We start from the raw sequence: 67,085 nt of genomic DNA on the forward strand, positions 1-67,085 counted from the left end.
TTCAGGCTACCCCGAGTGGTGCAAAAATAACAAAGACAGATTTCAAAACTGTTTTTTAATTCTTTATGGTGAAAATTTGGACAGCAACTCGATTTACAAACGCCAGTACAAATTATTTAAACATGTGCTTGCCCCATACCACGAGGTGCCCGTCACCTGGAAACAGGCAAAAGAGCACCACACACAGCTGTACTCTCTTCTGGATGCATTACAAGATCGTTGTATGTATTATGACACGGATTCAATCAGTTATGTAAGCAGGTCAAACCAGTGGGACCCCGAATTAGGAGAATATCAGGGTCAATTGACAGGTGAGCTGCCGCCGGATCAGCACATTACCAAGTTTGTTGCAACAGGACCTAAATTGTATGGATATAAGCTCTCAGGAGGAAAAGCTTGTATCAAGGTAAAGGGAACGTGGCTAATAGTGAGAAAATTAATTTCAATAGCCTAAAAGATTTGATACTTGGCTTTGCGGATAAGGAGGCTGGTGCAAATGATGAAATAAAAGACATTACACTGGGGCCACCGGGTATAGTGTGAGTTAAGCATGACTGGCACTTCAGGATGAATGATGCGGACACTGCAGAAGACATTGAAAGTCTGACAAACGTGTCCTGAGAGCAGACCTTACATCCTTGCCCCACGGGTATTGAACAATGGATTTTAGACTGAAGCATCCGTTTTCATGTACTTTGTCAGGACTCTAATTGTGGGAAGAGCTTTTTTATCAGACAATTATTAGACAATAATTTTGTAGAAACAAGGACTTGGACTTGGAGACACCTGTCATAATTATTAAAGTTAAAAACAATCAAGATATTAGCAATGACAAAAATAATTTAACAACTGACAAGAGTTGTAGCCACACTTATAATTACCCAATTCAACCCTTCTAATTAAACAATACCTGTAGTAATTGTTCCCTGAACTAGTACATGCTCCAGTGTTCACACATACTTCATTTTCTGAATCAGAAATACAAAACTGAAAAAATAGAATTACAACAACACAAATCCACTGTTGTTAAAAATGTCTATTTCCTTTCAAAATAAAGCTGATACGAGAAATATACAATGCATGATACATTATGTGGACTGTCATTGGCCTTTATCATAGGCTCAGCTTTTTGTATTACAATATCTTCTGGCATACAAGGTGTCACATCACAGATTCTTTCCATTAATAAACGTAAAACAGAATATAAGAATCTCACCAGTGAACTGGCATCAGGGTCTTTGCTAAATAACTATGATTAAAAAAAATAGTTGATTTCTAATTATACAGTACATTGTGTAATGCATAACACTGATAATTGAACGTCTGAATTGAATTGAATATATAATTTTGGATTTATCATTCCATAAGTCTTTAACAATGATGGCTCCAATAAAGTTATACTATACAGCATGACTAATAGTGCTTTTGTAACTGTTGTATTCAAGTTTTGAAATCCTGCATCAATTGTTAATGTACAAAAAAAAATGTAGTTAGACAAACCCTGCTTTTCGAAGTCCTCCTGAAGACATATAAAGAGTGTTATGTGACAATATGACTTTCCAATTTCTGACTTGTAATTTGCAATAGTGAAGGGCTTTCATGTCCTGGAATTGTGTTGACTTCACTTCCATCAGGGTATAGAGTATGTATGGTCCATCACTGAGATCCTTATTGAAATTAATCATTTTTGTGTTGCAGCCTGGAGAACCTCCTTAGCAGAGCTCTGTGGGTTAACAGAAACTGGCAAGCTTCCCCCTTTTTGCTTTCAAGCTGCCATCAACACATCAGACCATGAGTCCTATATTTATCTGCAATGATAAAAATAATTTGATAAATGATAATGATAAAGATAATTAAAGAAACAAATTATCAAAACACAGAGGCCAAAACACATGGAACGCAACTTAAATTCTTAAACCAACACTAGTTAGATGAATGGTTACCCTTGTGGAAAATGTTTACTATGGTTTTCTATATCATTAATAAAGCAGATTGTAGCACTTTGACACAAGTATACATTTTGCATGATACACACTATACAATATATAATAAAGGGGTATATTACAATAGGCCTATTATCATATTTGTTACATAACATTAAGCATATTTCTGCTGTGCAGTTTTTAAAACAAAATTATAACATTATATTTAAAAAACAAAAACAGGAAACACTTTAAAATACACTACCCTTACACTTACCCTTATTAACCATGTAGTTAATGTATAGTTAAAGATTAAATACTAGTATTGATTATGTAATTACAGCACAAGCTTACATACACTTAACAACAAGTAGTATGGCTTAGTTACATGTAATGTGTGTTATTTAATGTACATGTTTATGTAAAATGGTGCAAACAATTGTGATGTTACTGATGACCCTAAACTCATCCCTTGTTACAGTGTAACAACATGTGCCAATTCAACTAGTATGCAATGGGAGCCAGTCATGGGGCATAAGGACATAAATATGGGTGCTCCAGTTCCCACCTGGGAGAGTTTGAGAAGTATTACAAGAGAGGTAGTGAGATAGAGGTAGTGTGGGTAGTAGTCAGGTGTGGAAAGTAACGAATTACAACTACTCTCGTTCCTGTAATTGAGTAGCTTTTTCGTGTACTTGTACTTTTTTTAGTATTTTTCAAATGTGTAATTTTACTTTTAAGTATTTTACTTAAGTACTTGAGCGAAGTATTGTACTTCACTACTTTTAAAAAGGCATTTGTAAATTTTGTAAACTGTCATGGAAAAACTAAATATGGACGACAGACAGTGTGGACGAAAATCAGTCTTCAATCAGGTTGGGGCGTTCGTTGCAATGCCTTTATTACACGTGACATGGAGAGGAACAGTGAATCAAGAAGATCCAAAAGTTGCTCTGCCTCCATAGAAAAAGTTTGATACACACAAAAGTCAAAGATCTGGTTATAATTAGAAAGTCATGACTATGTTATGTTAAAAGCTAACTAAGCAGAATATTATATCATTATAAAACAGAGTTCATAGGTCATCACATGGATTAGGGTGCAGGCACTTCAATCATACTGTTTGACATTGTCTCCATCATAAATAACAAACAGAGATCAAACTACCTTCTGGCCTGTCCTTCTAGCTTGACCTTATATTTCTTAAGTATACAATAGAGAAAATAGGTGTGAGAAAGGAATTTCTAACTAACTTTCCTTCCACAATAAACACCAATAAATGAAGGAGAAATACATTCAAATGTCCAGCTTCCCACCCACAGCACTCAGCAGCCAATCACAGTGTGTCGTGATGTTACGGTTGGTCAGTCAATTAATCACAGATTTGAAGTCAGTCCTCCAGTCCAGCAGCAGTGAGATCAGTTAACTTGCTATCACCACCAGTATTGGTGAGTAGAGTGAACATTTTTCAATCGAAAACGAAGATCGTTTTAAACGAGCTTTTCATTTCGACCATCGGATTGAAAGACAGGGTCGCACTTTATTTATCTGGCTTCGCCAAACCAAAATGAATTATTGAATACAATATAGCCAACAATCTGGGCTTTGTAATACAAAATAGTCATTGTGAAAGAGTTATAATCGTGTTGATTCCTGAAACGTGATTTTCTACAAGTCATATATTTATATACTATTGTCTTTATTTATTGTATTAGCAGATTTGCAGCTGCTATAGCGCTCCTCTGCCTGTCCTGATCGGCTCAGCGAATTTATTTTCTGTGGAATTCAGTCTCGATCTCGTTGCAAACCCAGGTCTCTGGATCAGTGTTTGATTAGTCACCTGTTTGATGCTAATTATTTTATATTATAGGCACTGTAGTGTTGAAAAGCGCGTTTAACTGCATTGATGTACAGCTGTAATAAAGACGGAGCCATTTCTAAGCACTTTCAAGTTGCGTAATACTATAGCTATGTCATATTTCAGTTTCCTGCTAATTTTATAATTGGTTCTTTGTTTTATAATTGTATATGTCTGCTAAGATATGTGCATACCGAGTTATACAATGTATTGTGTAAAGTTTGTTTTATTATTATTGTTCTTGTGTATGTACAGTGGGGGAAAAAAGTATTTGATCCCTTGCTGATTTTGTACGTTTGCCCACTGACAAAGAAATTATCAGTCTATAATTTTAATGGTAGGTGTATTTTAGCAGTGAGAGACAGAATAACAACAAAAAAATCCAGAATAATGCATTTCAAAAAAGTTATAAATTGATTTGCATGTTAATGAGGGAAATAAGTATTTGATCCCCGATCAATCAGCACGATTTCTGGCTCCCAGGTGTCTTTTATACAGGTAACGAGCTGAGATTAGGAGCACTCTCTTAAAGGGACTCTCCTAATCTCAGCTCGTTACCTGTATAAAAGACACCTGTCCACAGAAGCAATCAATCAATCAGATTCCAAACTCTCCACCATGGCCAAGACCAAAGAGCTGTCCAAGGATGTCAGGGACAAGATTGTAGACCTACACAAGGCTGGAATGGGCTACAAGACCATCGCCAAGCAGCTTGGTGAGAAGGTGACAACAGTTGGTGCGATTATTCGCAAATGGAAGAAACACAAAATAACTGTCAGTCTCCCTCGGTCTGGGGCTCCATGCAAAATCTCACCTCGTGGAGTTTCAATGATCATGAGAACGGTGAGGAATCAGCCCAGAACTACACGGGAGGATCTTGTTCATGATCTCAAGGGGACCATAGTCACCAAGAAAACAATTGGTAACACACTACGCCGTGAAGGACTGAAATCCTGCAGGGCCCGCAAGGCCCCCCTGCTCAAGAAAGCACATGTACAGGCCCGTCTGAAGTTTGCCAATGAACATCTGAATGATTCAGAGGAGAACTGGGTGAAAGTGTTGTGGTCAGATGAGACCAAAATCGAGCTCTTTGGCATCAACTCAACTTGCCGTGTTTGGAGGAGGAGGAATGACCCCAAGAACACCATCCCCACCATCAAACATGGTGGTGGAAACATTATGCTTTGGGGGTGTTTTTCTGCTAAGGGGACAGGACAACTGCACCGCATCAAAGGGACGATGGACGGGGCCATGTACTGTCAAATCTTGGGTGAGAACCTCCTTCCCTCAGCCAGGGCATTGAAAATGGGTCGTGGATGGGTATTCCAGCATGACATTTACCCAAAACACACAGCCAAGGCAACAAAGGAGTGGCTCAAGAAGAAGCACATTAAGGTCCTGGAGTGGCCTAGCCAGTCTCCAGACCTTAATCCCATAGAAAATCTGTGGAGGGAGCTGAAGGTTCCAGTTGCCAAACGTCAGCCTCGAAACCTTCATGACTGGAGAGGATCTGCAAAAAGGAGTGGGACAAAATCCCTCCTAAGATGTGTGCAAACCTGGTGGCCAACTACAAGAAACATCTGACCTCTGTGATTGCCAACAAGGGTTTTGCCAACAAGTACTAAGTCGAAGGGGTCAAATACTTATTTCCCTCATTAACATGCAAATCAATTTATAACTTTTTTTAAATGCAATTTTCTGGATTTTTTTGTAGTTATTCTGTCTCTCACTGTTAAAATACACCTACCATTAAAATTATAGACTGATTATTTCTTTGTCAGTGGGCAAACGTACAAAATCAGCAAGGGATCAAATACTTTTTTCCCTCACTGTAAGACTATATTTTCTTATGCATTATGTAATTTTGAACTTGTCATTTGAACTGTTTTGATCTGTTATTCTAGTCTGTATTGTACTTTTATATTTTGCTCTTTTGTTTTGTAAGTCACCCTGGGTAAGGGCATCTGCTAAGAAATATATAATAAAATAGTAATAATGTATTCACCCCACACTTCCCTAGTTGCCAGCAGAGGTCATCATGCCCCACATCCTATCCTATCATTGACATTCCTTTTCCAAGCCCCATGTGCATGTAGTTTAATTGACCCTCTCCTCCCATTGGTCCAGCACCCCCAGCCTCTGTCACCTGCTCCCCCCTGCACAGCACATATATACCCCTTTGTTCCTCATATACCTTGTGAAGTGTTGTATTCTCTTTGAGCTGCATTACTGAGCGTTGCTACCCTGTTATAGTACAGTAGTGTTTTGACCCTTGCCTCCCTGTTTGACCTGTCTTTTGTGTTTCCTGCCCTACTACTTGTGCCTGTGTACTGACCTTTTACTTTTGACCACATCTCCTGGATCTCCTTCTTGACTCTGTTTGCCGGCTCTTGACCCCTCGCCTGTTCCCGACCTTGCCTTTGTCTGTCAACAGGGGGAGGGCCCTCGAAAGGTTTGGAATGAAAATTTATTTTTGTTTACAATTTTTTATTTCTAAGTAATTAGTGTCATAACTAAATTTTAAATTGTGAGAATAAATCAGTTGAGTGACTGAACTTTGTATCCCAAAAAAGATAGTGGAGGCTCTCTGAGGCCACTCTCACCCCTTACAAAAGGTACAAATTGGGTTAGTCAACCCCTTGCACTAGGATTCGTCTCTAAACGCAGCTAATCGAGCTGAGTGACTGCCCCTGTGATAGTCATGTCTTTCCCTGAGAAAGGGAAATTGAGGTACCAAAAAAGAAAAGAAAGAAAGGAAAGAGAAAGAAAGCAAACTGAGGGGAAACAACTGCTAATTAATTTCTTTGAAAAGAAAGGTGAGCACAACAGCACAACTGACACAGTTTGAGAATGGTTTACGCTAATAGATCAGCAGCTGTTTAGTTTGAAGGCAGTCATACAGGAATCTAGCTTGGTGCATATTTGCATTGTATAACATGAATTAATCGGTATCATAAATTAATCAGCATCATAGGTACAATGTCATATGCAGGGCTGGACATTAAGCTTGTTTACTGTAGTTATGTGGGTGTTTTTTATGCACTATTTATTTTGCGTTATACATTGCCTATTTTCACTTGTTTGGATATTCTTGGGTTACTAACAGTTCACAAAATAGTTTTCTCATTCTAGTGGATATATAATATTGTACACAGACAATGAATACGTAACATGAATACTGGGGAAAATATATACTGAAAACATTTGTTTATAAACTACTAGCCCTGTTCCTTACTCTGTAAATACAGTTACAAACAGGGCTGGTAACATTTTAGCCGTGCTAGAGGAAATGTTGGTATACTAGCCCGGCTTGCTAGTGCCAAAACTCCTTAAAATCCACCCCATGTCATATGACATTATATATATATCAAGATGACATAGAAAAGCTTAATATCCTGAAACACATGGCCCTTAGTTTCAGAAACAGCCACAGAGAGTGGAGCAGCAGCAGGTCCCTCATCATCTCCTGATGGTGTTACTGAGGACGTGAGACAAGGTGAGCTCATATAGTGGCAATTAAAATGTAATCCAAGGAATTATTTGTAGCAGTTTCAACTGAAAGAAAACTGGTTAGAAAACTAAGATGGTATTTTTTTTAGCTTTGTCTTATACCTTGAATGATAAATACTAAAATAAACATGAAGAAAATAATGTTCTCTTAAGCATGGTACTCCAACCAAACCTCATTTGACTATAGTAAAGTAATTGCTACAGTATGTTGAGAAAGGAGGGTTGAAATGTGAGATTTCAAACTGTGCAGACTTAAGCACATATCACAGATTATTATTACTTGTTTAAATGTGGTGTGAACAGTTCATTAGTGACTACCCAGGGCTGTGACTTTCCGGGGGAGTGGGGGGCCCAAATTGCAATCTCTTCATGGGGCCAGTGGTCACAGTGTCAGCTTTCTCCTCAGCACAGTCCACACTGGACAGCTTCTCACTGCTCCTGCACGAGCTCGAGCCTCACACTGCAGTCTGACAGCCTCTCTAAGTGAACGCTTCTGAGCCACAAATACACAGCACTGTAGTAAATGCTCCTCCACCAATAATGTGAATCATTATTAGTAGTAATATAGGGTATTTTTGGAAGGGGGGGGGGCTGCAGGGGATTTGACCTTTGACCTGAACTTGAGTTGAACTCGGGGGGGCCTTCCAAGGGGGTGGGGGGTGCTTGTACCGCGTCACAGAATAATTACCATAATGATGGATGGAATAATTTGCAGGGTGGTGGGGGTCTTCAACTGTTTTTCAACAGTTTGTCTTTAAGCCAGACTGATTCTTTAGTAAAATAGCTATTTTTCTCTATACGTGTGAAGCTCCAAAAGAGCGCTATGTATACCCTTCAGATTCTTTAGAAAACATAGATATTTTTCCCTACGCTAGTGAAGCTCCAAAAGAGTTGTATTTAAGTCCTCCCGATTTATTTAGTAGAATAGCTATTTTTCCCTACGCGAGTGAAGCTCCAAAAGAGTTCTATTAAAGCCCTCCCGATTCTTTAGTAACATAGATACTTCTACTTAAGCGAGATCCGCGAGGCTGTCTCTAAAACAGGGCCAAAGCTGTTACCTCTTTTAAATGGACAAGGGTTATGTCAGTCTGGAGCTTTTTGAGCGAGTGGGGGTGGCGAGGAGCTGTCTACGTCTTTTGTAACCTCGGACCGGTGAAGAATTAGTATATTTGGGGGCGGAGTTGTCAGGGCACTGAAGAAATAGCCTATCACGTTAGAGTTTGGTCTGAATAATTTAAATATGTGTGAAACAGGGCACTGGTGACAGGTGGGTCTGTTTTCAATTTAAGAAGCGGCTCTGTTGACATTGGGGGCGATGGGCCCCCCGGGCCCCGGATAAGCGAATGTGTTGAGAGACAGCGATCTGTAGAAGCGGTGGGGGCTGTGGACAGCTTGAGAGACACAAGATGGACTGAACATCCTGAATATGAGTAAAATGAAAAGAAATGTAATACAGAAAATGTAAATTAAAACTTTCAGTAATCAGCATAATCTCAGTAAATACTACACCAACCCTAGACCAATATGTTCTTGCATTTCAGAATATATATCAAACGTATTATTTAAAGAACAGATACAATGTAAAGATTGAATAAATAAAATTATGAAGTTTTAAAGGTGTGTGTGTGTGTGTTCACAACAGTGTGCAATGTAAATGAAATGTAACGTTACTAAGTTAAGAAATCCTTAAATATAGAAGAGTTATAGAATATATATGTTATATAAGAAGCATAGACTATATATGTAGAAACTGGGAAATTTCAATACAACTCAATAAAATCAGCATTTGTAATAATATTAGTAACCAAACATCAAATTATTTTAAATAAATATGTAATATAATCCATTCATGCATTAAGATTAAGTAAATACACTCAATACGATCTCAGCACATCCTATGTGTGTGTGTGTGTGTGTGTGTGTGAGTGTATGTATATTTATATAATTTACACATTAGAATAGCTTGACAATATCAAGTTTGAACAGCCTTCAGTACATTTAAGTAGTATCATTCTTACAGAGGGGTGTGTGTGTGTGTGTGCGTGTGTGTGTGTGTGTGTTTACATATATACCTAGAAATAGAGAAAACCGATAAAAAATAAATAGAAAATACATACATACATAAATAAATATCCATAATAACAGGGTGAGTTATAAAGACCAAACCGACACAGTTGAATATTTGAACGTTTTATTAAGAACTTGCTTCACCGAAACAGTTTACACAGTCACTCCACTGATGCCCTGACAGGATCACACTGCAGTGGAGGGGCTTCGCAAGCAGCACGTCCTGCTCTCAGCACCGCGGGGGGGTTTGCAGGAGCGGCAACAACACAAAACAGACCCCCTAATGACTGAGAATTTATCACCAGAAAACCTGTACAAATCCAGCGGTCAGGCACTTCTACCCTGTCTGAGTAACGTGATTCAGTAACATCTCTCAATGATATACTGTATACATTTTATGTAGTTCTTATCTGGGTGTCTGATTTTAAGTCTTCCTTTTTATGGTTTTAAACCATTTTTGCAATTAAGTGATATTGTACAGATATGTGAGACACCAGATGTATTTAATTAGTTTTGCAAACTGCTTTTATGAGACTCATTGTCTGTATCTAAGTAATGTACAATTGTGTTGAAACATGCACAGTGTACTGAAATACATGACATACTGATGTGATAGAATTTACTATTTGGCTACAAACGTTGAAATTTGGGAAATGCTTTATTATTATTATTATTATTATTATTATTATTATTATTATTATTATTATTATTAATATTGATGTTATTATTATTATTATTATTATTATTATTATTATTATTATCATTATCATTAATATTATTATTATTAATATCATTATTATTATTTATCGGCAGACGCCGTTATCCAGGGCAACTTTCAACATCAGTGCAATATAAAATGTATTTTCTATATCAAAGTCAATTCCGGTTGTAACAAAGCACACATAGCAAACAGAAATAGTCAATACTTTATATTCAAAATACTTTGTGGGCTTATTGCATATATCGATTTTATTATTTTTATTACACATAGGTCTCCTCAAGAGGAGTTTAAGCGGCGCTGTATGGGTTGGGGTGGGGGTCTGAGCTCACGCATATCCAGAAGCCTTAATGTCCTGCTCTGTTTCAAGAGCCAAGTTTAGCCATTTGCCATTCCTTTTAACTGTATGTAGTCTGGTGATAACATAAAGCTGTTTTTTATGTTTACACATGGTGACAGACTGACAGACAGACACAGCATCACCCTGAATAGATCTGTCAAATCAACAGCTAGGCCCATAACAGCATATAGCTTAAGCATCTAGGGTTTAAAACAGCATCGCAGATTCTCAGTCACCCGGCCAATAGTTCACTGATTATCTTTGAAACGTGAGCAGAAACAGGACCAGCGCAATTCAGATTAATATTCTATACATTGAGCTGATGTAGCATCATTTCCCTCCTTCCCACCTTGTGTATGTTATTAACAATAAAGAAGCATTTCATAAAATAGATACCTCTCTGATTCTTATTGTGTACAAAAACATGTTCTTACCGGCTTGAGTCTCTCTCTGCTAAATCTGATTTCGCTTTACTGTACAACTCGTACCCCAAATAACGTTCAAAATAAGTAAAGTAGTTAAAAAGACAAAAGTTATGCACATCAACCCGTTCGATGTGTCCCTGTATAAAAAATAAAACTGGTATTGTTTTAATGACATCCTTGACTCCTGTACACTCTGAGTCATGCAACGTTTTGCTAAAAAGGGCTGATCTGACCGCGCTGGGGAGAAATCAGTGGGGGAGGAGAGTCCAGCTAAGAAAATAAAATAAAAAAAGCTCCGGCCTCTGTGGAGAGCCGCCTGAAAAGCTGCGAGGAATGCGGCCCGTACATTCACAGCCCCTCTCTGATCTGAACCCCCTGACACAGATCGTCCAGAGCCGACCGGACAGCACAATGTCACATTACAGCGGCGCCAATGCAGGGTGTCTGTCTAGTTAGTTAGATAGTTGTATGAATTCTCAGCATTGACACTGTTAAGGCTGTACAGAAACGCATGAGAACGGCAAGGTCTTGATGTTTTTATTTTTCCTTACTAAGGTATTATCATTTCCAGACAGGATCAGTAAACTAAAGGAAAATAAAATTAAATGTTTGTGCTTTAAAAGATTAATTTCACTTTACATTTGTATTGATTTGTATTACAAATAACTTCAATAATAACTAAACTGACCACCCACCACCGCCTGTCTGTGAGCGCACTAAAGACAAATTAAACTTTCCAAATAGTGACATTAAAAATACACTAACTTGAAAGAGGGGTTTAAAATTAAATGATTGAGATTTAACAGATTAGTAATTGTAAGAATAAGTAGCATCTTAAGGGTTACCTTGAATTCATTGCAACACTGTCACAGTTCCCTAGCCCTGACCCTCTTACCCCACTAGAGGCCGCCAATGTTCTCTTGCCTTTTCCTGCTCCCTTCACCGCTTTCCTTTTTTCTTTCTATCAATTAACATTCCTCCTCACCCTTGTGCACTTCTACTCCTGTCCTTTGTTCTCATTGGTCCTGCTCCTGTCCTCCTAGTTCCTGCTCTCCATTATAAACCCCTCACTGCCCTCACTCTGGGCAAAGTGTTTGTCAGATCTATCTGCTTCCCCTGGTTTGTTTGTTCCCCTGGTTTGTTTGTTCCCCTGGTTTGTTGTTCCCCTGGTTTGTTGTTCCCCTGGTTTGTTGTTCCCCTGGTTTGTTTGTTCCCCTGGTTTGTTTGTTCCCCTGGTTTGTTTGTTCCCCTGGTTTGTTTGTTCCCCTGGTTTGTTGTTCCCCTGGTTTGTTTCTATTGACCTCCTGGACTTCGACCTTTTGCCTGTGACCTCAACCTCGCTATTGGATTCTCCTTGGTTTCTGTCTGCTCAGTGTAGTAGCTCTGCACTTGGGTCCTTTCTCTATTAGCTTTACGGTCCTCTCACAAGGCAACCGTGACAAACACAGTTAATGAACGGGCAGGGCTATTAAGCCTGGTTGAACATTATTCAAAATACAACACTAGTGATTGTCTGGAGCGTTACACAAATTGGGGGACAGGATTTCTCAAGTTTTAAGGGGGTTGAGAGAAACACAGAGCAGTACAGCACCAGTGAGAGAAACACAGGGCAGTACAGCACCAGTGAGAGAAACACAGGCCAGTACAGCACCAGTGAGAGAAACACAGGCCAGTACAGCACCAGTGAGAGAGAAACACAGAGCAGTACAGCCCCAGTGAGAGAAACACAGGCTAGTATAGTACCAGTGAGAGAAACACAGACCAGTACAGCCCCAGTGAGAGAAACACAGAGCAGTACAGCACCAGTGAGAGAGAAACACAGACCAGTACAGCAGCAGTGAGAGAGAAACACAGACCAGTACAGCAGCGAGAGAGAAACACAGACCAGTACAGCCCCAGTGAGAGAAACACAGAGCAGTACAGCACCAGTGAGAGAGAAACACAGACCAGTACAGCAGCAGTGAGAGAGAAACACAGACCAGTACAGCAGCGAGAGAGAAACACAGACCAGTACAGCACCAGTGAGAGAGAAACACAGACCAGTACAGCACCAGTGAGAGAGAAACACAGACCAGTACAGCAGCGAGAGAGAAACACAGACCAGTACAGCACCAGTGAGAGAGAAACACAGACCAGTACAGCACCAGTGTGAGAAACACAGGGCAGTACAGCACCAGTGAGAGAGAAACACAGACCAGTACAGCCCCAGTGAGAGAAACACAGGGCAGTACAGCACCAGTGTGAGAAACACAGACCAGTACAGCACCAGATAGAAACACAGACCAGTACAGCCCCAGTGAGAGAGAAACACAGACCAGTACAGCCCCAGTGAGAGAAACACAGAGCAGTACAGCCCCAGTGAGAGAAACATAGGGCAGTGCAGCACCAGTGTGATAGAAACACAGACCAGTACAGCACCAGTGAGAGAAACACAGACCAGTACAGCCCCAGTGAGAGAGAAACACAGACCAGTACAGCCCCAGTGAGAGAGAAACACAGACCAGTACAGCCCCAGTGAGAGAAACACAGACCAGTACAGCCCCAGTGAGAGAAACACAGACCAGTACAGCCCCAGTGAGAGAGAAACACAGACCAGTACAGCCCCAGTGAGAGAGAAACACAGACCAGTACAGCCCCAGTGAGAGAAACACAGACCCATACAGCACCAGTGAGAGAAACACAGGGCAGTACAGCACCACTGAGAGAGAAACACAGACCAGTACAGCACCAGTGTGAGAGAAACACAGACCCGTACAGCACCAGTGAGAGAGAAACACAGACCAGTACAGCACCAGTGAGAGAGAAACACAGAGCAGTACAGCACCAGTGTGAGAGAAACACAGACCAGTACAGCACCAGTGTGATAGAAACACAGACCAGTACAGCACCAGTGTGATAGAAACACAGACCAGTACAGCACCAGTGAGAGAGAAACACAGACCAGTACAGCACCAGTGAGAGAGAAACACAGAGCAGTACAGCACCAGTGTGAGAGAAACACAGACCAGTACAGCCCCAGTGAGAGAGAAACACAGACCAGTACAGCCCCAGTGAGAGAAACACAGACCAGTACAGCCCCAGTGAGAGAAACACAGACCAGTACAGCCCCAGTGTGATAGAAACACAGACCAGTACAGCCCCAGTGAGAGAGAAACACAGGGCAGTACAGCACCAGTGAGAGAAACACAGACCAGTACAGCACCAGTGAGAGAAACACAGACCAGTACAGCCCCAGTGAGAGAAACACAGACCAGTACAGCCCCAGTGAGAGAGAAACACAGACCAGTACAGCCCCAGTGAGAGAGAAACACAGGGCAGTACAGCCCCAGTGAGAGAGAAACACAGACCAGTTCAGCAGCAGTGAGAGAGAAACACAGACCAGTACAGCAGCGAGAGAGAAACACAGACCAGTACAGCACCAGTGAGAGAAACACAGGGCAGTACAGCACCAGTGAGAGAAACACAGACCAGTACAGCCCCAGTGAGAGAGAAACACAGAGCAGTACAGCCCCAGTGAGAGAAACACAGGGCAGTACAGCACCAGTGAGAGAAACACAGACCAGTACAGCACCAGTGAGAGAAACACAGACCAGTACAGCCCCAGTGAGAGAAACACAGACCAGTACAGCCCCAGTGAGAGAGAAACACAGACCAGTACAGCCCCAGTGAGAGAGAAACACAGGGCAGTACAGCCCCAGTGAGAGAGAAACACAGACCAGTTCAGCAGCAGTGAGAGAGAAACACAGACCAGTACAGCAGCGAGAGAGAAACACAGACCAGTACAGCACCAGTGAGAGAAACACAGGGCAGTACAGCACCAGTGAGAGAAACACAGACCAGTACAGCCCCAGTGAGAGAAACACAGACCAGTACAGCCCCAGTGAGAGAAACACAGACCAGTACAGCCCCAGTGAGAGAGAAACACAGACCAGTACAGCCCCAGTGAGAGAGAAACACAGGGCAGTACAGCCCCAGTGAGAGAGAAACACAGACCAGTTCAGCAGCAGTGAGAGAGAAACACAGACCAGTACAGCAGCGAGAGAGAAACACAGACCAGTACAGCACCAGTGAGAGAAACACAGGGCAGTACAGCACCAGTGAGAGAAACACAGACCAGTACAGCCCCAGTGAGAGAAACACAGGGCAGTACAGCACCAGCGTGAGAGAAACACAGACCAGTACAGCCCCAGTGAGAGAAACACAGACCAGTACAGCACCAGTGAGAGAAACACAGACCAGTACAGCACCAGTGAGAGAAACACAGACCAGTACAGCACCAGTGAGAGAAACACAGACCAGTACAGCACCAGTGAGAGAAACACAGGGCAGTACAGCACCAGTGTGAGAGAAACACAGACCAGTACAGCACCAGTGAGAGAAACACAGACCAGTACAGCACCAGTAAAGAGTAAATGAGTTTATCTGCTATTCTGAAAAGTGTTGCCAAAACAATCTTGAAGTTATATCTGTGTGGGAATAACATTGAAATAACATTAAGACAATGAAGGACGCCTAAGTCCCTCAGCTGGATCTTGGATAAAATCCACAGGACCACCAGGTTTCTTGCCAGAGACAGCAGCTAACTCTCATTATCTTCTGCCAAAGACGAACCCTTAGCTGCCACTAACGTTACCCCCTCTTCCTCCTCTTCATCGTCCTCCTCGTCCTCATTATCCTCCATGTTTGGCATCACAATGTCCACCACCACGTTACAATTCACATTGCTGGAATTGGGAATCTGTGGATCGCCACCGATATCATCCACTCTCCCTCGTTTTTTTTGGGGCAGCAAAAATAAAACAATCCATAATTAGCTAAATAGCTCATTAGAACCTTCAAACTTATTGTTTTTCACTGAATCGATTCGACACTTCGAAACTGCTAGACTAACCTTAACATTATCACGCACATGCAATCGCACTTGCATCAACCAATCAAATCACACACAACAAACAGCAAAAGGCAACGGTTATCATCACTTACTTAAATTAAACATATGATTTCATAGTTCTGTTTTGTTACATATAAGTCAGTCCGATGTCTTTTTTTTTTCCATAAATATTTTTCATCACACAATCACTTGGGGTTTGGGGGGGCTTAGTGGGGGCTCAGCCTTTTTCAGCAGCTGCTTAAGCCCCTCCCTCCCGCCGCCATTGGTGACGTGTCAGACCAGCTCACCTGCTCATGGACTTAGGAAGAACCGTCACTCACACCTAGTGGACCAATTGAGACCCATGATCTACACCTCCCTCGAAATACTGCCTTGACAGAAAAATTTAGCCAAAACTCAAATAAAAAAAAAGTCAGCGAAAGCAAAGATTCCAGCATCGTAACAAAAGGCAGAAACTCCAAGCGGCAGCGCGAGCGAAATGGACTCAATCAGAGTTTTACTCTCATTATAAAATGATTTGCTTTCAAGCTTTTGTTTTGCTTTTGATATCATTCTTTTTGTTTACTATACATTCTATACATTGGGCTCTCCATTGTTTTATTTTTGATCTCAACATCCATTTTTCTATTTAACAATATTGTTAACACTTTACAATAAGGTACCGTAATTCCTCATGATTTAATATATGAATACCATAGGATTTAAACATCAATACATCATGAACATCAGCTGAGTTCTGATGTTGAGCACATGAACCTGCATTTACCCTAACCCTGTTATACGTGTGATTAACATAAGAACTCAGAAGTGCATGACATATTCATGTGTTTGTCCTGTGGTATTCATGTAATAATTAATGAGGAATTACAGTACCTTAAACACTCAGCAGTTTAAAACTAAGCTGTGTTCCAGTCCCACTGTCCACAGTGGCATTGACCCCAGTGTTGCTGCACAGTAACAGTCATATAGCACAGTGTCACAACTGCAGGGACAGGGCAGGTGGACCCCAGGCTAACTAACATATGTAAATAAGGCAAACTGTCCAAAAGGGGACATCCAAAAGGCAAGAAACAAGAACAGGAGTCAGTCGATAAGGCAAACAGACTAGGGATGATGAACTGAGGTATGGAGTGAAGTTGTGAGACACACAGTGACTCACCTGTGCTCTGGGCTGAAGCTGTGTCCATCTCCCCCTCTGTGTCTGTGTCTGGTCCAGTGACCTCTGAACAGTGTGCAGCTCAGACAGGTCAGGTGGGAATCCTGTCTCCCAGCTCCTCTCTCTCTCTGACTGAGTGTTACAGATCCAAGTGCGTTGCCTGATTCCACACTGACTCTAATCTCTCTGCCAGCTGTGATTCTGTGTGCTGCTCTAACGGGCTGCACTTCTGCAATTAAGGAGTTTCCATCATTGAGGAAGTGCTGTGGTTTGAGTTAGACGTTTTGTTGTTTTTCTTCATCCCTCTAAACTCGGGCTGAAGAAAATCTTTAAATTAACAAATGTTCATGCATTTTAGTGTACAGCTGTTATATACAGTTAGGTCCATACAATTGTTTACAATTACACAATTGTCATCATTTTGGCTCTGTACGCCACCACTATGGATTCGAAAGGAAACAATCAAGATGTGCTTTAAGTGTAGACTTTCATCTTTAATTTGAGAGTAGGCAATTGGGTGAACGGTGTAGGAATTACACCCATTTGTATATGTGGTGTCCCCAATTTTAGAGTGTCAAAGGTATTTGGACAAACTAACATAATCATGAATTAAATTGTGAGTTTCAATACTTGGTTGCAAATCCTTTGCAGTCAATGACTGCCTGAAGTCTGGAACCCATAGACATCAGCAGATGCTGGGTTTCTTCCCTGGTGATGCTCTGCCCTGGTGATGCTTTTCTGCCTGCTTGTTCTTGGGGCAGTTTGACTTCAGCAAGTGAAATGCTGCTCAATTAGATTCAGGTCAGGTGATTGACTTGGCCATTGCAGACATTCCACTTCCTCACCTTAAAAAAGTATTGGGTTGCTTTCGCAGTATGCTTCAGGTCATTGTCCATCTGCCCTGTGAAGCGCCGTCCAATGAGTTTTGAAGCATTTGGCTGAATCTGAGCAGATAATACAGTATAGGCCTAAACACTTCAGAATTCATCCTGCTGCTTTTCTCAGCAGACACATCATCAATAAATACAAAGGAAATTAATTGTTAATAATCTGTCCATCTATTCCTGGACATCGCCACCCTCCTGTTATTAGTTGGAATCAGCAGAGTTAGTTAGTTTATTACTTTTACCAGAGTAAGGTAAGCATCGTATGTTTCCACCACCCCCCTCCCCCCTGTCCGTCCACACACACTGACATCAGTGGCCATGAGGACGGATTATGGGCCGCAGCACTTAGAGCGGAGGCCAGTGTGATTTAATTGATTTCAATAATGATTCCCAGGTACCTCAGGAAATCAAATTTTCAAAAAATGTGTTCAGTCAATGATTTCCCTAATGAAGAGCCTGTGTGGGCACTAAGACTGTCCGCCTGCACGGCTCATATATGTCTTTATTGTGTCACTTCTTCCTATTGAAGTCCAATCTACACCGGTACAGGTTCAGAAGAACTGTTCCCAAAGCCAAATTGACCTGATCAATAGTTCATTTCTTACCTACACCTTGTATTTAGGGATCTTATATCTGGGGATTTCAAAAACTTTCATTTCCCTTTAATTTGACTTTACAGAATTTGGCCATAATATGATTTTTAACAAACAAATCCTTGTCCTTCTGAGTCTAAGAGGACATGATGACTACTTATTTACTTTTATTATTATTCTTAATCTATTTATTTAGTGTATATTTTGTATTACTTTAACATTATTCTTATAATAGAATATATTATTTCTGATGCCTTATGCACTCTGTATACAGTTAAATGTTTAGATCCTCATTCATCTGTTGTTAAAACATAATTAACTGCATAATTTTAAATATGATTCTGAAATTATTGGTTACTTCTCTTCTCAGTCTTATTCTGGACTATGCACAATATTAAAAATACAATGCATACAAAACAGATATTTACCTTACATCACATTCAGTCTATATATATATATATATATATATATATATATATATATATATATATATATACATAAACACACAAAGCACATTCAAAGATAATTAAGATACTAGATTAGTGGCATGTTATGTTATTATTATTATTATTATTATTATTATTATTATTATTATTATTATTATTATTATTTGTATTTCTTGGCAGACACCCTTATCCAGGGTGACTTACAACGTAAGTGCAAACAAAGTGCAAAAATACAGTGAAGTACAAGGCATCAATCATTACAAATTCAATTTAACTAAAACATAGCAATTCAAAATATAATACATTTTACAACTTACAATTTACAATTTACACAAGTACAGTAAGAGACTTCCTACATCCTGGACGGTGAAAGCTAAGTGCTGTCAAGATGTAGGGTCACAGCCAAGGGCTACGGGAAAGGGAGCAAGGAGGAAAACAATCAAGAACGTGAGGAGCATAATAAGCTGAAGTGCTATCTAGCAGGGATAGAGGACTAATATTACAAGTGCTGTCGGAAGAGATGCGTCTTGAGTAATCGCCGGAATGAGGTCAAGGACTCTGCTGTTTTGACTTCGGTGGGCAGGTCGTTCCACCACTTAGGGGCCAGGGATGAGAAGGAGTGGGCTCTGGAGGAAGGAGAGTGGAGAGGAGGCAGAGTTAGCCTTCTGGCACTGGAGGAGAGCAGTGGTCTGGAGGGGATGTATGGAGAGACGAGTGTCTGAAGGTAGCTTGGTGCAGTGTGGTCAAGACAGCGGTAGGTGAGGGTCAATGTCTTGAACTGAATGTGTGCTGCTATCGGGAGCCAGTGGAGGGAGCGGAGCAGTGGAGTGGCGTGTGCGAATCGTGGCAAAGAGACACCAGACGAGCTGCAGAGTTCAGGATGAGCTGGAGCGGCGGGTAGTGGATGCAGGCAGGCCGGCCAGGAGGGAGTTGCAGTAGTCCAGGCGGGAGAGGACCAGGGACTGGACGAGTAGCTGAGTTGAGTAGTCGGTGAGGAAGGGACGAAGCCGGCGCATGTTGCTCAGGAAGAATCTGCAGGTGCGCATCAGCGTGGTGATGTGCTGGGAGTAGGAGAGCGCAGGATCGAGGGTGACTCCTAGATTTTTAGCGGAAGAAGAAGGAGAGAGTGTGGTGGATTCCAAGGGGATCAAGATGGGGAGGTCAGCAGAAGGTGAGGAAGAGTGGGCAGCACGCAGAATAGTTTGGGTTACACGGAGAACAGCAGAGAGCCAAGGCTGAGGAGGGGAGGGACAGGCAGGACGAGACGTGACAGGACAGAGAGAGTCAAGGGAGGAGGTGAGGGAGGAGAACAAAGAGGAGGAAGCACAATTGACAGACAGATGGGAAAAACAGTCAATGGAGGGTAAGAGAGTGAGGGCAGTGGAGGCAAGGGTGGAGGGGGAGACAGAGCGGAGATTACGGCGGAAGGTGACAGAGGGAGTGGGTGGAGAGGGGAGGGAGGGGAGGGAAAGGGAGAAGGAAATTAAGTGGTGGTCTGAGATGTCCATGGGTGTCACGGAGTGTGTTGAAGTGGAGCAGCCTCTACAGAAGATGAGGTCTAGCTGGCGGCCTGCCCTGTGAGTGGGGGGAGATGTGGAGAGAGAGAAGTTAAAGGAGTGAAGGAGAGGAAGAAATCCAGCACAGTGGGAAGGGTTGGAGAGGTGGATGTTGAAGTCTCCCAGGAGGATGGTAGGTGAGGACAGCAAGGGGAGGGAGGAGAGAAGAAAGTCGAGTTCATCCAGGAAGGAGGTGAGTGGACCAGGTGGACGGTAGAGAACTAGAAGGAAGAGGTGAGAGGGAGAGGTGATTTCCACTGCATGGAATTCAAAGCTGTGGGTCGAGATAGAGGAGAGAGAGGGGGGGACAGAGAAGAGGAGAGAAGGGGAGAGCAGGAGCCCTGTTCCTCCTCCCCGCCCAGTAAGACAAGGGGAGTGGGACAGGACAAAGAGAGAGGATAAGGCAGCAGGGGTGGTAGAGTTGTCTGGGGAGATCCATGTCTCGATGAGAGCGAGGAAATCCAGAGACTGGTGGGAGGCGAAGGCAGAGATGAAGTCGGCCTTGTTGGAAGCTGAGTGGCAGTTCCACAGCCTCCAGAGAGTGGAGTAGAGGAGAGGGAGGAGGAGGGGAGAGGCAGAGAGATGAGGTTGCAGGGATTAGTTAAGCAATTGCGCGCAGGTGAGAGGAAGGAGAGAGCAGGACAGGAAGGAGTGTTGACTCTGCAGTGTCTCAAACAGCCCTTATAATTTATTTATTTTCTATGTTATTATTATTAAAATAAGATGTAAAATAATCTCTTTCAATTATTTCACTACTTTGGTGTTTTCTTGATCCATTATGATCAATTTCTTATCTAAATTCTTATTATTCAGACAAAGAATTATAGAAACTTTGTCATTTTTTTTTTTGTCTGTCTTTATCATTTTAAGTTTAACATTTTTAAACTTGTAGGAATTCACATACAGACACGTATTTTAACGCCATTATGCCAATCCTATCTTTGCCAACGATGGGGCTGTATCGCTGGACTTTATTGTACCTCAGGTTTCGTCTGGCTTTGACTGCCACTAACTGCCTTAGCGTACAAGGATTTCCTTGCAGACATAGGCCTCAGTTGGACTTTTTGACTTTTTCGGTTCTCGGTATCTCTCCCCGCAGATCTGTCTTACTTGGAGTTCACCCTGCTGTGAACCTCCGCTGTACAGTCAACCTTTCTATTTGTTTTACCTCTACTTTTCCACAGGTTCACTTTAAATTACAATCTGATAGCATCAAACAATCCCGAGATCAAATCTAAATATTATAGGGTGGTAGATTTAAAAATACTCACCCTTGTTTTGGTCCCTTGAGTGGAGGCAAATTCAGATCCTTGTTCGTGACGCCAAGTGTAGAACCGTCTCAGACATAAGTGGAAAAGTCGCTGAGATAAAGCAAATAGAACTTTAATCAAGCCAGCTCAGAAGCCCCACGTCAGGAAAACTCCTTCAGTGAGAACTTAATGTTTACAAACATGAGTGAAGCTTTATAAGAAAATAACGTAGAATCTTGTGGCCGTTCATCCAATCAGATGCTTCAAAAGATGCAATCTCTGCAGAGTTTGTAGGCTGCCCTTCCCAAGGGAGGAGGCCCTCATGGAGGCAGATGTCTGGTCCTGTTACAGCATACAAACGGGACGATCTTGTGGTTTTCTTAACAATGAGGTAACATCTTTAGCTTTGAGAGGAGAAAAAGGAAATCCACAAACGGACAAACCCATGGGCGATACATTTGGACAAACCCATTTCTCTTATCATACAAAAACAGAAGCGGTGAGAGAATTTAAGAAAGGGTGTATTGTTATCTGTTTTGTTTGGCTTTTTACTAATAAATCCAAGTCTGCACAAATGTCATTATTTCTAATATCAATATAAAATTTTATATAGTTAATATAAAACACTTTCTTCATCATTCCAATACAGAGTCTTCATCCTGTTTTCTATGTTGAATGCCTTGAAGCCCAATTTCCATCTGTGTCCCCGGGTGCGTGTTTCCCCGCTGATCTGGAAAAGCTCCTCTGGTTTGATGTGGTCGATGCCTTTCATGATTTTGAAGACTTGGATCAAGTCCCCACGTAGTCTCCTCTGTTCCAGGGTGAAAAGGTTCAGGTCCTCAGTCTCTCAGTAGGACGTTCCCTTCAGACCTGGAATAAGTCTGGTTGCTCTCCTCTGAACTGCCTCTAGAGCAGCGATATCTTTCTTGAAGTGTGGAGCCCAGAACTGTCCACAGTATCCAGATGAGCTCTAACTAGTGCATTGTACAGTCTGAACATCACTGCCCTTGTTCTCAATTCCACACTTTTGACAATATACCCTCACATTGTTTGCCTTTTTTATTGCTTCCCCACATTGTTTGGATGGAGAAAGTGAGAAGTCCACATAGACTCCTAGGTCTTTCTCATGTGTTACTTCATCTAGTTCTGTTCCTCCCATAGTGTAATTATAGTGGACATTTTTGTTACCTGCATGTAATACCTTGCACTTGTCCACATTGAATTTCATCTGCCAGTGTCGGCCCACAACTGAATATTATCATATTATATAAAGTCCCTTTCAATAGCCTGTGCTGCCAAGATTGTATCTGCTGAGCCACCTATTTTAGTATCCTCTATCCCAGAGTCCAGATCATTAATATTGATTAGAAAAAGCACAGAACTGACGGTGGGCAGTGTCATTTTGCTCATCTGGCAATATTGGCCCAAAGCTAGCATTTGGTCATTATCCCAAGTTGGGCTAATATTTCTCATTGTTTCAGACCAATTAAGTCATTGAGGTCTCGGGTGGAACGAAAACCAAAATACACACTGCACTCCCGGGATTGAGTTTGAGAAACATGTTCTGAATAATCCTGTCAATCCACAAGTACTTGTGAGCCTTTCATTTGAATATCATATATAAAAAATCTAAATATTTTTAGGGCTAATCACTTTTCTCCACAGAGTAGTCGTACAGGCATGGGTCAAGGGCCAGCAAACAGGATCCACAGGACAAGGCAAGAAGAAAGGTCAAGAGGGTAGGCAGGAAGTCAGGAGATCGTGCAAACAAGTCAGTAGAGGGCAATCTGAGAGGTGATAGTCAAAAGGAGGCCATAAGAGGTTGAAAGGCAGTAGCAATGAAAATAGATGGGGAATACTTAGAAATGAATCTAGGGAGAGATCAAGACTTAGCATTGAATGTTGGGGGGTTTAAATACAGAACAGAGGGAAGCAAGGGACAGGGCTGTGTAGTGTTGGGCCAATGGGAGAAGAGTGTAAATGGTACAAGTGCCCAAGGTGATGAGGAATGTTAATGGGATGATTTCTGGGGAATTTGAGAGACAAGGTTAGTATTCTGGAGACGATGACCTCTGGAGGTGAACAGGGGAAGTGTGGTGCACAGATGTAACACCCCTAATGCTATCCTTCATAACTCCGGCACAAACTTTACTTAATAAAACAAAAGGTCAATATACACTCACCTAAAGGATTATTAGGAACACCTGTTCAATTTCTCATTAATGCAATTATCTAACCAACCAATCACATGGCAGTTGCTTCAATGCATTTAGGGGTGTGGTCCTGGTCAAGACAATCTCCTGAACTCCAAACTGAATGTCTGAATGGGAAAGAAAGGTGATTTAAGCAATTTTGAGCGTGGCATGGTTGTTGGTGCCAGACGGGCCGGTCTGAGTATTTCACAATCTGCTCAGTTACTGGGATTTTCACGCACAACCATTTCTAGGGTTTACAAAGAATGGTGTGAAAAGGGAAAAACATCCAGTATGCGGCAGTCCTGTGGGCGAAAATGCCTTGTTGATGCTAGAGGTCAGAGGAGAATGGGCCGACTGATTCAAGCTGATAGAAGAGCAGCTTTGACTGAAATAACCACTCGTTACAACCGAGGTATGCAGCAAAGCATTTGTGAAGCCACAACACGTACAACCTTGAGGCGGATGGGCTACAACAGCAGAAGACCCCACCGGCTACCACTCATCTCCACTACAAATAGGAAAAAGAGGCTACAATTTGCACAAGCTCACCAAAATTGGACAGTTGAAGACTGGAAAAATGTTGCCTGGTCTGATGAGTCTAGATTTCTGTTGAGACATTCAGATGGTAGAGTCAGAATTTGGCGTAAACAGAATGAGAACATGGATCCATCATGCCTTGTTACCACTGTGCAGGCTGGTGGTGGTGGTGTAATGGTGTGGGGGATGTTTTCTTGGCACACTTTAGGCCCCTTAGTGCCAATTGGGCATCGTTTAAATGCCACGGCCTACCTGAGCATTGTTTCTGACCATGTCCATCCCTTTATGACCACCATGTACCCATCCTCTGATGGCTACTTCCAGCAGGATAATGCACCATGCCACAAAGGTCGAATCATTTCAAATTGGTTTCTTGAACATGACAATGAGTTCACTGTACTAAACTGGCCCCCACAGTCACCAGATCTCAACCCAATAGAGCATCTTTGGGATGTGGTGGAACGGGAGCTTCGTGCCCTGGATGTGCATCCCACAAATCTCCATCAACTGCAAGATGCTATCCTATCAATATGGGCCAACATTTCTAAAGAATGCTTTCAGCACCTTGTTGAATCAATGCCACGTAGAATTAAGGCAGTTCTGAAGGCGAAAGGGGGTCAAACACAGTATTAGTATGGTGTTCCTAATAATCCTTTAGGTGAGTGTATATATAATTTATTTGATCAGCGTGTTTTTATTTTTATTTTACATAATTACAGGCTTACGGAGGTTTTGCTGTGTTTTAGTTTTTCTTGTGTGCTTGGAGACGGAAAGTAAAAGGTCATGTTACCTAAAAAATTAAAATTAAAATTTCCCGCTGCCCCCACCAGTGTCATCTCCCTGTCACAACTCTCACAGCTGACTGCCACACTTCATTCACAGACATAAATGTTCAATCTCGAATCAAAGGTATTTGACAATTTTAGTATAATACAAGTTTGCGATATGTAATGACTGATCTAGGAAAATAATAAATATACTCAATTATACATTAATTAAAGTCTTATGAGTTGTATGTCTTCAAGTTTTTAGTCATACAGTGTATTGATATAACATGACAGCTGTATTTAATGAAAACATTATATTATTAATTGTATTATGTTGAATTATCTAGGAAATGCTACACATTTATTTCTCTCTCTATATTATATTGTGCTACTTTAATCCAAATCAGTAAGCATGTATTGAGAACATCATGATCAGGATTATTATTATTATTATTATTATTATTATTATTATTATTATTATTATTATTATTATTATTATTATGTGGGCTTATTAAATGAGCCCAATATTTACTGTCAATTTGGAATGCCCAATCTCGACTTTATTTACACAACAGACAGAATGATCTTCTGATTGCCCCCAGTTCCAGCAGTTCTACTACTACTACTACTCCTAAGTGAGACCAATGTGTACTTTACACCATTAGTTCATGCAGTTCTTGCCTCAGGATATATAGCTTAGAGATCTTGAAAAGCAGGTATTATATCTTATCAATATTCATATTAATTATACAGTAATTATTAATGATTTAATTATACATTTACAGTACTTTGGGAGAGGTATTTACATCATATTATTTAAAAAATAAGTATTTTATATGACAGATCATATTTCATTGCTCAATTTACCCCACATGGCATAACTTGCTCACTTAATTACTTAATTGCTTCCTCTATCAAACCCATGTGAGACATGCGTTAAGCAGTTGTATCACACATGCACCAACAGCCCTTTGGGTTGTATGTATTTAGTGTGTGCGTGTGCGTGTGTGCATGTGTGCGTGTTATGGGTGCGATACTATTCAAACAGGTATTGAAAATAATATTATAACTGAGCCCAATCTGTACTTGGTTTCCACAGCAGACCTCATTCTGATTTAGAAACTGAAGATGACCCAAAACTTTTGAACGGGCAAGCGTAAGGATCTGAGCGACTTTGACAAGGGCCAAATTGTGATGGCTAGACGACTGGGTCAGAGCATCTCCAAAACTACAGCTCTTGTGGGGTGTTCCCAGTCTGCAGTGGTCAGTACCTATCAAAAGTGGTCCAAGGAAGGAAAAGCGGTGAACCGGCGACAGGGTCATGGGCAGCCAATGCTCACTGATGCATGTGGGGAGCGAAGGCTGGCCCGTGTGGTCCGATCCAACAGACAAGCTACTGTAGCTCAAATTGCTGAAAAAGTGAATGCTGGTTCTGATAGAAAGGTGTCAGAACACACAGTGCGTCGCAGTTTGTTGCGTATGGGGCTGCGTAGCCGCAGACCAGTCAGGGTGCCCATGCTGACCCCTGTCCACTGCTGAAAGAGCCGACAATGGGCACGTGAGCATCAGAACTGGACCACGGAGCAATGGAAGAAGGTGGCCTGGTCTGATGAATCACGAATTCAAGGTGTTGACTTGGCCTCCAAATTCCCCAGATCGCAATCCAATCGAGCATCTGTGGGATGTGCTGGACAAACAAGTCCGATCCATGGAGGCCCCACCTCGCAACTTACAGGACTTAAAGGATCTGCTGCTAACGTCTTGGTGCCAGATACCACAGCACACCTTCAGAGGTCTAGTGGAGTCCATGCCTCGACGGGTCAGGGCTGTTTTGGAGGCAAAAGGGGGACCTACACAATATTAGGCAGGTGATCATAATGTTTTGGCTGATCAGTGTATGTACAGTATGTATGTATGTATGTATGTGTCTTCCTAGCTGTGTGCATATGGTTATTTGAAGTTTTTATTGGTGCATTACAATATGTATGTGCCACCATCTTGTTTATTAAATTGTTTAAAAATTGTTATGGTCAGATTTTTACAATTATATGAAATAGTGTACTGATGTGACAGGTCAATAAAAAAATTGTGCATTTTGCAAAAAACACAAAACTATCATAATTGATAATTGATAATCATAATGAAACAAAATTTCAATGTTACATCATTTTATATACTTTCTAAAAGGTATTTTTTTAAGCATGGTGTTTCTGAGTTTTTCTAAATGAATGAATGAAATGAATATTAGAAAACATTAAGTGTCAAGTGTCAACAAATAAGAATAATATAAAAAGTTTAAAAGTCAAAAACATGTTCCATATATTACAGTCTTCTATGGAAATTAATATTTTTAATGATATATATTTTCTTAACCAAACGTTTCTCTTGCATACAATTAAGTTAAAACAAATGATAAGCTAAAAAAAAAGAGTTTTTATTTATGGTGGATTTTTTTTTTTTTTTTGGATATCACCTATATCTCATATTTTCTCATAAAAGCCAAGAGTTTCGGTTGAGCAGGCCTCTTGATTCGAACTCCTGATGGTGCAAAATTAAAAAAACAGAGGCCTGCAAATTATAGCAAAGAATGTCAACTCCAAGCCTATTAAGGCTCCCTGGATCCCTGACTATGTGCTTATATGCACTGCAAGGCAGATGAGAGACACGATAGGGCGATAGAAGGAGGGGTCACTCTTGAAGCAAGCACAAAGACTTACGGTACACAGACAACACAGACACAAAGTGAGCATACACATAGTGAAATAATACAAATACAACATTCGCTCTTCCTCCCCACCTAACTGGCATCCCAACACAACAACAACAACAACAGCAACAACAACAACAACAACAACAACAGCAACAACAATATACCTGTAAAATAAGGAAAGGTGCATCGCGGGGGGTGATGGGAGACAATATGCAAATTAGGAATGAGTCAATGCAATACTCAGGGGCTAGGACATTACAATACTATATAAGTATAAAATTACAAGCATTGAATAAGTGAGCTAAATTGATATTGGAAGGAAAAGGAAAAATACAATTAGAATGAGTTTTACAAACCAGAAATAATAATACAATGTTGAAAATTGAATTAAATGGTTTATTTACTTAAATGTTCACTCACTTTATTCAAGATCATGTAAAATGTTTACAGGTCTATATTTGATTTTATTGTATTTATGCTTTTTATTTTGCTATACGTTTGTTGTATGTTTACCAGTCTGTAAAGCGCTCTGTGGCTACCCTGCGAAAGGTGCTATACAAATAAAAATTGATTGAATTGAATTAGAGAAAATGTTAGAAATAGGATTCTGAGGAAACTGCAGTGAAGATTTTCTAGATAGATAACCAGGTGCTCCAGAAAATTAAAAATGTGGTAATTTAGTGGTTATAAGTTTGAAGAGACGTTATTAATGTTTTATATAAACTGTATTATGTTTTATATGAATAATATTATGCAGACCAAGCAAAGTAAATGTATTATGGTAGCAACAACCATTTTGCAAGCTGTTTGTTAAAAGTCTGTTTGCCTACTTAATCTTTTCTCCAGATAGGCAGGAACTGTTTTTGTTAATGAGCGATTGACAGTTGTTAAATGACGAACTTGGGATCGGACCTTTCCTAGTATATCAAAGGAAGACATCTGTTCTTTGAATCCCACACCTCTTCAGAGGAAGACTACCATGAATATTACAAGGGTCAGAAATCTGACCTCAAGATAACACTTTGGCAAATCCTCAGTGACAGACCCCAGCCACAGACCCACATGTCCTGCAATGTATAAAAGGCTGTGAAGACTCTGTATAGGAAAGTTGAAGAAAGTGTTTTGTGATAATTATATAATATTTTATATTAACACTAGCATTAGAAGTAGCTTGTATACAGACTGAGCAGATTACTTTTAGCAGGCTAAGAAAAAGGTCAACAAGGTTCATTTGTTAGAAACTCCTGTCAGTAATAAAAGATCACACAGTGCTGAAATAGCCTACAGTTGTTTTGTTGAAAATCTGTTTGTGACTTAACCGTATCTCCAGATAGGCAGGAATTGTTTCTGTTACTGAGCGATTGACACTAGGTAAATGACGACCGTGGGATCACATCTTCCTAGTGCACATCAAAGACGGACATCTGCTTTTTGGATCCATCACCTCTTCACGGGAGGACAGATCGTAAACGGACCCGGACCTGTAACTTCTGATTGGCTGAACGGCCATAAGATGTTACGTCATTTTCCTATAAAGTTGTACTCATGTTTGTAAAAATTAAGTCTCACTGAAGGAATTATTTCTGACGTGGAGCTTCCGAGCGGCTCGATTAAAGTTCTATTTGCTTCATCTCCACGACTTCTCCACTTATTTCTGAGACGGTTCTACATGCTGTCCACTTCTGCTGTTCAATAAGTCTCTGCTGAGGTAGAATGCTTCCATGTTGGGCCCCTTCCAAGCCTGGCATGTTAAATAAATACATTTACCATCTATCCATCCAGACTGGGTTCTTCAAAGTTCCATAATGAAGAGTTCTGAAATCCCCAGAAATGCAATGATAAAAATAAAATAAAATACACTGAGTAAGAAATAAACGATAGGTTGCGAATGCAACCCCGGTTATCCGAGAAAGAGAAACCGCCCAGAGGAGGAGGAGCATTGCAGTTACTCATGGGAACTCTGTGAACTTATGTGTATCAAAGCTGCATACCGACCGGGGGTGTGTGTCCACCCCAGAAGACCCCTTCTTCTGTCTGCTATAATAAGTGGGACACACACCCCCATTCTTCATCTTTTGCCGGAGCTAGACTTCCGCACGACAACACAGCTCTGGGCGGTTTCTCTTTCTCAACCGGGGTTGCATTCGCAACCTATTGTTATCCTTCGAGTCGAGAAACCGCCCAGAGGGGGAGGGGTGAGTGTATACCCAATGCGTCATGCAGGAGGCCGGCAGCAGAGAGATAAGGTGGCTGCCCCAAGACTGCGGCCAGATAGAGCAAGGCCTCAACTTCATCGGTAGAAAAGCCAAGGTAGGGGAGAGGCCAGGGGCTGAACCCTACCGTGAAGAAGGTAGAAGAGCCGAGGCAACGGCCTACAAGGATGTGCATGATCAGTGGTGCACAGATGGACGGAAAGCTAGGCGGGGGAGCAACCACCGACACTGGACAGGAGGCCAGGGGCAGAGCCAACAAGGCTACGGAGGCTTGACCGAAGCCAACACCGGGTGTTCTATGGATGAAGCCAGGCCAGTCACGTCCAGTCTGTAGAAGCGAATGAAGGTGTGCAGCGAAGCCTAGCTTGCCGCAGCACAGATATCGGGAAGTGGGGCACCTTGAAAGAGGGCCCACGAAGCCGCCACACCTCGAGTGGAGCGTGCCATCAGGTGTTCTGGCATCGGAATGCGCATAGACTCGTAGGCCATAGCGATCGTGTCCACAATCCGTGTCCACAATCCGTTGTTTAGAAACGGCCTGTCCCAGTGTCCGTGGCGCGTAAGACACAAAGAGTTGGTCTGTAGCGTGGCTCCCCCTAGTGCAATCCATGTAGCTCCGCAAAGCCCTATCCAGGCAAAGCAGGTGATGAGAAAGGCAGAGGATGGAAGGCCATCAACTCCACCGGTGAGAGGATCTTAGGGAGGTAAGCAGGGTTAGGCCAGAGCATGACCCTGGACCCGTCGCCAGCGAAGCGAGTGCAAGATGGGTGCACCGAAAGTACATACAGCTCACCTATGCTTTTTGCAGACATGATGTCCAGCAGAAACGTCGTGGGCCAGAGACTGCTGGAAACCATCAGGGGCGTGGCTGGGGCGACAGCAGAAGTGGTGCCTGCACGGCCAGCCGGGCACGGGCTGTGACGGCACGACCTCGGTTGCGCCTGCCAGGGTGGAAAGAGCCCGGGGTGGGGGTGGGGGCAGGGGCAGTGGCAGAGACCGTGAGACAGAGGTGCAGGTCTCCAGGTGCCCACTGGGGCAGTCATGGCTGCGGGCGGGGCGCTCAAGGTCTGGGTGGCACCTGAGGAGTGCGTTGTAGGTAGACCTGAGCCAGCTAGGCAGACTGTTCCCTCGCTTACAGTGAGCATGGCCTCAACCGCAGGGCCAAATGTGAACCCGGGCGAGATAGGAGCGTCAATAAAGTGAACCCTGTCCGCCTCCGGGACACGTCTGGCCTGGGATGGCCACAGCTGGGCCTGGGCACCGTGACGCAAGGTGTCCACCAGGAGGTCACCCATAGCTACAAGTTCTCTGAGGGGGCCCGCAGACTCAGGGCCAAGGGTTTCTAGGTTTTTAGGAGAAAGCGCTCTGTAGCCCTGCACTGCCTGTTAGGGCAGGCAAGGTCTTGGGGTTCAGCCGACACCAGTGGAAGTGACACCAGGGTGGCGATGGTTGAATCCACCAAGGGGAAGGACAGAAGACCCGCTTCCTGAGCACCTTGGACTCGGCTGAAAGCCTCCCTGCCACGAGTCGGGGTGGGAGGCGAAGCCGGCCTGTTCTACGTGGCCTGCAACTCTGTGAGGAAGTCAGGCAGCATGGGAAGCACTCTTGGGGGCCGGTGGGAAGTGGCCCGGCGTTCAAAAAGTGAACGCGGGGGCGCCGGGTCCTCTGGCTACGGGACCTACAAGTGCTGGGCTGCGCACTGGACTATATCAATAAAGTCCGGCGGTGGCAGCAGTGGGGGGACCACCTCAGCTGCGGCTGTGGATGGGGCTGTGGAGGGGCTGGCCTCCAACTGGCTCTGCATGTCCTCATCCAGGTCCTCTGGGTCGGAGACCAGGTAGGACAAGCTGTCTTCTGCCCACGAGGCCTCCAAGCTCCCTTTAGTGAGGAGGGGTGCCATCAGTGGTGTGGGCTCCCTGTGCCCAGAGGGCGGAGCTGGCTCAGAGGGTTGAGGAGCCAGTGTGAGCCTGCTGTGGGGCCATTTGAAGACGCAGGATGTCCCACAGCTGGTTGAGCGCTCAGACATCAGCGTGGCAGCTCTGAAGCCGGGCGTAGCGTCGTTGTTTCCTGCTAGGGGGGAAGGCTGAAGCAGGGGAGGACAGCTGGTTAGGACGCCTGTGCACAGGGTGCCTTCGTGGGGGTGGCTGTGCGGAAGGAATGGCAGTAGGCGAGAGCGGGGACAGACTGGGTGAGAGCCGAAGCAGTGGCACCGAGCCTGAGGCCTGAGAGGCACCGGCCTGAGAGGCCGTAAGTGACCTCTGGCCAGATGCCCTGAGCAGTCTGTCACGCAGGGGTTGAATACCAATCTGTGCACAGATAGTGCAAAACTGCGCCTCCTCCAGGGCTCTGCGGGCGTGCTCAGGACCTAAGCAGGCCACACAGTGCTCATGAGCGTCAGCGCTGGGCATAGCAGCAGCGCAGGAGGTGCAGAGGCATGGGGTGGTTGCGGCGCCGCACTCCATCATAGCAGGGATGGGGGGTTGCTCAAGAGATATTATATACACAATAGGTGGATATACACTTATAAACACACTATTGGTAGCCAAAAATAATAGTCTCTATATGCAACCAGGTCAATAGAGAGTAAATATCCAGACAGTGAAGCAGTCACTGGTGGAAAACAGCAAACATGTACTACTCTCTATCAACAGAACAGCAGCAGCGTGGTGGAAGCAGGCAGGTGACAATGAAACGCCGGCCAGTGTGAGCACCTGTGGCTGTGTAACAGGCACTGCGCAACCTAGACGCGTCACCAGCAAATCAGGGGCAGTTATGGTTGGCAGTGCAGGCACTGCAGCCTTTGACGACACCAGCTGCGCTGAACCCACAGTCACAGAGACAGCGCCAGGCTCAACGCGCCGGGGCACACCGAAGGCACAAGCGCCGGGGCCCGCAAGCTCGATGTTCAGATCACAATGGATACAGCGGAGATGTACTCAGACTTCAGGACTTGTGTCACGGGAAGTGCGTGACTGGCAATTTAATAACTGATTGGTTCATTATTGTATTTGTTTTTTTCACTTGTATATTGTCGTGTGCACTTTAAATTGATTATGTTTATTTTCATTTATGAAGTATGTTCTTTTAATTCCTTGTTTTGGTTGTATTATTTTCTGTATTTAATTGGGTTATTGGGTTTTTATAGTAGTTTTATAGGATTGTATTAGTTTCCTTTTTCTTGCTTTTTTTTTTTTGGTTATTTGTTTGGATAGGGATTTTAGCATTTTATTGCCCTTCTAATTAAAGGCGGTTTTAGAGGCTGACTGAAGTCACACTGGACGCAGCGGAGATGCGCTCAAGCACTCAGTGTGTAGGCAAGAGCCATTTCCCTGACAAAACACACTGCTAGAGCCCTAGGAGGAAGGGAAGTGCGATCCCAGTCTGTAGCCTCAGCCGCGGGCTACTGTAGATGGTGTAGCTGGGGAAGGCGCCCCCTTCCCGGCTAGGGATCGGCGGGAGTCCAGGGACTGTGCTCAATTGCCTGAAAAGACATAGATTGCTGTGGAAAGAACCCTGCTGATAAAGGGGGGCTAGACACAGCCATACAATTTAATAAGACAATGAAAGTCTATATGTAAATTGTCTTTTAATGCTCACGGATCCATGGATCGAGTCCCTGTCATGAACGGCAAAAGAGGAAGAATGGGGGTGTGTGTCCCACTAATTATAGTCTGCTGGGGGGGCAGCTTTGATACACTTATGTTCACAGAGCTCCCATGAGTAACTGCAGAGCCCCTCCCCATCTGGGTGGGTTCTCGACTTGAAGGATAACTATTGATCAGTTCAATCTGGCTTTGGGAACAGTTCTTCTGAACCTGTACCGGTGTAGATTGGACTTCAATAGGAAGAAGTGACACAATAAAGACATATATGAGCCGTGCAGGCGGACAGTCTTAGTGCCCACACAGGCTCTTCATTGGGGAAATCATTGACTGAACACATTTTTTTTTTTTTTTTTTTCCTGAGGTAGCTGGGAATCATTATTGAGATCAATGAAAAGGCTTATTTTCCTAAGATATTTTGTTAAGTAAATATTTTAATTAATTACCTAAGGAGTGAAAGATATTACATTACATTATCATTATTTAGACGACACTCTTAGCCAGGGCGACTTACATTTGTACCTATTTATACAGCTGGGCATTTTACTGGAGCAATCTAAGTGAAGTACCTTGCTCAAGGGTACAACAGCACTGCCTCACCCAGGATTTGAACCCACAAACTTCCAGTTATGAATCCAGAGTCCTAACCACATCATGAAATGATCTTCAACCATTTAAGAGCTAAAACCAATAACAGGTCTAATGAATGACATTATTAGTGCAATGATTAAGTAATGGAGCTCATTGGGAATGAAAAGCAGCAGCCAAGGTGGGTTGACAGGACGGGTTTTGACCAAAATTCAGATTCTGCTTTGATACAATGAGCCTGGCTTGTAAGTGAACCAGCTTGTCTAGACAGTAATGGTTGCAAAGCTAATTTAAAACTTATATCTATAGAGGAACACTACAAATACAGAGGTTTTAGGATTTATTTTAAATAAATTAAAATAACTGACAAACATTCTGCTTGGTCTTCTAGTTTTATGATACAACAGGTTTCCTACATGCAGTGTTGTATGGCGTAGTGTTGCATAAATTTGATGCTCAAATCATGGTCAGAGACAGGTGGGAGAGCCGGGGGATGATCATAGAGACTGTGTGATATGTATCCTAATTTGTGAGCAGCCCTCAGGATCTCTGTCACTCTCCCAGTGGCTGCTGCAGAGAGAAGCGTTTCAAAATTGAAGTTGATTAAAACCTACCTGAGGTCTACCATGGCTCCAGACCGCCTCAGCGGACTGCCATCATCAGTGTCAATGATGTGGCTTCTCAGAAGCTGTCATATGATGATGTTATCAATGATTTTGCCTGAACGATGTCTAGGAGAGTCACATTGTAGGACTATACGCCTGTTGAATAAATGAATGCTTTGGCTCCCCTTTGTGGACAGAAAAGGCACCACATTACAGACAGGACATTGAAGCTCACCTTATTGAGTTCAGTCATTTATTGTGAAGTTTATTGAGTGCAGTCATTTGTTTTATATGTATCAATACTTTGTGCAATAATGGTATATTATTTTGTTATTTCTTGCTGCTTCCCACTATTTTATTCATTCGTGTGAGTGCTTGCCAATTTGTTTAGTAATTTAATAAATCATTTTCTTGGCAGTGCCTCACGTGTGATGCAGCTTCCACTTTTCCTAATCTACGCATTTGTATGACTTTATTTTTTACTTCTGCAGAATGCTCTTTGGTCTTAATTTTCCTTCAGATTCAACCTGATCAATGTTCCTTCAACAGACAGAGAGATAGATAGAGATATAGAGACTGTGTCCTCATTAGGGCAATTTCTCTCATCTGTGTGAGATTCCACAGCACAGGGGTTGAATACTGCAAGGGGAGGGGAGGTAACAAGCTTCATAAAGGATCCCAGTGTACGTCAACCAGCAGGTAAGGAAATTGTATCTTATATTTTCTAAAACAGTACAGAGCAGCAAAGGCACAGGGGCACACAGTCTGCAATACCAGTCCCCCAGGGGAAACAGGAACTAACTATCTCAACCTAAAACTAATAATACAAAGTCTTTATTAAATGACTGAGTGATAAAATATCTAAAGCCCTAATCTAACTATAAAGAAACACAAGTCTCTGGCATCCAAGCTAAAAGCTATCTAAAACTTAGTTAAACCCTGACTAATTAGCAGTAGCAAATACAGTAAGAGACAGCAAAGTGCTTTTAGCAACTCTACTGGTCTTGACCTCAGCAGGCCCCTAGCTGCTCCTGGGCTCCCCTGGCAGCACTGCTCCATCATGTCCTCTCACAAAACCCAACCATTCAGCTTCTCTCTCCCCTCAGATATCTCAGCTCAGCACCAGTCCTGGACCTTGAACAGTGGAGCACTGTTACCTGCGTGGGGGTGGCTGTGCGGAAGGAATGGCAGTAGGCGAGAGCGGGGACAGACTGGGTGAGAGCCGAAGCAGTGGCACCGAGCCTGAGGCCTGAGAGGCACCGGCCTGAGAGGCCGTAAGTGACCTCTGGCCAGATGCCCTGAGCAGTCTGTCACGCAGGGGTTGAATACCAATCTGTGCACAGATAGTGCAAAACTGCGCCTCCTCCAGGGCTCTGCGGGCGTGCTCAGGACCTAAGCAGGCCACACAGTGCTCATGAGCGTCAGCGCTGGGCATAGCAGCAGCGCAGGAGGTGCAGAGGCATGGGGTGGTTGCGGCGCCACACTCCATCATAGCAGGGATGGGGGGTTGCTCAAGAGATATTATATACACAATAGGTGGATATACACTTATAAACACACTATTGGTAGCCAAAAATAATAGTCTCTATATGCAACCAGGTCAATAGAGAGTAAATATCCAGACAGTGAAGCAGTCACTGGTGGAAAACAGCAAACATGTACTACTCTCTATCAACAGAACAGCAGCAGCGTGGTGGAAGCAGGCAGGTGACAATGAAACGCCGGCCAGTGTGAGCACCTGTGGCTGTGTAACAGGCACTGCGCAACCTAGACGCGTCACCAGCAAATCAGGGGCAGTTATGGTTGGCAGTGCAGGCACTGCAGCCTTTGACGACACCAGCTGCGCTGAACCCACAGTCACAGAGACAGCGCCAGGCTCAACGCGCCGGGGCACACCGAAGGCACAAGCGCCGGGGCCCGCAAGCTCGATGTTCAGATCACAATGGATACAGCGGAGATGTACTCAGACTTCAGGACTTGTGTCACGGGAAGTGCGTGACTGGCAATTTAATAACTGATTGGTTAATTATTGTATTTGTTTTTTTCACTTGTATATTGTCGTGTGCACTTTAAATTGATTATGTTTATTTTCATTTATGAAGTATGTTCTTTTAATTCCTTGTTTTGGTTGTATTATTTTCTGTATTTAATTGGGTTATTGGGTTTTTATAGTAGTTTTATAGGATTGTATTAGTTTCCTTTTTCTTGCTTTTTTTTTTTTGGTTATTTGTTTGGATAGGGATTTTAGCATTTTATTGCCCTTCTAATTAAAGGCGGTTTTAGAGGCTGACTGAAGTCACACTGGACGCAGCGGAGATGCGCTCAAGCACTCAGTGTGTAGGCAAGAGCCATTTCCCTGACAAAACACACTGCTAGAGCCCTAGGAGGAAGGGAAGTGCGATCCCAGTCTGTAGCCTCAGCCGCGGGCTACTGTAGATGGTGTAGCTGGGGAAGGCGCCCCCTTCCCGGCTAGGGATCGGCGGGAGTCCAGGGACTGTGCTCAATTGCCTGAAAAGACATAGATTGCTGTGGAAAGAACCCTGCTGATAAAGGGGGGCTAGACACAGCCATACAATTTAATAAGACAATGAAAGTCTATATGTAAATTGTCTTTTAATGCTCACGGATCCATGGATCGAGTCCCTGTCATGAACGGCAAAAGAGGAAGAATGGGGGTGTGTGTCCCACTAATTATAGTCTGCTGGGGGGGCAGCTTTGATACACTTATGTTCACAGAGCTCCCATGAGTAACTGCAGAGCCCCTCCCCATCTGGGTGGGTTCTCGACTTGAAGGATAACTATTGATCAGTTCAATCTGGCTTTGGGAACAGTTCTTCTGAACCTGTACCGGTGTAGATTGGACTTCAATAGGAAGAAGTGACACAATAAAGACATATATGAGCCGTGCAGGCGGACAGTCTTAGTGCCCACACAGGCTCTTCATTGTGGAAATCATTGACTGAACACATTTTTTTTTTTTTTTTTTTTTCCTGAGGTAGCTGGGAATCATTATTGAGATCAATGAAAAGGCTTATTTTCCTAAGATATTTTGTTAAGTAAATATTTTAATTAATTACCTAAGGAGTGAAAGATATTACATTACATTATCATTATTTAGACGACACTCTTAGCCAGGGCGACTTACATTTGTACCCATTTATACAGCTGGGCATTTTACTGGAGCAATCTAAGTGAAGTACCTTGCTCAAGGGTACAACAGCACTGCCTCACCCAGGATTTGAACCCACAAACTTCCAGTTATGAATCCAGAGTCCTAACCACATCATGAAATGATCTTCAACCATTTAAGAGCTAAAACCAATAACAGGTCTAATGAATGACATTATTAGTGCAATGATTAAGTAATGGAGCTCATTGGGAATGAAAAGCAGCAGCCAAGGTGGGTTGACAGGACGGGTTTTGACCAAAATTCAGATTCTGCTTTGATACAATGAGCCTGGCTTGTAAGTGAACCAGCTTGTCTAGACAGTAATGGTTGCAAAGCTAATTTAAAACTTATATCTATAGAGGAACACTACAAATACAGAGGTTTTAGGATTTATTTTAAATAAATTAAAATAACTGACAAACATTCTGCTTGGTCTTCTAGTTTTATGATACAACAGGTTTCCTACATGCAGTGTTGTATGGCGTAGTGTTGCATAAATTTGATGCTCAAATCATGGTCAGAGACAGGTGGGAGAGCCGGGGGATGATCATAGAGACTGTGTGATATGTATCCTAATTTGTGAGCAGCCCTCAGGATCTCTGTCACTCTCCCAGTGGCTGCTGCAGAGAGAAGCGTTTCAAAATTGAAGTTGATTAAAACCTACCTGAGGTCTACCATGGCTCCAGACCGCCTCAGCGGACTGCCATCATCAGTGTCAATGATGTGGCTTCTCAGAAGCTGTCATATGATGATGTTATCAATGATTTTGCCTGAACGATGTCTAGGAGAGTCACATTGTAGGACTATACGCCTGTTGAATAAATGAATGCTTTGGCTCCCCTTTGTGGACAGAAAAGGCACCACATTACAGACAGGACATTGAAGCTCACCTTATTGAGTTCAGTCATTTATTGTGAAGTTTATTGAGTGCAGTCATTTGTTTTATATGTATCAATACTTTGTGCAATAATGGTATATTATTTTGTTATTTCTTGCTGCTTCCCACTATTTTATTCATTCGTGTGAGTGCTTGCCAATTTGTTTAGTAATTTAATAAATCATTTTCTTGGCAGTGCCTCACGTTCTGATGCAGCTTCCACGTTTCCTAATCTACGCATTTGTATGACTTTATTTTTTACTTCTGCAGAATGCTCTTTGGTCTTAATTTTCCTTCAGATTCAACCTGATCAATGTTCCTTCAACAGACAGAGAGATAGATAGAGATATAGAGACTGTGTCCTCATTAGGGCAATTTCTCTCATCTGTGTGAGATTCCACAGCACAGGGGTTGAATACTGCAAGGGGAGGGGAGGTAACAAGCTTCATAAAGGATCCCAGTGTACGTCAACCAGCAGGTAAGGAAATTGTATCTTATATTTTCTAAAACAGTACAGAGCAGCAAAGGCACAGGGGCACACAGTCTGCAATACCAGTCCCCCAGGGGAAACAGGAACTAACTATCTCAACCTAAAACTAATAATACAAAGTCTTTATTAAATGACTGAGTGATAAAATATCTAAAGCCCTAATCTAACTATAAAGAAACACAAGTCTCTGGCATCCAAGCTAAAAGCTATCTAAAACGTAGTTAAACCCTGACTAATTAGCAGTAGCAAATACAGTAAGAGACAGCAAAGTGCTTTTAGCAACTCTACTGGTCTTGACCTCAGCAGGCCCCTAGCTGCTCCTGGGCTCCCCTGGCAGCACTGCTCCATCATGTCTTCTCACAAAACCCGACCATTCAGCTTCTCTCTCCCCTCAGATATCTCAGCTCAGCACCAGTCCTGGACCTTGAACAGTGGAGCACCGCCGCCTCAGAGGAGCCGTCTGCTTGGGTCTGCGATAAGAATAAGTCAATAAGATACAGTCTAGACACGATCTTGGTCAGAGACAGCCCATCACAGCCCATTTCCCCAGGCCATCTCATAGGTGGTGAGGGGCACTGTATTCGTCGTGCCCTCCCATCTTCCACCCACCTGGCCACGGGTGAAGAGCCAGGTCTCTCTCCTCATCTCTCCTCCAGCTGCCCCCTTATCCCCTCTCTTCCCACTGCCATCCTTAGTTCCTGCTCCCCTGTGTCTTCTGCACTCTGGCCCTGCTCTCATACACAGGGCACATGTCACGGAGCAGGTGTTGTAGAGGGCTGCTGGCAGGGAGTAGGGCAACGCCTGAATTAGGACAGGTGTGTCTTGTCCTGCGTAAATCAAACAACAGAAAAAGCAATTATAAAAGCAAACCAACCAGAAAAACAAACATTCTCCAAACCTCACAATTAAAGCAATGAAGCGCAGTGCAACAAGTAAATAAGGTCTGTGCGCTGGCACCCTCTGACAAAACCTTAACTGCTTTGCTGAAATTGACTCTTAAAACAGTTTAAAACATAGAATTTAGGTGCCTGGTATACTTTTATATTTAAAAATATTAATAAGCTCTGAATGGGCCAATTCACAGTCTGGTTAAGGAACTGAGATCTCAGCTGGAACAAGCCCCAACAAGACAGGGCGGACAAGAGCATGGCTGGGAAACACTGGCTCACATACAGAGGCTGTCTACCTGTCACCGTCCTGCCTGTGCAGTGCTGTGTTGAGGAGTGTAGTGTAACTAAAATCCTTGCAGATGTTTGAGACAGTTCTCACATTGGTGAGCGTTCTCACAAATAGGTGCCTCAGCAGATACAATCTCGGCAGCACAGGCTATTCAAAGGGACTTAGATAATATTCAGTTGTGGGCGACACCTGGCAGATGAAATTCAATGTGGACAAGTGCAAGGTAATACACGCAGGTAACAAAAATGTCCACTATAATTACACTGTGGGAGGAATAGAACTAGATGAAGTAACGCATGAGAAAGACCTAGGAGTCTATGTGGACTCCTCACTTTCTCCATCCAAACAATGTGGGGAAGCAATAAAAAAGGCAAACACAATGCTAGGGTATATTGTCAAAAGTGTAGAATTGAGAACAAGGGCAGTGATGTTCAGACTGTACAATGCACTAGTTAGAGCTCATCTGGATACTGTGGACAGTTCTGGGCTCCACACTTCAAGAAAGATATCGCTGCTCTAGAGGCAGTTCAGAGGAGAGCAACCAGACTTATTCCAGGTCTGAAGGGAATGTCCTACTGAGAGACTGAGGACCTGAACCTTTTCACCCTGGAACAGAGGAGACTACGTGGGGACTTGATCCAAGTCTTCAAAATCATGAAAGGCATCGACCACATCAAACCAGAGGAGCTTTTCCAGATCAGCAGGGACACACGCACCCGGGGACACAAATGGAAATTGGGCTTCAAGGCATTCAAGACAGAAAACAGGAGACACTTCTTCACACAAAGAGGCGTCACAATCTGAACAAACTCCCCAGCGATGTGGCTGAAGAGGCAATTTGGGGACATTCAAAAACAGACTGGAAAGGATCCTTGATCACTTAGTTATTAATGGACACCAAACGAGCGCGATGGGGCGGAAGGGCTCCTCTGGATGGACAGGTTCCTGTGTTGCCCCCACGGGCTGCAATCTGCCCACGACACGCTGTGCACGGCGCGCGCCCCCGACACACGTGACCGCGCGCTCCCGGGAGTGATCTTTATGTGTGGTGTGCGCGCGCCCGTGGTGGAGTCTCGCCGGCAGAGAGAGAGAGAGAGAGAGAGAGAGAGAGAGAGAGAGAGAGAGTGTGTGCGGAAGCAAAGACAGAGAGACACAGAGAGAGAGAGACAGCGGGGGATCGACACAGACTGGACCAGGATGGACTTCCTAATCGGGAACCCGTTCAGCAGCCCGGTGGGGCAGAGGATCGGTAAGAGCGGACTCGCCTGTCGGACCGGCGCCCAGCTTCCCCGACTGCCGTCGTCCGGGTTGACAGACAGACAGACAGAGAGAGACAGAGCGACAGAGAGACTGTGGGTTCTGGGATGTTGGGGGGTATTAGCGATTTAAAGTTCTCGGTGACAGTTTACGGAAGAAATCATTTCTGACTGACGCCTCTCTCCAGCCAATGACAGGCCGAGGGCGGGCCGCGGGGAGCCGGATCCCCGAGCGTGGTTGGAGGAGCGCGCATGAGTGACAGGGCTCTCGGCCAATGGCGCGGCGGAGGCGGGGCTGTGCGTGTAAAAGTTTACTAAGTCGCGACTTCCGCAACTCGCGCTGCTGACCCCATTACACTGCCTGAGCGGTGCAGCCCGGATTAAACTCAAACACATCTGTGTATCAGCGATACAGACATTAAGACACACACGCCGCAAGTCCAGCTGATCTGAACACACACACTCACTCACTAATACACACACACACTCACTCACTAATACACACACACACACACTCACTCACTAATACACACACACACACACACACACTCACTAATACACACACTCACTCACTAATACACACACACTCACTAATACACACACTCACTCACTCACTAATACACACACTCACTCACTCACTAATACACACACACACACACACACACACACACACTAATACACTCACTCACTAATACACACACACACTCACTCACTAATACACACACACACTCACACACACTCACTCACTAATACACACACACACACACACACACACTAATACACACACACACACACTCACTCACTAATACACACACTCACTAATACACACACACACACTCACTAATACACACACTCACTCACTAATACACACACACTCACTAATACACACACTCACTCACTAATACACACACACACACACTCACTCACTAATACACACACACACACACACACACTCACTAATACACACACTCACTCACTAATACACACACACTCACTAATACACACACTCACTCACTCACTAATACACACACTCACTCACTCACTAATACACACACACACACACACACACACACACACTAATACACTCACTCACTAATACACACACACACTCACTCACTAATACACACACACACTCACACACACTCACTCACTAATACACACACACACACACACACACACTAATACACACACACACACACTCACTCACTAATACACACACTCACTAATACACACACACACACTCACTAATACACACACTCACTCACTAATACACACACACTCACTAATACACACACTCACTAATACACACACTCACTCACTAATACACACACTCACTAATACACACACACACACACACACACACACACACACTAATACACTCACTCACTAATACACACACACACTCACTCACTAATACACACACACACTCACACACACTCACTCACTAATACACACACACACACACACACACACACTAATACACACACACACACACTCACTCACTAATACACACACTCACTAATACACACACACACACACTCACTAATACACACACTCACTCACTAATACACACACACACACACACACTCACTAATACACACACACACACTCACTAATACACACACTCACTCACTAATACACACACACTCACTAATACACACACTCACTCACTCACTAATACACACACTCACTCACTCACTAATACACACACACACACACACACACACACACACACTAATACACTCACTCACTAATACACACACACACTCACTCACTAATACACACACACACTCACACACACTCACTCACTAATACACACACACACACACACACACTAATACACACACACACACACTCACTCACTAATACACACACTCACTAATACACACACACACACACTCACTAATACACACACTCACTCACTAATACACACACACTCACTAATACACACACTCACTAATACACACACTCACTCACTAATACACACACTCACTAATACACACACACACACACACACTCACTAATACACACTCACTAATACACACACTGACTAATACACACACACTCACTCACTAATACACACACACACACTCACTCACTAATACACACTCACTAATACACACACACACACTCACTAATACACACACACACACACTCACTCACTAATACACACACACACACTCACTCACTAATACACACACTGACTAATACACACACACTCACTAATACACACACACACTCACTCACTAATACACACACACACTCACTCACTAATACACACAATCACTAATACACACTCACTCACTAATACACACACACTAATACACACACACACACACTCACTCACTAATACACACTCACTCACTAATACACACACACTCACTAATACACGCACACACACACACTCACTCACTAATACACACACACTCACTCACTCACTAATACACACACTCACTCACTAATACACACACACTCACTCACTAATACACACACACACACTCACTAATACACACACACTACTACACACACTACTACACACTCACTAATACACACACTCAGTAATACACACACACACTCACTCACTAATACACACACACTACTACACACTCACTAATACACACACACACTCGGTAATACACACACACACTCACTAATACACACACACACTACTACACACACACAGAGATTGGTGTGTGTGTGATAAAGAAGATCATAAGCGCAGTGTAACTTTTCTACAGTTCCCTGTTCAGTAAATCGTGTGGATTACCTGGGCTGGGACGTAGATGTCAGGCTAATAATGACAACAATAATAATGTGCAACATGGTGTGTGTATTTGAACTTCATAAGTATGTTTTATAGTGTTATCCATCTACGCTGTCAGTTCATACAGTACATTTAGAATTCAGAATTTAATTCAGGATTGAAGGATAACCAGTTTTTAAGTTTAAGTAATAATAGTGATAATAGGCCGTGTTTGTGTGCGTGTGTGTGCTCTTTTTGCACTTTTATTGTTTTATTTGCATTGGCACAGACCTAGCACTGTATACGGCACAAAATACTCAGCATGTCAAGCAGCCTGTACACAAACTGGTTCAGTTTGTCTCTGTCGCGTACTTTTCCCCCCTCTCCCTCTCTATCCCTGTGTGTGTGTGTGTGTGTTTCATGTGACAGTCAGCTGGTTTAAAGCAGGGAAATCTGGTATAATCTGAGAGAGGTTGGGAAGGTGGAGTGTGGAGTGTGTGGGAAAGACAAAGGAGAGAGATGGTGTTGTACAGCGGGTAGAAAGAGGGATGGGGAAAATGATGGGAGGCAAGAGAGATTGAAGACAGAGACAGAGACAGAGAGAACACAGTATAATCCACAGCAATAAACACAGGCGTTACAGACAGGCTGACTAACACACGTGTTGTTCCCGTGACCTAGAACATGCTACGAGCGCCACGCTGCAGTCTGAGGACTGGGGGCTCAACATGGAGATCTGTGACATCATCAATGAGACTGAGGAGGGGTATGATATGACATCATCACAACCATGTCATCACACAGTACAGCACAGGATAGAGCACATACTTTGTTATAGACCAGTGGAGGGCAGCCTGCGGCCCAAAATGAATTGGTACACAACCACCCCCCACTCCCCCCACCCCAAAAAAAACTAACAGAATAAAGTAGTACATTTATGACAACTGCTTATTTTATTTCAGTGTGTAACTTCCTTAATACAATGTTAATATGTATATATTGCATTATATTACTATTTTGTTATTAAAACATAGCATTTGTGGCTTGTAATTGTGGTAAAGAGGTCTTGTGGCCCAGGCAGTTATTTGACACCTGGACATGCGGCCCACTGATTAATTTAAATTGCTCACCACTGTTATAGACACACACAGTGTAACACAGACACAGTGTGTATATATATAAAGTGTGTGTATATACCATTCAAAAGTTTGCTGTCACTTAGAAATGTCCTAGTTTTCCATGAAAACATACATGAAATGAGTTTGAATAGGAAATATAGTAATTGACAAGGTTAGAAATAATGATTTGTAATTTAAATAATAATTGTGGCCTTCAAACTTTGCTTTCGTCAAAGAATCCACAGCAATTACAGCCTTGCAGACCTTTGGCATTCTAGTTGTCAAGTTGTTGAGGTAATCTTCAGTTTCTTGGTAATTTCTCGCATGGAACAATTTCTCAGAACAAGAATAGACTGATGAGTTTCAGAAGAAAGTTCTTTGTTTCTGGCCATTGTGAGCCTGTAATTTAACCCACAATTGCTGATGCTCCAGATACTCAACTAGTCTAAAGAAGGCCAGTTTTATTGCTTCTTTAATCAGCACAACAGTTTTCAGCGGAGCTAACATAATTGCAGAAGGGTTTTCTAATGATTAATTAGCCTTTTAAAATGATAAACGTGGATTAGCAAACACAACGTGCCATTGGAACACAGGACTGGTGGTTGCTGATAATGGGCCTCTGTACGCCTATGTAGATATTCCATTACAAATAATCCGTTTCCAGCTACAATAGTCATTTACAACATTAACAATGTCTACACTGTATTTCTGAGCAATTTGATGTGATTTTAATGGACACAAAATTTGCTTTAATTTAAACAACATGTTTTCCCAAACTTTTGAATGGTAGTGTATATATTATTGTTATTTACATGGTTATTAAATTGTGTGTCTCTGTCTTCATTGCTGCGTGTGCCTCTGTGTGTGTCTCTGTTTGCTGCTGTCAGACCTAAAGACGCTGTCAGAGCTCTGAAGAAGAGGATTGTCGGCAACAAGAACTTTAGAGAAGTGATGCTGGCACTGACTGTGAGTGTCTCTGTACTGTACACACTGTACAGCTCTATAGCCCTGACTGTGAGTGTCTCTGTACTGTACACACTGTACAGCTCTATAGCCCTGACTGTGAGTGTCTCTGTACTGTACACACTGTACAGCTCTATAGCCCTGACTGTGAGTGTCTCTCTACTGTACACACTGTACAGCCCATGGTACATCTATAGCTGTATACTTTAGCTCTCTCTAACCCTATAAATGACAATATACCCTTTCTCTCTGTCTCTGCCTCTCTCTGTTGATGCCCGTCTCCCAGGTGCTGGAGGCCTGTGTGAAGAACTGTGGCCACCGGTTCCATGTGCTGGTGGCGAGCCGGGACTTCGTGGAGGGGGTGTTGGTGAGGACCATCCTGCCACGCAACAACCCCCCCCACGTCATCACCGAGAGAGTGCTGAGCCTCATACAGGTAATCCCCCCCACACAGAAAACACACACACACTCACAGAGACAGAGCTGGGCCTCACTAAGGGAGAGGAAAAGAGAGAAGGAGAGGGTGAATGAGAATGAGAGACAGATGAGATTAATGGACATTAAAATACGCTCATCCTGTCAGTAATGTTCTCTCTGTGTCTGTGTCCACCTCACTCTCCCTCCCCCTTTCTCTCTCTCTCTCCCTCCCTCCCTCTCTCCCTCTCTCTCTGCAGGCCTGGGCAGACGCGTTCCGCAGCGCCCCCTCTCTGACGGGGGTGGTGTCTGTGTACGAGGACCTGAGGAGGAAAGGGCTGGAGTTCCCCATGACTGACCTGGACGCCCTGTCCCCTATACACACTCCACAGAGGGTAACTATACTGCCCTGTCCCCTATGCACACTCCACAGAGGGTAATATACAATATACTGTACTCTGATATAATGTCCCTCTCCCTCTCCCCCTCTCTCTCAGAGTGTTCCTGACTCCGAGTTGTCTCCCAGTCCTGCTCTGGGCTCAGTGGCACCCTCTGCTGTCTCTGGGGGGGATCTCGACCCCACGCTGACACTGCCCCTCCCCCTCCCTGCTGAAGGCCCCCTAACGCCCACCTCTGACCAGGTACACCCCCCCACACACACACATACACCCACACACATACACACTCACTTATACACACACACACACACTGACACACACGCAGACAGACACACACACACACGCAGACAGACACACACACACACACACACACACACACTGACTGACACACACTGACACACACACACACTCACTCACTAATACACACACACAGTGACTCATGCACACACACGCACACTGACACACACACACACACACACACACACTCACAAACACACACACTCACAGTGCTGATTGTTGTTCCAGGTGGCCAAGCTGACGTGTGAGGTGGAGGTGGTGCGCGGCAATGTGACCGTGATGAGCGACATGCTGAGTGCAATGGACCCGGCTCACAGCGAGCCCTCCGACCTGGAGCTACTGCAGGTCAGCCCCCTGCCCATCCCCCCATCTGTCCCCCTGCCTGCCTGTCTGTCCCCCTGCCTGCCTGCCCGTCCCCCTGTCTGTCCTCCTGCCTGCCCGTCCCCCTGTCTGTCCCCCTGCCTGTCTGTCCCCCTGCCTGTCTGTCCCCCTGCCTGCCCGTCCCCCTGCCCATGTTTCTGTCTGTCCTGTGTCTATGTGTGTTAATGTCGTACACAGGACATTAATATTGGACACGTGTGTGTATTGATGTGTTGTGTTGTGTAGGAGCTGAACCGGACGTGCCGAGTGATGCAGTGCCGGGTGGTGGAGCTGATCCCCAGGCTGGGGGCCGAGAGCCTCATAGAGGAGCTGCTGTCCCTCAACGACCAGCTCAACACGGCCTTCACACGCTATGACAGGTTACCTGAACATACTGAATACACGCACCAAACACGGCCTTCACACGCTATAGCAGGTAACCTGAGCACAGGCACACATACTCAACACACGCTGAACACAGCCTGTCTGTCGGTCTGCAGGTTCGAGAGGCTCCGCACTGGGGCGTCTGTCTCCAGCCAGGCCCCTCCCCCCAGCAACAACCTGATTGACCTCAGCCCCGCCCCCACTGCGCTCAGCCAACCAGTGCCCAGCAGCAGGCCCATCCCTGAGCCCGTCAGCCAATCAGCAGTGGGCACCCTTTCCAGCCAGCTGGCCAGCCTCAGTAAGCCCCACTTTGCAAAGTGGATAGGAGAACCAGGTCAAGAGAGGGGTGGGGGGAATGGAAGGGGATTGAGGCAAGGAAGGATGGGTAGAAAGAGAGGAGGGAGGGAGAGAGAAGCCTCCATTTGAGCAGTTGCAGCAGTTGGACAGCAGGAGGCAGCACTGCTCACCCGACAGATTCCTGCCTTTCCCCACACCAACACAGCTCTATACTGAGACCCTCTCTCTTTCTTTCTCTCTCTCTCTCTCTCTCTCTCTCTCTCTAAGGTGGAGGGATGGAGGTAGTAAGAGCGAGATGGAATGGGAAAGAGTAATATAAGGAATATGGGAGAGAGGGAGAGGGGGAGATGGAGAGGTAGAGAGGAATAGATTAAGGAAGAGGAAGAGAGAGGGGGAGAGGGAGAGAATGAAGGAGAAGAAGAGAGGGGGGAGAGGTAGAGAGAGAATAAGGGAGAGGAAGAGAGAAGGGGAGAGGAAGAGATTAAGGGAGAGGAAGAGAGAGGGGGAGAGGGAGAGAATGAAGGAGAAGAAGAGAGGGGGGAGAGGTAAAGAGACAATAAGGGAGAGGAAGAGATTTAGGGAGAGGAAGAGAATAAGGGAGAGGTAGAGAGGAAGAGAATAAAGGAGAGGAAGAGGGAGAGGAAGAGAGAGAGGGGGAGAACGAGGGAGGAGGGGGAAGGGAGAGCATGAGTCTCCAGTCTCTGTACAGCTGAGTTTTCGATCAGTAAGCAGCTCTGAGTGACAGTAACCTGATCCAGGCAGAGACGGGTCACATGGTCTGTGACACTGATCCCCTCCCTCAGGGCCAGGGCAGCGTTACCCTACTGTGGGTGCGTTTCTGTTAACCCCTCTGTCTCTCCACACAGACCGTGCATTACGTCTCTCTGTCAGGGCAGTGTCCGTGTCCAGGTGTGTCTGCTAACGCTCTGTGTGTGTGTGCAGGTACAGGGCCGGCGTCGGGGGGGCAAGCAGGGGACGAGGAGTTCGACATGTTCGCCCAGACGCGGGGCAGCTCCCTCGCTGAGCAGCGCAAGAGGTACCACACGCCTGGAACACGCCGCAACACACCTACAACACGGCACAGACACAGACATCAGGAGCAACACACAGACACAGACATCGGGGTAAAACACACAGACCAACACACACACACAGACAGACGTCGGGGTAAAATGCACACAGACCAACATACACACACACACACACACACACGCACACACATCAGGGTAAAACACAAACACACACACAGGCACACACATCGGGGTAAAACACACACACATTGGGGAAAAACACACACACGCACAGACAGACATCGCGGTTAAACGCACACACACACACACACACACACACACACACGCATACACTGACCTAAAGCCTCTGAGTGCAGTATTAATAGCTGCAGTAATCAGTCAGCTGGCTACAGGATTCCTCACTGGGAGTGAGAGAGAGAGACAGAGAGTGAGTGCCTGTCTATGAGTATCGTTCCCTCTCTCTACCCCTCCAATCACTGTCTATCTCCCTCTCTCTTTCTCCCTCCAGTCACTCTCTCACTCGTCTCTCTCTTTTCCTGACAAGTCGAATTCTCCAAATAACATCTGACTCAGCAGAACACACCCATGTGAACCCAATCCTCCCTCTCTCTCCCTCTCTCAGTCAGTCAGGGTTTAGTCAGTATGAGCTGCCTCTCTCTCTCTCTCTCTCTCTCTCTCTCTCCCTGACAAATGACAGACTAAATAACTAAACTAAATAACAGATGTGCTGCAGGACAGAGAGTCAGGAGGACACATAGACAGAGGGACAGCCAGCCTGGACAGATAGTGGGACAGATGGACATCTCTGAGAGTGTGTAGACATGGTGTGAGACTGTGGGAGTTTGTGTGTGTGTGTGTGTGTGTGTGTGCACACTTGGGACATTTGGAGCGGGAGAAGGAGAGAGAGATCGAGGGAGAGAAGGAGACCGTCTTCATGAAATAACTTGTATGATTAAGTTTTGGCATTTCACGTGACGGAGAGATACAAGCATTACCAAGGATACTACATCAACTACTGGACACAGCAGTGGTGTGTGGACACAGCATTGAACGGGGGACACAGCGGTGACCTGGGGACACAGCATTAACCAGGGGACACAGCGTTGAACGGGGACACAGCGGTAACCTGGGGACACAGCAGTTACACTGGATTTAATTGATTAGTTGATTGATCGTGAGACCGATGGACTGAAGGACTGATTGGTTGGGGGATTTGTGTTAATTGATCTAGCCGTGTGCTGTCCTCCCAGCAGAGAAGATTATCCTGCCCACCCCAGGGCTAATTGATTACTGTGCTGAGATAATTGGTTAATTGATTGACAGATTGAATAGCATGTCTTATCCCAGCAATGCCCAGTTCTCCTTAAGCTACTAATTGCTTAATTGACTGTCCTATCAGCTTTTCACCTACTCTTCTCCAACCATGCCTAACTGATGATTACTTTCCTGAGTGCCCCCTCCAGCTGAAGCCCCAGCCATCTGTTGTGCTTTGAAGCAATGGACTCCCCCTCTCAGGATCGAGACCCGGGGGGCAATGGCGGTGGTGGGGGCAATGGTGGAGGAGGCGGCGGAGGAGGAGGCGGTGGAAGAGGCGGTGGCGGGGGCCGGGGCAGAGACCGGGACGGTGGCTGGGCGGGCTGGTCTCCCTTCCTGCCCCCCCCGGGCTCGTCGCGTCGGCCCACCCACGTGCGGGACCGGGGTGGCTGGGCATACGGGGTGGGCGTGGCCTGGGGGGCGGTCCGGCCCTTCCTGCCCTTCCTGCTGATCAGCTGCCTGGTGGTGGCCCTGGTGGTGCTGCTCTACCGCATCGTGCACAGCGGGCCCCTCAGTGACCCCCTATTCTTCCACAAGTTCGACCAGCGCTGGCCCCGCCCCGCCCCTGCCCCGGTGCCCCCCACGCCCACCGCCCACACTCTCAGCCCTTCCCTGGACAGCCCAGCACAGCCCACACTGGACATACAGCTGGACACACAGCCCACACTGGACATACAGCTGGACACAAACTACACCCTGGACACATAGCTGGACACACAGCCCACACTGGACACACAGCTGGACACATAGCTGAACACACAGCCCACACTGGACACACAGCTGGACACATAGCTGAACACACAGCCCACACTGGACACACAGCTGGACACACAGCCCACACTGGACACACAGCTGGACACATAGCTGAACACACAGCCCACACTGGACACACACCCCACCCTGGACACACAGCCCACACTGGACACACAGCCCACACTGGACACACAGCTGGACACATAGCTGAACACACAGCCCACACTGGACACACAGCTGGACACATAGCTGAACACACAGCCCACACTGGACACACAGCTGGACACATAGCTGAACACACAGCCCACACTGGACACACAGCTGGACACACAGCCCACACTGGATACACAGCCCACCCTGGACACACAGCTGGACACACAGCCCACACTGGACACACAGCTGGACACACAGTCGGGCCCAGCAAAAGCTCCACCCCAGGCTGGGCTGGATCAGGACCAGGCTCGGACCTCTGCAGTGTGGAGAAATGGGTCCCCACCCAGAACCACCAGGTCTTAGTGAACTCTCCTTGTTAAGCCCAGCACATGGTCAAACAGTCTGTCGCTTGGGGACTTGGAACCCGGGAGGAATGACAGGACCTGAACCAGCACTTGGACCCAGGCCCTGACCCAGAGCAGTGTCAGAACCCAACAGATACCGTCTTAATGAGCTGCTGCTCTCCCCCTGGGGCCCGACCCAATGACTGTACCAGAGGATTCACAACACGTTTCACGCCTGTCAACTCCAGCCTCCTCAGCAGAACCCCTGTGTCAGAGCCCAGTAGCCACTAAAGCCAACCAGAATCGGAACCAGAGCAACGGTCAACTAGACTGCGTCTCTGGCACTGGGCATCGGTGCGGTTCTGTCAGACCCCGCCTCAACGCTGGCAAACTTCTGGGTGTGAACTCTTGAGTGCATGTGGGTCTAAGAGAACCAGTACCAGTCCAGAACTGAGCAAGGAGACCCGAGTGGTTTCTGACGGAACCGGTCCTGACTGGGGCTTGGGGAGGGGGTGGGGTCCAGTGCAGGAGGGGACTGGAAACACTGGGCCATACTGAGGAGCAATAACAGTGATGATAATAATCATTTAATAAAGGCTGATGTTTTCTGACCTTCAGATCTTGGAATTTCTTCCTCTGACTGGTGACTCACTGTCTGTCTCTCTCTCTCTCTCCCCCTCTCTCTCTCTCTTTCCCTTTTTCGTCTCTACCCCGCTCTTGCTAGTGTATATATTACAGTGTAATTTCCAAGCCTATATTTATATGGTGTCAGTGTCTATATCACAGTATATCGGTATGCTGTGTCAGGGTGTTTGTGTGTTGCGATGTGTGTCAGTGTGTGTTTCCGTGTGTCCAGTGTGCGGTACGAGGACCCGAGGGCCGTGGAGGGGCTGGCAGGGGCTCTGGACACCCGGCTACAGAACACTGGAGCGGTGAGTCACACTGGGAGCACTGGGAGCTCTGCAACACACACTTTCACTCCCTCACACACTCATAAACACACAGACTCACCCTCTCACACCGACTCATTCCCTCAGTGTGTGTGGAATGTGCCGCTGTGTTCTGACAGGGCTATAAAGTTCCACTCTGACACCCACAGAGACGCCTGTGAGAGCGCTGCCCTCTGGGGGCCAGAAGAGGGATCACACTGTCTGTCTGAACTGTGTCAGTGTAGTGTGGATCTGTCTGTCTGAACTGTGTCAGTGTAGTGTGGATCTGTCTGTCTGTCTGTCTGAACTGTGTCAGTGTAGTGTGGATCTGTCTGTCTGTCTGTCTGTCTGAACTGTCAGTGTAGTGTGGATCTGTCTGTCTGTCTGTCTGAACTGTGTCAGTGTAGTGTGGATCTGTCTGTCTGTCTGAACTGTGTCAGTGTAGTGTGGATCTGTCTGTCTGTCTGTCAGTAAGTAAACTGTGTCTGTCTGTCTGAAGGAGCCCAACCCAGAGCCCGCCCCCCTCAGCAGCTCCCCTCACTCTGATTGGATGGTGAGACAGGGCATGGTGGGTGCAAGTGGTCAGACTGGGGCCGGTCTGGGGTCAGCTCTCTAACTGGGAATACTGGTGTGTGTGTGTGTGTGAGGGATCTATGGATTATAGGGGACTGGACTCGACTGTGTAATGTACTCTATAGCACTGTGCTGTACAACAGTCTACTGCACTGTGTTATACTGTGGTCAGACTGGGATTATTGTGGGCTGTCATCTGTCCCTGATTTATAATGTGGAGGGAGAGGACAATCAGGAACAGTGGGTCTCTCTCTTTCTCTCGGCTGGGAGGGGTGCGTTCTCTGGGCCCTGTGCTGTGGGTCACAGTGTCCCTGCAGTGAGTGACGATGGGCATCACACTGACCCACAGTCACTCGTGACACACTGAGGGGTGGCCTGCAGCCGGGCCCTGAGACGGGGAGTGGTGTCTGCACAGACAGGAACCTGCGGCTTCACTGACGGCATCTCCCTCTATCCTCTCTCTCTCCCCCTCTCTCCTCTCTCCTCTCTCTCCTTCTCTCTCTTCTTCTCTCACTCCTCTCTTCTGTCCTCTCCTGTCTCTCCTCTCTCCTTTCAGATTCCAGTCACGCAGACCTGTGTGATGGATGATATTGAGCAATGGCTGTCGGTGGACATGGTAAGGCACTATAAACGGTCTTCTGTACACTATTGATTATTGTCGATGGATTATTGATTGATTGGTGTTTTCCGCTGGTCAGCAGGAAGATGACACTGCAGACGCAGAGGGAGTGACCAGTGAAGGTCAGTGTGGACAGGAGGATGATGATGATTATTATTACTATTGTGTGCTTGTGAATGCAGCAATACTTTACAACTGATGTCATTCTTGTCTCTCTGTCTGTCTGTCTGTGTCAGAGTTTGACCGTTTCCTGGAGGAGAGAGCTAAGGCTGCCGAGCGCCTCCCCCCACTGGCCCCGCCCTCAGACACACCCCGCCCCGCCCCGGAGACCGCTGCCCGGCAGCAGGAGAACACCCACGATCAGCTGTTCGCACTGTAGACTGTCTGACACACTACACACACACACACACACAATTACACTGACAAACTACACACACACTGTTATACACTAATACACACACTGACTCACACAGACAAACAGGTGTGCACACAGAAACACACTTTCACACACACACACTCTCAAACTCAGACACACATACACACATATTCCTGGGTCCAGTGGTATTAACTGTATGAAATGTGATTGGAGGAGGGGAAGGAGGGAGAGAGGGAGGATAAAAGAAACCATGAGAGAGAGAGAGACAGGGAGGGATCTGAATCTTATATTATTTTTTTCTTTGTAATCTGTGGGACCAGCAAGTAGTGCAGGACTTGCACAATAACAGTAACTAAATACTAATAAATAATAATATTGAGAATAATACTGAGAACGATTCTGTGTCCGTCGTGTGTCTGTCTGTTGTGTGTCTGTCTGTCGTGTGTCTATCATGTGTCTGTGTGTGTTTGCTTGTGCGGGTGGGGGTGTGTTGTGTGTGTGTGTATTATTCTCTCATGGCTCGGTGACGGACCTCTGCACTCTGTTACTAATAACATAATAAACTAACTCCTGACCAACACCAACACTCTACTCTCATCTTTTTCTCTGACTTTTTAAAGGGGGGGAGAGAGGAAGAGAGGGATAGGAGAGAGACGGACAGCAAGACGACTGACTGACAGACACACTTCACCTTCACTCAGAAATAGAGAGAGACAGAGGAGCAGACGAAGTGAGAGTGTGATTGAGACGCAGGCACACTGAGACACACACACACGCACACGCATATAGACACACGCACGCACTCTCTCGCACACGCATACACACACACAAACGCATACATACACACACATGCGCACACACACACACGCATACAGACACACATGTACACAGACAATCTGTGGTATTGATGAAGGATGCTGCGGCTGTATGAAGACACTGTTGTGATAAGAATTAATAATAAACAAAACATTCAAATCAACGTCCTGTGCCAGAGGTGGCTGTGTGGGGCCTGAGGGGGTCAGCGGGTGCTGCACTGTACACTGACTCTATGGGGGGCGGTGCTGGAGCCAGAGCGCAGCTGGACTCGGGCTCATCGGAGCGGCGGGGTCTGGAGTCGGAGCAGAGGTCATGGTGCTGCTCCACTCTCTCCCCTCCATAAAACTCTCCCAGATATTAAGTCCAGTTCTCCTGATTTAACAAAATATGTGACTTCATAGAAATGTGTGTGTTGGGGGTTATCAGTTCTCAAGAAAGCTTCAATTGAATTGAGGGTGGTTGATACACACACTACTCTAGTGTACACTGATACCACAGAGAGAGAGAGAAGTGGGTGAAAGGTTCCCGAGGGGGAGAGAGAGAGAGCCGGCAGTGTGAGACAGGCAGGGCAGGATGTGCGGACGCTATCACTCGCTGACACCCAAACAACACAGAGTGCAGGACAGCTCGACCTCACTGACTACACACACACACACTACTATACACACACTGACTACACACAGAGAGAGGTTAACACACACTGCTGTACACACTGACAACACACAGAGAGAGTAAGACACACTGACTACACACACACACTACTGTACACTCACTGACTACACACAGAGAGAGGGTAACACAAACACTGCTGTACATACTGACTACACACAGAGAGAGTAACACACATACTGACTACACACAGAGATGGTAACACACACTGACTATACGCAGAGAGACGGTAACACACTACAGTACACACTGACTACACACAGAGAGACAGTAACACACACTGACTACACACAGAGAGACGGTAGCACACACACACTGACTACACACAGAGAGACAGTAACACACACTGACTACACACAGAGAGACGGTAACACACACTACTGTACACACTGACTACACACAGAGAGAGTAACACATACTGACTACACACAGATGGTAACACACTGACTATACGCAGAGAGACGGTAACAAACTACAGTACACACTGACTACACACAGAGAGACAGTAACACACACTGACTACACACAGAGAGACGGTAGCACACACACACTGACTACACACAGAGAGACAGTAGCACACACACACTGACTACACAGAGAGACGGTAACACTACACACACTGACTACACACAGAGAGACGGTAACACGCACACTACTGTACACACTGACTACACACAGAGAGACGGTAACACACACTACTGTACACACACTGATTACACACACAGAGATGGTAACACACACTGCTGTACACACACTGACTACACGCAGAGAGACGGTAACACACACTACAGTACACACTGACTACACACAGAGAGACGGTAACACACACACAGAGAGACGGTAGCACACACTGACTACACACAAAGAGACGGTAACACACACTACAGTACACACTGACTACACACAGAGAGACGGTAACACACACACACAGAGATGGTAGCACACACACACTGACTACACACAGAGAGACGGTAACACACACTGACTACACACAAAGAGACGGTAACACACACTACTTTACACACACTGACTACACACAGAGAGACAGTAGCACACACACACTACTGTACACACACTGACTACACACAGAGAGACGGTAACACACACTACTGTATACACTACTGTACACACTGACTACACACAAAGAGACGGTAACACACACTACTTTACACACACTGACTACACACAGAGAGACAGTAGCACACACACACTACTGTACACACACTGACTACACACAGAGAGACGGTAACACACACTACTGTATACACTACTGTACACACTGACTACACACAAAGAGACGGTAACACACACTACTTTACACACACTGACTACACACAGAGAGACAGTAGCACACACACACTACTGTACACACACTGACTACACACAGAGAGACGGTAACACACACTACTGTATACACTACTGTACACACTGACTACACACAAAGAGATGGTAACACACACTACTTTACACACACTGACTACACACAGAGAGACAGTAGCACACACACACTACTGTACACACACTGACTACACACAGAGAGACGGTAACACACACACTACTTTACACACACTGACTACACACAGAGAGACGGTAACACACACTACTCTATACACTACTGTACACACTGACTACACACAGAGAGATGGTAACACACACACAAGTGTACACACACTGACTACACACAGAGAGATGGTAACACACACACAAGTGTACACACACTGACTACACGCAGAGAGACGGTAACACACACACTGCTTTACACACACTGACTACACGCAGAGAGACAGTAACACACACACACTGCTGTACAACACAGTTGCAGCTGCTGTCGCTGTGCGCTGTGGTGCTCTGTCAGTCTGCAGGCCTGTTTACCCGCCAGGCTCTGTTGTTGAAAGTCAAGGATGTCTGGAGATACAGAGAGAACACAGAGCCTCCCTGACAGAGGGAGGGCAAGAAAGGGAGGGAGAGACAGAGAGAGAGAGAAGAGCAGATGGATTTTTACCAGTCAGTCAGTGCATGGCTTGAACGCTGACAGAGAGAGAGACAGAGGAGAGAGGGAGAAAGACGGAGAAGGGGAGAAGCTCTCACAGCGAGGACAGGAGAGAGAAGGATAGAAACGAGAGAACAGGAGTAGAGAAAGACGAGAGAGAGCGAAGACCAACAGCAACTGCACACTTGGAGCAAGAGAGAGAGGGACGACCAACAGCAACTGCACACAACGAGACAGAGAGAGAGGGACAACCAACAGCAACTGCCCACAACGAGACAGAGAGAGAGGAAGAAAAGAAGGAGAGACAGGAGAAGTGGTGAGGACAGACAGAACAGGACAAAGAGTGGAGACTTGTGCCTCAGGATCCAGAGAGGGAAAAAATCTCATTGAACTAGACTGTGACTGACCACAGCGGCTCCCAGACACAACAACACAACACCACACCACACAACACACAGACTGTGACTGACCGCACCGAATTCCAGACTCAACACAACACAGACACAACAAACAACAAGCAAAATACATCACAGTATTAATAACACTATATAGAGACACAGCACAGGAGAGAGGCCATGCGGTTCTGCCTGAGGCTCCCCCTGTTCTGCACCCTCTTCCTCTCCCTGGCCAGCCTGCCCTCCCCCTCCCCCCCCCAGCAGGCCTCTCAAGGGCCTCAGCCTCGCCCAGGAGCCCCGCCTGACTGGGACCTCTCCTTCCTGCGCTCGCGGCCGGCCTCCTCCTTATCCGCCTACTCTCTGTCCCTGGACCCCCGGGACTACCAGTACGTGCCCAAGCCCAAGCACGTGCGCCCCAGCCGGCTGCTGCGGGTCCTGGGCAGTTCCTACGACCCCTTCTGGATGTCCATCGAGAAGCCTGCACAGACGGAGAGGGCCGGGGAGGCGACCGCGGCACCCAGCGAACAGCACCCTGACGACCACGGCCCTGGCAACAACGACGACCAGAACCACTTCAACTACAGCGTGTCCCCGGAGCTGCGGGAGGGCACGGCCCGCTACCAGCGCAAACTGGAGCAGGAGGCCCGGGACCTGGACCTGGACCTGCGCCGGCTGCCCGGCGGGGCGGCCCAGGCCGAGCTGTTCCGGGCCTGGCTGGTGGCGCAGGCGAGCTGCCAGCTGACCCACCGCTGGCTGGACCTGGGCCCCGTGTTCTGGCCCCGCTGGGTGCGCCACACGGACTGCCAGGACCCAGCCGTGGTGCCCAGCTGCTCCTTCCCCGCGGGCATGGCCTGCCGCCGCGCCCAGGTCACCCAGATCAAGATCCTGGCCTGGCACTGCTGGGGGGCCACGGCGACCGGCGGGGAGGTGGGGGGGCGGTGCCAGTGGAGGCAGGTGCCCTACCCCGTGGTCACGGCCTGCAAGTGCTCCTGTCTGCCTGTGGACGCCTACAGGGGCCCCGTGTGATGGGGCTCGTCCTGCCGCCTCCCCCGCCCAACAGTGATCAGCAGTCCAGCAGCCAGAGTGTCTCTCAATCAATCAGGCAGCTTTGGCTTTCAATTTATCTTTTAATTTATTTTTAACCAATCAATCAATAATATCTTCCTCCAGTGCAACTGTGTTGCAGGCCGTGCCGTGCCGTGCCAGCCTCTGCGCTGTACTCTGCTGATCCCTACAGCAGAGACTCTGTTCGTGTGTGATTGTGTATTAATACAACACTGCCTGCTCAATCAATGTACACATTAATAAACACATTAATCCATTCGAACACCTACATCTGTGTCTTTATTTAAGATGTGTGACACTGACATGAATTACACTAATGGAGCACTAATACTACTGTTGTGATGATGTCTAGTTACTGTAGTGTCTGTACTGTATACTGTAGTGTAGTACTGTAGTGTCTGTACTGTATACTGTAGTGTACTACTGTAGTGTTGTATAATACAGTGTGATATACTGTAGTGTAGTACTGTAGTGTCTGTACTGTATACTGTAGTGTAGTACTGTAGTGTTGTATAATACAGTGTGATATACTGTAGTGTAGTACTGTAGTGTCTGTACTGTATACTGTAGTGTAGTACTGTAGTGTTGTATAATACAGTGTGATATACTGTAGTGTAGTACTGTAGTGTCTGTACTGTATACTGTAGTGTAGTACTGTAGTGTCTGTACTGTATACTGTAGTGTAGTACTGTAGTGTTGTATAATACAGTGTGATATACTGTAGTGTAGTACTGTAGTGTCTGTACTGTATACTGTAGTGTAGTACTGTAGTGTTGTATAATACAGTGTGATATACTGTAGTGTAGTACTGTAGTGTCTGTACTGTATACTGTAGTGTAGTACTGTAGTGTCTGTACTGTATACTGTAGTGTACTACTGTAGTGTTGTATAATACAGTGTGATATACTGTAGTGTAGTACTGTAGTGTCTGTACTGTATACTGTAGTGTAGTACTGTAGTGTCTGTACTGTATACTGTAGTGTACTACTGTAGTGTTGTATAATACAGTGTGATATACTGTAGTGTAGTACTGTAGTGTCTGTACTGTATACTGTAGTGTAGTACTGTAGTGTTGTATAATACAGTATGATATACTGTAGTGTAGTACTGTAGTGTCTGTACTGTATACTGTAGTGTAGTACTGTAGTGTCTGTACTGTATACTGTAGTGTAGTACTGTAGTGTTGTATAATACAGTGTGATATACTGTAGTGTAGTACTGTAGTGTCTATACTGTATACTGTAGTGTAGTACTGTAGTGTCTGTACTGTATACTGTAGTGTACTACTGTAGTGTTGTATAATACAGTGTGATATACTGTAGTGTAGTACTGTAGTGTCTGTACTGTATACTGTAGTGTCTGTACTGTATACTGTAGTGTAGTACTGTAGTGTTGTATAATACAGTGTGATATACTGTAGTGTAGTACTGTAGTGTCTGTACTGTATACTGTAGTGTAGTACTGTAGTGTTGTATAATACAGTGTGATATACTGTAGTGTAGTACTGTAGTGTCTGCACTGTATACTGTAGTGTAGTACTGTAGTGTTGTATAATACAGTGTGATATACTGTAGTGTAGTACTGTAGTGTCTGTACTGTATACTGTAGTGTAGTACTGTAGTGTTGTATAATACAGTGTGATATACTGTAGTGTAGTACTGTAGTGTCTGTACTGTATACTGTAGTGTAGTACTGTAGTGTCTGTACTGTATACTGTAGTGTAGTACTGTAGTGTTGTATAATACAGTGTGATATACTGTAATGTAGTACTGTAGTGTCTGTACTGTATACTGTAGTGTAGTACTGTAGTGTCTGTACTGTATACTGTAGTGTAGTACTGTAGTGTTGTATAATACAGTGTGATATACTGTAGTGTAGTACTGTAGTGTCTGTACTGTATACTGTAGTGTAGTACTGTAGTGTCTGTACTGTATACTGTAGTGTAGTACTGTAGTGTCTGTACTGTATACTGTAGTGTAGTACTGTAGTGTTGTATAATACAGTGTGATATACTGTAGTGTAGTACTTTAGTGTCTGTACTGTTTACTGTAGTGTAATACTGTAGTGTTGTATAATACAGTGTGATATACTGTAGTGTAGTACTGTAGTGTCTGTACTGTATACTGTAGTGTAGTACTGTAGTATTGTATAATACAGTGTGATATACTGTAGTGTAGTACTGTAGTGTCTGTACTGTATACTGTAGTGTAGTACTGTAGTGTCTGTACTGTATACTGTAGTGTAGTACTGTAGTGTTGTATAATACAGTGTGATATACTGTAGTGTAGTACTGTAGTGTCTATACTGTATACTGTAGTGTAGTACTGTAGTGTCTGTACTGTATACTGTAGTGTACTACTGTAGTGTTGTATAATACAGTGTGATATACTGTAGTGTAGTACTGTAGTGTCTGTACTGTATACTGTAGTGTCTGTACTGTATACTGTAGTGTAGTACTGTAGTGTTGTATAATACAGTGTGATATACTGTAGTGTAGTACTGTAGTGTCTGTACTGTATACTGTAGTGTAGTACTGTAGTGTTGTATAATACAGTGTGATATACTGTAGTGTAGTACTATAGTGTCTGCACTGTATACTGTAGTGTAGTACTGTAGTGTTGTATAATACAGTGTGATATACTGTAGTGTAGTACTGTAGTGTCTGTACTGTATACTGTAGTGTAGTACTGTAGTGTTGTATAATACAGTGTGATATACTGTAGTGTAGTACTGTAGTGTCTGTACTGTATACTGTAGTGTAGTACTGTAGTGTCTGTACTGTATACTGTAGTGTAGTACTGTAGTGTTGTATAATACAGTGTGATATACTGTAATGTAGTACTGTAGTGTCTGTACTGTATACTGTAGTGTAGTACTGTAGTGTCTGTACTGTATACTGTAGTGTACTACTGTAGTGTTGTATAATACAGTGTGATATACTGTAGTGTAGTACTGTAGTGTCTGTACTGTATACTGTAGTGTAGTACTGTAGTGTTGTATAATACAGTGTGATATACTGTAGTGTAGTACTGTAGTGTCTGTACTGTATACTGTAGTGTAGTACTGTAGTGTTGTATAATACAGTGTGATATACTGTAGTGTAGTACTGTAGTGTTTGTACTGTATACTGTAGTGTAGTACTGTAGTGTCTGTACTGTATACTGTAGTGTAGTACTGTAGTGTTGTATAATACAGTGTGATATACTGTAGTGTAGTACTGTAGTGTCTGTACTGTATACTGTAGTGTAGTACTGTAGTGTTGTATAATACAGTGTGATATACTGTAGTGTAGTACTGTAGTGTCTGTACTGTATACTGTAGTGTAGTACTGTAGTGTCTGTACTGTATACTGTAGTGTAGTACTGTAGTGTTGTATAATACAGTGTGATATACTGTAGTGTAGTACTGTAGTGTCTGTACTGTATACTGTAGTGTAGTACTGTAGTGTCTGTACTGTATACTGTAGTGTACTACTGTAGTGTTGTATAATACAGTGTGATATACTGTAGTGTAGTACTGTAGTGTCTGTACTGTATACTGTAGTGTAGTACTGTAGTGTTGTATAATACAGTGTGATATACTGTAGTGTAGTACTGTAGTGTCTGTACTGTATAATGTAGTGTAGTACTGTAGTGTCTGTACTGTATACTGTAGTGTAGTACTGTAGTGTTGTATAATACAGTGTGATATACTGTAGTGTAGTACTGTAGTGTCTATACTGTATACTGTAGTGTAGTACTGTAGTGTCTGTACTGTATACTGTAGTGTACTACTGTAGTGTTGTATAATACAGTGTGATATACTGTAGTGTAGTACTGTAGTGTCTGTACTGTATACTGTAGTGTCTGTACTGTATACTGTAGTGTAGTACTGTAGTGTTGTATAATACAGTGTGATATACTGTAGTGTAGTACTGTAGTGTCTGTACTGTATACTGTAGTGTAGTACTGTAGTGTTGTATAATACAGTGTGATATACTGTAGTGTAGTACTGTAGTGTCTGCACTGTATACTGTAGTGTAGTACTGTAGTGTTGTATAATACAGTGTGATATACTGTAGTGTAGTACTGTAGTGTCTGTACTGTATACTGTAGTGTAGTATTGTAGTGTTGTATAATACAGTGTGATATACTGTAGTGTAGTACTGTAGTGTCTGTACTGTATACTGTAGTGTAGTACTGTAGTGTCTGTACTGTATACTGTAGTGTAGTACTGTAGTGTTGTATAATACAGTGTGATATACTGTAATGTAGTACTGTAGTGTCTGTACTGTATACTGTAGTGTAGTACTGTAGTGTCTGTACTGTATACTGTAGTGTACTACTGTAGTGTTGTATAATACAGTGTGATATACTGTAGTGTAGTACTGTAGTGTCTGTACTGTATACTGTAGTGTAGTACTGTAGTGTTGTATAATACAGTGTGATATACTGTAGTGTAGTACTGTAGTGTCTGTACTGTATACTGTAGTGTAGTACTGTAGTGTCTGTACTGTATACTGTAGTGTAGTACTGTAGTGTTGTATAATACAGTGTGATATACTGTAGTGTAGTACTGTAGTGTCTATACTGTATACTGTAGTGTAGTACTGTAGTGTCTGTACTGTATACTGTAGTGTACTACTGTAGTGTTGTATAATACAGTGTGATATACTGTAGTGTAGTACTGTAGTGTCTGTACTGTATACTGTAGTGTAGTACTGTAGTGTTGTATAATACAGTGTGATATACTGTAGTGTAGTACTGTAGTGTCTGTACTGTATACTGTAGTGTAGTACTGTAGTGTTGTATAATACAGTGTGATATACTGTAGTGTAGTACTGTAGTGTCTGCACTGTATACTGTAGTGTAGTACTGTAGTGTTGTATAATACAGTGTGATATACTGTAGTGTAGTACTGTAGTGTCTGTACTGTATACTGTAGTGTAGTACTGTAGTGTTGTATAATACAGTGTGATATACTGTAGTGTAGTACTGTAGTGTCTGTACTGTATACTGTAGTGTAGTACTGTAGTGTCTGTACTGTATACTGTAGTGTAGTACTGTAGTGTTGTATAATACAGTGTGATATACTGTAGTGTAGTACTGTAGTGTCTGTACTGTATACTGTAGTGTAGTACTGTAGTGTCTGTACTGTATACTGTAGTGTAGTACTGTAGTGTTGTATAATACAGTGTGATATACTGTAGTGTAGTACTGTAGTGTCTGCACTGTATACTGTAGTGTAGTACTGTAGTGTTGTATAATACAGTGTGATATACTGTAGTGTAGTACTGTAGTGTCTGTACTGTATACTGTAGTGTAGTACTGTAGTGTTGTATAATACAGTGTGATATACTGTAGTGTAGTACTGTAGTGTCTGTACTGTATACTGTAGTGTAGTACTGTAGTGTCTGTACTGTATACTGTAATGTAGTACTGTAGTGTCTGTACTGTATACTGTAGTGTAGTACTGTAGTGTCTGTACTGTATACTGTAGTGTAGTACTGTAGTGTTGTATAATACAGTGTGATATACTGTAGTGTAGTACTGTAGTGTCTGTACTGTATACTGTAGTGTAGTACTGTAGTGTTGTATAATACAGTGTGATATACTGTAGTGTAGTACTTTAGTGTCTGTACTGTTTACTGTAGTGTAATACTGTAGTGTTGTATAATACAGTGTGATATACTGTAGTGTAGTACTGTAGTGTCTGTACTGTATACTGTAGTGTCTGTACTATATACTGTAGTGTAGTACTGTAGTGTTGTATAATACAGTGTGATATACTGTAGTGTAGTACTGTAGTGTCTATACTGTATACTGTAGTGTAGTACTGTAGTGTTGTATAATACAGTGTGATATACTGTAGTGTAGTACTGTAGTGTCTGTACTGTATACTGTAGTGTCTGTACTGTATACTGTAGTGTAGTACTGTAGTGTTGTATAATACAGTGTGATATACTGTAGTGTAGTACTGTAGTGTCTGTACTGTATACTGTAGTGTAGTACTGTAGTGTCTGTACTGTATACTGTAGTGTAGTACTGTAGTGTTGTATAATACAGTGTGATATACTGTAGTGTAGTACTGTAGTGTCTGTACTGTATACTGTAGTGTAGTACTGTAGTGTTGTATAATACAGTGTGATATACTGTAGTGTAGTACTGTAGTGTCTATACTGTATACTGTAGTGTAGTACTGTAGTGTTGTATAATACAGTGTGATATACTGTAGTGTAGTACTGTAGTGTCTATACTGTATACTGTAGTGTAGTACTGTAGTGTTGTATAATACAGTGTGATATACTGTAGTGTAGTACTGTAGTGTCTGTACTGTATAATGTAGTGTAGTACTGTAGTGTTGTATAATACAGTGTGATATACTGTAGTGTAGTACTGTAGTGTCTGTACTGTATACTGTAGTGTAGTACTGTAGTGTCTGTACTGTATACTGTAGTGTAGTACTGTAGTGTTGTATAATACAGTGTGATATACTGTAGTGTAGTACTGTAGTGTCTGTACTGTATACTGTAGTGTAGTACTGTAGTGTCTGTACTGTATACTGTAGTGTAGTACTGTAGTGTTGTATAATACAGTGTGATATACTGTAATGTAGTACTGTAGTGTCTGTACTGTATACTGTAGTGTAGTACTGTAGTGTCTGTACTGTATACTGTAGTGTAGTACTGTAGTGTTGTATAATACAGTGTGATATACTGTAGTGTAGTACTGTAGTGTCTGTACTGTATACTGTAGTGTCTGTACTATATACTGTAGTGTAGTACTGTAGTGTTGTATAATACAGTGTGATATACTGTAGTGTAGTACTGTAGTGTCTATACTGTATACTGTAGTGTAGTACTGTAGTGTTGTATAATACAGTGTGATATACTGTAGTGTAGTACTGTAGTGTCTGTACTGTATACTGTAGTGTCTGTACTGTATACTGTAGTGTAGTACTGTAGTGTTGTATAATACAGTGTGATATACTGTACTGTAGTACTGTAGTGTCTGTACTGTATACTGTAGTGTAGTACTGTAGTGTCTGTACTGTATACTGTAGTGTAGTACTGTAGTGTTGTATAATACAGTGTGATATACTGTAGTGTAGTACTGTAGTGTCTGTACTGTATACTGTAGTGTAGTACTGTAGTGTCTGTACTGTATACTGTAGTGTAGTACTGTAGTGTTGTATAATACAGTGTGATATACTGTAGTGTAGTACTGTAGTGTCTATACTGTATACTGTAGTGTAGTACTGTAGTGTTGTATAATACAGTGTGATATACTGTAGTGTAG

At 44.3% G+C, this 67,085-nt stretch overlaps 2 protein-coding genes across 8 annotated transcripts; both read left to right on the forward strand.

Annotated features, from left to right (window-relative positions):
- Positions 1-41,594: 41,594 nt before the first annotated feature.
- On the forward strand, positions 41,595-55,852 carry LOC136751635 (target of Myb1 membrane trafficking protein). Of its 7 annotated transcripts, none has more exons than XM_066707400.1 (15): positions 41,595-41,800; positions 45,232-45,316; positions 46,556-46,634; positions 46,918-47,067; positions 47,306-47,440; positions 47,543-47,686; positions 47,969-48,085; positions 48,347-48,480; positions 48,601-48,782; positions 49,724-49,817; positions 53,233-53,308; positions 53,805-53,873; positions 54,435-54,494; positions 54,580-54,619; positions 54,734-55,852. In XM_066707400.1, the coding sequence occupies exons 1-15, from the start codon at positions 41,749-41,751 to the stop codon at positions 54,874-54,876; spliced, it is 1,560 nt and encodes a 519-aa protein (XP_066563497.1). In that variant the 5' UTR covers positions 41,595-41,748; the 3' UTR covers positions 54,877-55,852. The 7 variants fall into 7 exon arrangements, with proteins under 7 accessions (XP_066563497.1, XP_066563499.1, XP_066563496.1 ...); XM_066707402.1 differs by having other exon boundaries at positions 53,805-53,858; XM_066707399.1 differs by having other exon boundaries at positions 41,596-41,800; positions 54,577-54,619.
- An 83-nt stretch (positions 55,853-55,935) lies between these two features.
- LOC136751642 (noggin-like) lies at positions 55,936-59,850 on the forward strand. The gene has a single exon (XM_066707416.1). The coding sequence runs from the start codon at positions 58,924-58,926 to the stop codon at positions 59,767-59,769; it is 846 nt and encodes a 281-aa protein (XP_066563513.1). The 5' UTR covers positions 55,936-58,923; the 3' UTR covers positions 59,770-59,850.
- Positions 59,851-67,085: the final 7,235 nt, after the last annotated feature.

The sequence above is a fragment of the Amia ocellicauda genome, chromosome 6 (assembly GCF_036373705.1).
Source record: "Amia ocellicauda isolate fAmiCal2 chromosome 6, fAmiCal2.hap1, whole genome shotgun sequence".
Lineage (NCBI taxonomy): Eukaryota > Metazoa > Chordata > Actinopteri > Amiiformes > Amiidae > Amia > Amia ocellicauda.

What these genes read in the sequence shown, in the direction of transcription:
- LOC136751635 (XM_066707399.1), top strand. Translation starts at nt 41,749, where the DNA reads ATGGACTTCCTAATCGGGAACCCGTTCAGCAGCCCGGTGGGGCAGAGG. An exon ending in GCCTTCACACGCTATGACAG is followed by an intron (nt 48,481 to 48,600) that starts GTTACCTGAACA and finishes GTCGGTCTGCAG; the next exon opens with GTTCGAGAGGCTCCGCACTG. An exon ending in GGATGGTGAGACAGGGCATG is followed by an intron (nt 53,874 to 54,434) that starts GTGGGTGCAAGT and finishes CTCTCCTTTCAG; the next exon opens with ATTCCAGTCACGCAGACCTG.
- LOC136751642 (XM_066707416.1), top strand. Translation starts at nt 58,924, where the DNA reads ATGCGGTTCTGCCTGAGGCTCCCCCTGTTCTGCACCCTCTTCCTCTCC.